Source organism: Lygodium microphyllum, chromosome 2 (assembly GCF_053477565.2).
Source record: "Lygodium microphyllum isolate KBCC chromosome 2, Lygodium_microphyllum_v1.1.10, whole genome shotgun sequence".
NCBI lineage: Eukaryota > Viridiplantae > Streptophyta > Polypodiopsida > Schizaeales > Lygodiaceae > Lygodium > Lygodium microphyllum.
Window position 1 is genome coordinate 19,160,601 of NC_141136.1, and position 72,089 is coordinate 19,232,689.

Below are 72,089 nucleotides of genomic sequence, written 5' to 3' on the forward strand. Positions count from 1 at the left end.
TGGGTATCAAGTTTACTCTAGTGATGGATCATAAAAGTCTCAAGTGGATCTTTACCCAGAATGAGCTCAACATGAGGCAACGTCGGTGGATTAAAGTGTTGGAGGAGTATGATTTTGAAATCAAATACCGACCTGGAAAGGAGAATGTAGTTGCCGATGCACTCAGTCGCAAGGCATTCCTTAATTCTCTAATCTTGCGAAATCCATCAACAGCTAGTTCTCTATCCACAAAGGTATCCATGACAAACAACTCAATACTTGAGCTGGCTAGAGAAGAAGCATGCCATGATCCAGCCTATCAAAAGATGCTAAGGGAGATCCCTATCAAGGATTAGGATCAAAAGCTATAGGCTAAGTACCATGAATTCTCTATCAGTAGTGGACTTGTCTACTATAGGATGAGATTATGCATACCGGCAAGCCAGTCACTTAAGCAGAAGATACTTTGGGAAGCTCATGATTTCCTTCAAACTCACAAATCTACCAATATGCAATTGAGAACGATGATTAGTTTTGTTCATAAATTCAAGCGGGTTTACTGTGTGATGTACGTAATATATAAACTAAAAAATAAGTATAAAGTATACATACCTCACGAGCTCACTTATCTTGTAAATGATTCATACACATCTTTGGAAACACAATGGGATATGCTAGTAGGAAGGATGAACTGTATGTAAATATTCATACATTGTTAATTAGTCTACATAGTTACTCCACTAATTAATATATTTATGGCTATGAAAATCCTTACCTGAATCATTTTGTGCCAATCGTGAGACTTTAAACTGGATAGTTGCTCCACACCTCTTTTCTTTTTCTTTATGAAGGCTCCCTTGAGGCATCTCATATATCCTGTGGGAGTTCGAAAGCTACATATTTGCTGCTTCACCATCTTTTCTTCGGTCTTTGACAACATCCAAGGTGCACGAGGTAACTCGATCTTTCCTCTGGGTCCAATGCGTGGCCAAGCTCGTCTCATACGTCCAATGCTACGTAAATCACAGAATCACGAGCCCTGATTAAGTGATCCCATAATGTAGAGGCAACATTCTTGAATATATGCATGGGGTCCAACAGGTGATTGTGAGTTCATTCCAATATGGGAGACAAAAAAATATAGAGAATCTAAGGCACAAACAATATATTATTTCTTGTTCTCATAATGGAGTGTACTTTAAAGACAAACAAAAGAAGTAAACTAGTTGCTGAGCGGAGGATGATCATTGGCGTGTGTCCAGGTGTCCTTCCAATCTTGAATGGTCAGAGATTGTGGAGTTCTTCCATTAGTGGGGGGGTGCATATTTGGGGTGGTCAATAGGAAGAAAACGATGATGATTGTCATAGATAACCTTCTTCAAGCGTGTTGGTCTAGAAGAAACCAGAGAGGGACCGCAAATTGGACATGCATGATATCCTGATGTAGTTAAACCTGTAAAAACAAGTGGGTTAATGATGACATATATTTGATTAAGGGTAAGAATGAATAAAATAGAGTATGCAACAACCTGAACACTCTCCATAGTCTGGAAAGTCATGCATGGTCCACAACAACATGCCCTTTAAAGTGAAATCTCTAGAGGACAATGATGCACTAACATCTTGCACCTCAATACCTCTCCATAGCATTTCTAGCTCCTCGAGCAAAGGCTCTAAGTAAACGTCCATGTTTTTTACTTTGTGTTTTTCAGGAATCAAAAGGGACAACATTACATGTCCTTTTTTTATTGCCATGGACGGAGGGATATTATAGTTCACCAATACCACTGGCCATACACTAAATGAGGTGCTTTTGATGCCAAATGGATTTATTCCATTAATCCTAGACCAAATCTCAAATTTTTGGACTCTTCTTTGAAAGTAGGCCACAAATTGTCTACGTGTTGCAAGCTGGTGTGTCTGAAGGAATTCTCCACTTTCCATCACTTGAATGGTGACTAGCATGCCATGACATGAGTCTCGCAATAGATTCACACTTAAACATAAGTTGAATACGTGGAATAATAGGAAAATGTAGCAAAACCTTATGAGGGACATCCATTGATTTCATCTCCTGGTTGTATCTTGGTTCACCACAAAAGGACACTATCGTGTAGATGCATGATCCCCACGAAACAAGATGCAATCATTGACATATGCATGGATTTTAACGTAATCGAGACCTCCAAGAGATGTCAAGAAATGCCTTGCTTGCTCCCTTCTAGTTGGTAATTTATTTCCATTTGGAAGCATTTGTTACAATAACCTGCATATATTGTGCAAACAGAGTTAACAAACTGCGAATATTGTCTAGAAGCATTTATGAATTAATATCAAATGATACATACTTCAATAATGCATTCAAGCTAGCATTACTTCATCCATAAATGGTTTGTAAGTTGAGTATCTCGAGAGATGCACGTAGAACAGAGTAGATGCAACCTTCGTACAATGGAGTTTTTGACGCTATGTTAGGGTCATCTGTCTCTCTAGTGGCACCCTCCCCCTGAACCTCATGGAAAAATAAATCGTGCACCATGTTGTCCAAAATCTCTTCCTCCAAAACTTGATGGGGCATTTGAAGAGGGCTGCTATCGTCATCATCAGTCTCGTCTCTACTCTTCTTGTAATATATCAAATACTGAAAATTCATAAACCTCCTATTAAGGTTAATAGGAAATTTTTTTCTTCTTCTCCCGTTAGCGACGATCGTGCTGGAGGGGGAGAGGGATTTAGAAGGGCCAGCAAGCTCCTCGCTGGAGCTTGCTTAGCCTCAATGCCATGCCGCTTGACATGTTAGGAGAAGGAGGATCCCCCTCCCTCCCCTATTTTAATAGACGAGGGCTGTTGTGATGAGGCAGAGGGACGGCTGAACGCTGCATTGACGGACAGAGGGCCAGAGATTTTGGAGAAGAGACGCCGTGCGCCATCATTGCATAGAGGGAGAGAGTGAGCCTCTCCCCTCGACTCATGAGGGTGCGATCTACCTGCTGCCTATCCTCCCAGCGCCGCCGCCTGCAGCCGCAGGCCTCGTCGCCTCACAAACGTGCCGTCAGAACGCCACCTTCGGCGTTGATTTCCCCCTCTTGCCATGTACCAAAAAGAAGCCGCAGAAGCTTCTGAGTGGAAGCTTCTAAGGGAGCTAGATAAGCCCCCTTTCCCCTGGCTTCGAACCCCCCCCGTGTGTAAACCCCTATAAGCCCTTTTCCTTGGGCTTTGTAAGCCTTTCCTTCCCAAAAGAACTAAGACCTTAAAGGTCTTATTACCCCCCCCCTCGTGTTTTTATTTCCTCCTTAGGGCCCTGGTTCATTATAACCTTCGGAACTACCCCCCCCCCCCCCCCTTATATCTTCTCCTAAGGCCTCCTTAGGCCTTTTTAAATAGCCTTTAAGGCTACTTTTTCACTTGGAGATCCTCCCTTAAGATTCTATAGGGACCATTTTCCCCAAGAGAATTTTACCTTAGCCCTTTCCTTGGCCATGCAATAATAACCCCTTAGATCTCTCCCCCACCTTGTTTCTTTTCCACACCTTTCTATTTCCCATTTGTGTGAGTTTACAAAGACCATTAAGCCTTTCCCATGGCTTCAATGGGTCTTAATCGTGAGAAATTTTGAAGCACCCCCTTCCCAAATATCGACTCTAAGGAGGAAGCCTTCTAAAACTATTTTCAATGGACGGTGCAAGTTATTGGGAAAGAGAGCCACGGTGGAATAGCAAAAAGAAGTTGTTAAGCTGCTTCCACGGCGGAAATGCCTCCTAAGAAAGTCCAAGGCGCAACCGCCGGAGGGTCATTTCCGGGCATCCACATGGATATCTCACCCCAAACCCAGGTTTTCCTTCCCAAATTTTTATATTGTTGTAACTCAATCATGCAAGGTTAATTGTTAGAAATAGGATATATTTTCCTCCTAGTTGTTTACGACGAAGGAACTTAGTCATCGATACTTTAAAATGATACATACAAATTAAGAAGGTATAAATGCATTTCTAGCAAATAGCTTATGCATTGAAATGAATTATAAGACTAGATTATTATCCATTAAAATAGTATACTTCTGTTAAGCCTAGAAGTATAAACTACATCTTGCACTATTAACCCATATCGCAATGAATCATCATGGAAAGTGCAAAAGCATGAAATGATTCTTACGATGCATAAACTCTATGAAATTATCGTTGTCAACTGCATAAATTAGCAAGAAAAAGGTTGCTTATTTAGCATGAATTTTGTTCGCAAAGAAAAGGGAAAATTAGTTGAAATTAACCTAACCTATGCCTAACCTCAAACCGATAAGTTAGGGTAAAAATAAATAAAAATCAATTTACGCATAGTCAACGAATCATGTGGAAGTAATCTCGAAATTATCTTCTAGAGTTAACTAAATTGGCATAAAACCTAAAACACCTAAGCCGTGGAATACTCGTTCGGAATAAGTTAAAGTCCAAGAAACGCCTATACCTTAAATACTTGCCCACATTCACTGAATGTAGGGATAGTGAATTGTAATCGTAAAGTGAGCTAGGGTTTGTCCCTAAGAATCTTTCAAGATGAAACTTGGAAACCCTAGGTTTAACGACATCAGCCTAGTAACCTGAAATAGATTGTTTCGTGACTCCATAGACTCATAGTTTGATGCATGACTTGCCAACAAGTACGGAGTCATTTGATCTTGTGATTGGATCACAAGGGGATGGCCAAGTTCTCGCAATGAAGTTGGCATGTCCTTACGCAAGTTATCTTGCAAGAGGATGAATAATCATCCTAATTTAGTGGTTTTTCTTGAGTAAAGAAGATTGATTGGAAACTAAAGACCAGCCCAATAAACTAAAGTGCCCAATGAACTTAAGGTTTGACCAAGTTGGGTTAAGAGGATACGCCCTAACCCAGGATATAGGGGATCTTGCCAAGTTGCAAGTCATCTCGGATTGAGTACTGGTTGCATTCGAAAGGAAGGATTCATTCCTTAGCAGTTTGCTAACAACATTTTTGATCAATGGAAATGTTTGTGCTTGCTACAAATTTAGCACTATTTGGCTTTGTTTGATCAATGAATTAAAAGATAAATAGATATCTATATTTCAGTTTGAAGGCCTGAAGGGAGAGGCAGCTTCAGTTACCCCCGACTGCCTGCCTAACCCTAACCAAGGGGGTTGTTGACCACATCGGGAAAGTGGACCGAACCCATCGCGAGAGGTCTCTCCGTTGAGCGCTACTTGGAGTAGGAGGATACTTGGGTGCCAGGGGGGGCTCTGGCTGTAAATCCCTCGCCTTTTGGTTCCTGCACAAGAGGCTAACGTGACTCGGGATTGGATCTCGAGGCCCGCATACTAGTCTACGAGCGGAAACTTGAAATAGTGATCCTTGTGGATTGCTGGATAGCCTCGGGGCGGATTGTGGATAAGCCTACGGGCTGGACTCTTTGTATTTCAAAGATAAATATGATAACCTGTTAATAAGGAACTTGTTTGATATTGTTTTTCTATGTCAAGTGATAAGATTACATGAAGGAACTAGTGCCTAACTTGTTAATTAAAGAAGCTGGTTGCTACATGTTCAACTAATGTGTTAGGTAATTAAATAACTAAAACAACTCGAGGAAAATGCGGAGGATAGGCCATAGGTCCGTCCTACGGATGGGTGGTCCCGGTTGGTTGAGAACTTTTCTCAAATCGCGATGGACAGCAGGAAGATTGTCAAAGAACACGAACAACAAATGCGTTGACTTAGAGTTATGATTAAACCTGATTTACACTGTTTTAGGGAAATGGAATGGGACTATGCCTTATGGCAGAGAGGTTGAGCTCTGTATCCCTCTCGTTTTCCATTCTCCTTGAACCAAGTGCAGTGTGAATCTGCTTCGGACCTGGCGTTTCTGCATAAAGTAGTTTGCTTGGGTCCGACGCTAGTTGCTGTTAGGAAAGGACTAATCAAGAAAACCCTAATTCAGGTTGATCCTAAGTGGGAACGACCAGAATACTTTCGCTACGTGGCAGATGCGGAAAGCCCTAGATCGCAAACCCCGTAACATTCCATGGGAGTGCCGGGCAGAGCTTTCTAGACATCCTTTCCGATGGATTGCTAAGACGTGTCCTGAAAATACAAGCTGACACGTTACACTTCTTAAGGACTCTGCCTCCTCGTGTCGACACTTCGCAGTCTCTCAATGCCCTGGAGGGACCATTTGAGGATGTGGTACCGCATCCTACTCAATAAAAAAAAGGAGAGTTTGTTTAACGGTGAAGACACAACATAGACCAATAATATTTGTGCAAATAAAGCAATAAAAATTACTGGGCCTTTTTCTTGGTCCCACTTTCCGTACATGCTGAGGTGTGACATTGTGATTCAACGTGCTCGAAAAAAACATCCTCGACAATGATCACACATACATTTGATTTTCCGTCGTAGCCAAGCATCTCGATTGTGAAGACGCAATGTCTCATTCTCACTGGAGGATGTACAGTAGAAGATGACGACATAATTACACCTGAATCATAAGGACATATATGATTTCATTCAGTATATATGTCATATTCCCTAAATGCATTGATACTTACAACATGGAGGCAAACATTTTGATATTGAAATACTAGGAAAGTCATGTTGATCCAAAAAAAACCAAAAGCCACTACAAGGATTTGAGCTAGTAGCGATGTCGACTAGCGACGGCGGGTAGCGGTGTCGCTATTGGCGTCGCTATTTGCAAATAGCGACGCCAATAGTGATGCAAATAGCGAAGCTCCATAGGGAAAAAAAGCGGGCCGAAACCAAGCGCGGTTTCATTTCGCGTTTGCACATTGTGTGTTTTGAGAGCAAGAGCGAGGGAGAGAGCGACCGTCGTGAGAGAAGGAGAGGAAGAAGACTTGCCGCCGCCGCCGCCGCCGCCGTTGTTCGCGAAGGAGAGGAGGAGCCTTCGTTGCAAAGAGGAGCCGCCCCACACTCGCCATATCTCATCGGTGAGTCTCCCTCTCTCTTTCTTTTGCTTGTTTAAGGTTTAAATCACGTTCTCTTTTGCTTGTTTAGGAGAGAAAATGAGAGAGAAAGAGAGGGAGAGGGAGAGAGAGGGAGAGAGAGAGGGAGATGCACTCTCCCTCCCTCTCCCTTTTGCTTGTTTAAGGTTTAAATCACTTTCTTTTTTGCTTGTTTAGAAGAGGAAATGTGAGAGAAAGAGAGAAAGAGAGGGAGAGGAGAAAGAGAGGGAGAGGGAGAGGGAGGGGTAGGAAATGAGAGAGGGAGAGAAAGAGAAAGAGAGGGAGAGGGAGAGGGAGAGGGAGGGAGAGTGCATTCTCTCTCTCCCTCTCCCTTTTGCTTGTTTAATGTTTAAATCACTTTCTTTTTTGCTTGTTTAGGAGAGGAAATGAGAGAGAAAGAGAGAAAGAGAGGGAGAGGGAGAGAAAGAGAGGGAGAGGGAGAGGGAGAGGGAGAGGGAGGGAGAGGAAATGAGAGAGGAAGAGAAAGAGGGAGAGGGAGAGGGAGGGAGAGGGAGAGGGAGGGAGAGTGCATTCTCTCTCTCCCTCTCCCTTTTGCTTATTAAAGGTTTAAATCACTTTCTTTTTTGATTGTTTAGGAGAGGAAATGAGAGAGAAGGAGAGAAAGAGAGAGAGAGGGAGAGGGAGAAAGAGGGAGGGAGAGAGAGGGAGAGAGAGAGAAAGAGAGGGAGAGGGAGAGGGAGAGGGAGAGGGAGGAAATGAGAGAGGAAGAGAAAGAGAAAGAGAGGGAGAGGGAGAGGGAGGGAGAGTGCATTCTCTCTCTCCCTCTCCCTTTTGCTTTTGGAGAGTGTTAAGATATATTGTGAGAGGGAGAGGAAATGTGAGAGAAAGAGAAAGAGAGGGAGGGGGAGGGAGAGAGAGGGAGAGAAAGAGAAAGATAACATATATTGGAATGATAGCATATCCATGATTATGGTAATGGTATTCACTTTGCTTTTTTTATGGGTACCATTACATTGACTCCTTAAGAGGGCTAAAAATTAGTCATACACTTTATAAAGTCTAATTAGGAGATTTAAGATGCACGATAATAGACTTATTGATAATAGTATGCAATGTGCTTTGCCATGGGCCACGTACATTGGTGACTCTTTAAGATGGCTTAAAATTGGTCATGTCCTTCATAATGTCCAAGTAGGGGATCTAATTGTGATATGCATAATTCATTGTTTTTGTATTAACTTTATAGGCATAACAAATTAGAAATCATGCCAATGGGTCAACGGAAGGACTAAAAGAAAATGATACCCTAGCTAATGGTCATTACAGTACTTCATCAAAATGAACCCAAAAGTATTGTTATAGAAGAAGAATCCCTTAAATTGAGCATAGGATATTTTCTCTCAGGTCTTATGACTATGAGTAGAATTGATTGAAACAAATTTTATTACTATAGTTGATAAATTTCATAGATGGCATTAATTTTAATATGCGATCCTAGGACAAAAAAACCACATTTCTAAGATGCTTTTTGTTGAGACTGATTTATTATTAGACTAAGAGATCCTCAATGATGCTCATAAATGGATTACTTATACTCAAAGCCCTCTAGTGCAGTTGTATAAGTAATCCTAGTAGAGCCCCTCTAAGATACTCAAAGTACATAACCTAGAGACCATAGCTAGGTATATAAGGTATAATGGTTGTACAAGAAGACACCTCAATAATTGACTTATCACCATTAAATCCCAAAGAAGAATCGTGTTCCATCCCCTTCAACTCTATATTCACCTCGTGAAGAACTTCATTAATCATAGCATCCTTGTCACCAATCTTTTTGTTGCAATGATGAAGTAACATATTCATCACTTTTCCTTTTAGCATCTAAGTCATTATCCAATCTTTTAGTCAAGTCCAAACATTTAGTCTTCGACTCATGAACCTTATGAACCAATGCTTTTTTTTTTTACAATAACGAATAATTATCTACCGGGACAAACAAATCCTTGAGCATGATATAGGGCCGAGATATAACATCAATAAATCTCTCAACTACTATGTACAATGCAAGAGCTTATGGTCAACTTGCAACTTGACATACATCTCCATAAAGCTATCCATTTGAGCCTCGTTTGTTGTAATGTAGATAAGATGGAAAACGAAGAAGATCTTATTGCTCAAGATTGTGAGGCATATCTTAATCAACGTGTCCCATGTCCTTGCTCTCAATGCAAGTTGGCAATTAGACGAAAACGCCGATTGTCTATAGAACACGTACGACGATTTGGCGAGTTTCAATATGAGATCATTGATCAGGTGATTGCAGATTTTCAGCAAATGGTAATTTGAAGTTAATATTAATCATGCATTGTACTCGCAAGCTAATTGAAAACCATACACAATAAGATTGGGTCTTGTTGGCAAATTTTCTATCCAGGGGGGTGATGTCTCGACCCAAGGGGGAGTGCACCCTTTGCGGCCAATTAGAAGAGTTCGTGGACGTGCGATGGATGGATTGCAGGAGCCAATCCACCACTCACAAGGCCCATCTATACCGTCAATTCCAGAGGAGACAGACAACCTTTCCGACCTACCTACAATCTTGGAGCCTGAGATGGAGGCAATGATCGATGCATTGATTCCCATGGATGTCGAGACATCTGATCCACTTAGAGAGGAAGCATCCATACCATTATATGATGGGTGCCGAGTATCTTGGTTGAAGACATTGCTTGCACTCTTAAGTGTGCAAGCAAAATACGGATGGAGCGATACGAGTGTGACCGAGTTATTCAGGTACCTTGCACATAGGCTTCATTGATTTTTTTTTTTGACACTATTATTACAAAAATTTTTGCTTTTTCAAGGTGTTTTATGATTTTTTTCAAGTTATTGAAATATCATATATTACCACCTGCAAATACCATGCCTGAGTCTCGTGATGATGCACGACATGTTTTACGGAAGCTTGGCATGGACTACAATAACATCCATGCATGTATCAACGACTGCATACTGTTTCGAGATGAATACGAGACTATGGAGACATGTCCAAAGTGTGGTGCTCACAGGTATCGACAGGACTTGCAAGGGTAAACCATCCCTCAAAAAGTTCTCAGACACTTTCCGCTCATCCCTCGCATAAACCACATGTTTCGCACGTCCGGCATGGCAAGCTTGACAACGTGGCATGTGCAGAATAGGTCCACGGATGGAGTTCAACGAATATCAGCGGATTCGCGCGCATGGAGCCACATTGACTCTACCTTCCCAGGCTTTGTGCGAGAGCCAAGGAATCTTCGGCTCGATCTCGCAATGGATGGTGTGAATCCATTTGGTCTGCGCTCAACTTCTTACAGTGTGTGGCCTATAGTGCTTGTCAACTACAACATCCCTCCATGGCTTTCTACGAAGAAAGGATATCTCATCCTTATCTTGCTCGTCCCAGGCCGCTACAAAGTAAAAAATATGGACATGTATCTTCGTCCATTAGTCGATGAGCTTAAGATTTTGTGGGAGGAGGGGGTCACTGTGCAAGATATGAGCAGGCGCGATGGTCGGCGGTCAGCCAACATTCGAGCCATTCTCATGTGGACGATGCATGACTTTCCGGGATTGGGAGAGTGCTCAGGTGAGCGGACCTCCATTCTCCCTGGTAATATCTATATTTTATCTCATTCAATCAAGTATTCACTAGGTCGTGGCTCGCCTTACAGGTCTGGTTACCTTAGGTTATCATGCATATCCATTGTGTGGGCCACAGTTAGACTCCCAAAGGTCACGAACCATGAAGAAGATGGTATATCAAGGACACACCGCTTTCTTGTCGAAGGATCATGAACTTAGGGAAGGTTTCCTTTGTTGAGAATCAGCAATCACACTCACTCAAACAGCCTCTTTGTATGGAGCTTCAAGGTCAAGGATATGCAGGCTAACCTATCCCATATGCACAATGGTGCCTACTGCAGTTTCCTACTTTCCTATAAAGCATTGTACTTGCTTCCTTTTCTTAATGCAATGATAGTACTCTTTTCTTTTCAGTGAAGTGTCAATGTCATTGTCCACATACACAAGACTGTGTTTATGAGTCCAAGTCTCAATCTTGGAACCTAATTCACTTGTGTAACAAATAGTGTCTTTTCCATCATGAGTCCACACTTCTCCTTCCATCCTCCATAGCTTCCGCCTTTGCCATGCTCTAGATCCTACATTTCTCACATCCTTGGACGACCTCCAACACGTATGAACGCTGCAAGCTGGTACGAGCTGAAAATGGTAAACCCAGAATCACATCCAAATGGAATGCGACAGTTCTCAGTTTTCTACGAGTTGCCATATTGGACCCACTTACAGGTCAACCACTTGTTGGATCCCATGCATATTTTCAAGAATGTGGGCAGCTTGCTATGGGACCACATCACAAGAAAGAGAGACACTATAGGGGCACGAATGGATTTGAAGGAGGTAGGTAAGATGGAGGCACTTTGGCTGGAGTCGAGTGCTGATGGTGGAGTGCAGCTTCCTCGCACTCCTTGGGTTTTGTCCACTAAAGAAGAGCGCATTGTGAAGCAAGTAATCAAGTCTATCCGCACTCCGACAGGTATGATGCGTTCTCTCAGGTCCACATTTTCTAAAGATGACCAATTGTCGGGGCTAAAATCCCATGATTGGCATAAGATATGTCAGGTTTGTGAACATAATGGATTGTAATTAGCGTGGGCATTTTGCAATTTGAAAAGTGGCCATTATTCATAATGCTTTCTCATTTGTGGCAGTTTGTCCTACCGATCGCGATCGCAGGATGCCTTACTCCAGAAATTCGCGGGGCCATTTACAAGTTGTCGAATTTGGTGCAATGGATCTCACAAAAAGAGATTAATACATCCTCTATTGAATCCGCGAGGCGGGGAGCAGTGGAGACGGTCTGTCTCTTTGAGAAATACCTGCCCACTAGCATGCTCACAATACAAGTCCACCTTCTTGTGCATCTTGTGGACGAAGTGGAGATTGCTGGACTTGTCCATACGTGATGGATGTTCTTCCTGGAGCGCTTCATGAAAACCCTGAAAGGCTTTGTGCGACAACGAGCTCGGCCAGAAGGTAGCATGGTCGAAGGTTGGTTGGTGTCAGAGGCGTTAATGCATATCTCACAATGGCTACCAACGGTGGAACCAAACAATGAAATGCTATGGACGCTTAAGGACGATGATAGACTGACTGGAGATGTGGTGGTTGGAAATGGGGTAGAAAAAAGAATGAATGCCTCAATGGAAGAGAAGGTGAATCGCTTTTGTATGTTGCACGTGGCTCGCCAAGTACCAGATTGCAAGGCAAGATCGAGAGGAAGCGCGGGCTCAATTCCGACATAGTATGCTTCATCGACTGATTCGATATCCCGAAGGCATGGAGGAGATGCCACGGTTTATGTCAACACGATGGTTGCATGGAGCTTTGACCGCAGCATCCAACGAAGGGACAGACACTACAACAAAAAGGCCTCATACACGCACATTTAGACGCGATTTTTGAATACAGAGAAAAACTTACGGGTGCATCTATCCACCCCTCTATTTGCGCGTCTATCATTCTGCGTCCATAATCGCATGTATCGACGAATTTACATGCACAAATAGATGCCCCAATAGATGCACATATACACGCGCATATAGACACGCTTTTAGACGCGCTTTTACAAGCACTGATAGACGCGAACGGAAAACAAAAAATGTCATTTTTTTAAAAAGATATTTAATTTCCTTTTTTAATTTGAATTATGCAGCGCGTGTATAAGTACCTGTAGTCTGCATTATAGACGCGCGAATAAACACGAATTACCTGCAATTTAGACGCGCTGATAGACACACAAAACAGAACTGGAAAAAAAAAACCAGAGAGGCTCTCTGGTTTTTTCTTTCCCCCTCCCATACATCAGATTGTGTATTTGGAAAAAAGACAATGTATCTTACGGGCACGAGAATTGAAAGTAAAAGTCCATGTATTCATTATATATCAAAGCATTTACAAGGGAAGTTTTGAGTGCTTGCGACCTAAAGCGTGGCCGCAAGCAGTAGACTCAAAGAGATATCATACATATACAAGAAAAGAAGGCCTCATGAGGAGGTATGGTGCTCCTCTATGAATCTGAAGAGGAAACATCCTTGCTAGTACCACCATGGCTACTAGCGTCGCTATCCCCCTCCTCGCTGTGCTCCACATCCGGGTTCGCCTACACACACAAAAGATCAGGGTTGCTTACATAGACAAGGTGGAGAAAAAGTTATAATTAGTTATACTTTTAATAGGAAAGTAAGAATAACATACCTCCTCTGGCTGTCGAATCCTCATGGCCCAGTTGTATTGGTCCTCAGTGATGAGACCCTCCTCATAAAAGTGAAGCCATGTCGCTGCGCGGTTATGGCCTCGATGGTAACCTACCTCTCTAGGGCTAGGTGTCCTACCAATGATGGTAGTCTGCAAAACATTTAGAGATATACAAACAATTAGACGTCACAATATATTAGACTAAAATATATAAAGAATTTAAAGAAATATAAATTTAAAAAAAACTAGAAATCAAAATATACTTACAAACTCTACCTCCCATGACTCTCTGCCGCCCGATCCGTAATGCGACGATCCCATTGTTTCCATTTGGATCCGTCGCGCCTCTGCGTGCTGGCGACTCTTCACTTTCTCGGCTGCTTTCTTCTTGGCTTTCTTCCACTCTACGCGGTGGCACATAGGTGGTTGGCTGTAGGCTCCACGCCCCTTCTCCAGCCTCCGCAAGGAGTCCCTGGCCCGTGTCATGAGGTGGGATCTTTTGTTGTGAAGCATATCCCTCACTCTTGTACATCCCCAATCATCCGAGAATCGCTGACCCTCAGGATTTGGGTTCCTCCTATGGACTGCCCTCAACACCTCCTGCCACAAGCCGCTTTTCTGATTTTTGAAGGCAATGAAACAATCTTTATACATCGCATGCACGATGCTCCTCATGTACACCATTACATCCCTTCCCTCATCATCATTAAAGATGCCACTGGAATTTGTAACTCTATAGTAATGGCGTACAACCTCCTCTACATGATCTAGTGGTGAGGGTGATCGCTCGCCACCTCCTAGGCAACCCCCACACAACCCTCGTCCTCCCCCTCGACTCTCCCTTCTCTCTCTCTGTCGACTGCCCTCTGCCTCGCTGGACGCACGAGCTTCTGCAGATGCACGTGCTTCTACAGATGCTTGTGCTTCAGTCGATGCACGTGGAGCACGTGGAGTACCTGCAAATGGAGTATCTGCATATGGAGTACCTGCATATGGAGTACCTGTATGTGGAGTACCTGCATGTGGAGTCTGGGAAGTAGTGCCAGGCAAAGACACCAGAGGCGTCCTAGACATGACACTGAACACCTCATCCGCTGTGGGAGAGTGGCCAAGGTGTCTGGTCGTCTCTCCCATGAAGTCTTCCCTACTAGGAAAACCTCCAAAAAATGCATTGACCCCCCTGCCAAAAGAGGCCAATGTATCATTCATGCGATCCACATCTGGGTCATTGCTAGATGAACCAGGATTCGACATCTGCAAAAAAAACATAGGAAAAAGACAAATTTATTTGCATACAAAAAATTATATATTATCTACATTTTCAAAGAGCTTTCTTTAGACATTGAGCAGAACACTTAAGTGCTAATGCTTCTCTTAAACAAGAAAACTGATAAACACAAACATGGGATTGGTCACATTCATCATTGCAAAAATATATTGTTTAATATTAGAACTGGGAGATCTGGCGCGTGTATCCCCGCGTCTACATTGCAGGTTAGACGCACTCCAGAGTTCATCTTCTGTCGAGCGCGTCTATTTGCGCATCTAACATGCAGCACAGACGCACTGCCAGAAGCGCATCCCAGGTCAATGCGCGTCTATAATCGCGTGTAGACTGCATGTCAACCTTCTGTGCAACACGTGTATCATCGCGTGTACATTGCAGAGCACACGCGTCAGCACACGCGCTCCAAGACATGCTCTCAGACGCTCTGAGAGGAGACATTTTTGCACATCTATGTCTGCGTCTACACTGAGATGTAGACGCGGTTGGTCGGCCGATTTTAGGCCGACGACAGCCATTGATGATTTACATAATGCAATACATAATGAAATCACAAATCCTAAATACACATACAGAGCTGAGAGAGGAAGAGAAAAACAGAGAGAGAGAGAGAGAGAGAGAGAGAGAGAGAGAGAGAGAGAGAGAGAGAGAGAGAGAGAGAGAGAGAGACTCACCTTGGGTGTTTGGTGTGGCGGGTGGTGGCGCTTCTCCTTCTCCTTCTTCCTCTCCTTGGTAAGTTACCCTCCCTTGATGCTTGTTTTCTTGCTTGATGCTTCTTCTTGTTCTCCTCTTTCTTGTTCTCTCTTTCTTCCTCTCCTTGGCTTTCCTTTTTCCCTTCTTGTGTGTTTGAAATGAAAGAAGAGGTGAGTCATGAGGAGGTGAGGCATGAAGAGACTAGGTGAGGCATGAAGAGACTGCATGTCGGCTAAACTCAAACTTCAGAACCGCAAAAAACGCAGGAAAGAAAAGGCGCAGTTTGAAAAGAAATGATTTAATATGGTTTGAATTTTGACATGTGCGTCTATTTTCGCGTGTATATGTGCGTCTATTGTTCAGATAGACGCGAATATAGACGCGAATATAGACGCGAAAATAGACGCGTAGGTAGACACAGATTTAGATGCGCATTTGGGATTTATCATAATTTTTTGTTTTTAAGATAAGTTTTGATAGTGAATTCTTCTTAAGTTTTGATAAGTTAAGATAAGTTTTAAGATGATGATTTTTGTGTATTTAAAATTAAGATCTTATGTAAACATATGAATGACAAATATTTTGATGTTGTCATGAATTAGGTTTAATCATGTCCACGTCGTCATCACCTAGTGCGGTGAAAGCTGGTGAGTCAATGAGCACATCCTCAAGTGAGGATGAAACACTGTGTCTTCATAATCGAGATGCATGGCTACGACGAAAAATTAAATGCATGTGTGATCGTTGTCGAGGGTGTATTTTTCGAGCACGTCGAATTGCAATGTCACACCTCAGCTTGTATGGAGAATGGGACCAAGAAAAATCACCGGTATTCATTGTTTTTTTAAACCACTAAGATTGCTAGTCTATGTTACAGGAATTATATATCAACGTACATGAAACTCCCTTTTGTGGTTGAGCAGGATGCGGTGCCACATCCTCAGATGCTCCCTCCCGGGCATCGAGAGGTTGCAAAACATCGACGTGAGGAGGCAGAGTCTTCAAGAAGAGTAGAGACTGACGACCATGATAGTAGCCCTCATGAAATGCCCCATCAAGTCGTAGAGGATGAGATTTTGGACAACATGGTACACCATCTATTTTCACAACCGGTTCAGGGAGAAGGTCACTCTACAAAGCCAGATGATCCACTATATGTAGCATCATCTACTCCGTTGTATGAAGGTTATACGTACTCCATTCTTCTTCGTGCATCCCTCGAGATACTTAACTTCCAAACAATTTATGGATGGAGTAATGTCAGTTTGGATGCATTATTGAAGTAGGTATCAATTCAGTTTGGTTTATATATGAATCATAATATTAATTGTTAATTCTATTTTGAAATCAGACAGAAATATATGTTGGTGGTATTTTAACTCACTTTTAAAATATATGTAGGTTATTATCACAAATGCTTCCAAAAGGAAACAAATTGCCAACTAAGAGAGAGCAAGCAAGACATTACTTGACATCTCTGGGAGGCCTCGATTATGTCAAGATCCATGCATGTGTCAATGATTGTGTCTTATTTCGTGGGATTCATGAGTTCGCACGAGAGTGTCCTGTTTGTGGCGAATCAAGATACGAAGTGGAGATGAAGTCAATGTATGTGCCTCATAAGGTTTTGCGACATTTTCCGATTGTTCCACGTATAAAACTTATGTTCAAGTGTAAGTCTATTGGAAAGCTCATGTCATGGCATGCTAGTCATCGTTCAAGTGATGGAAAATGGAGGATCCCTTGCAGACACACCCGCATGGCAACATATAGATAATTTATGGCCCGTTTTCAAAGAAGAGCCAAGAAATTTGAGATTTGGTTTAGGTATGGATGGAATCAATCCATTTGGCATCAAAAGCACATCATACAGTGTATGGCCAGTGGTATTGGTGAACTATAATATTCCTCCATCCATGGCAATTAAAAAGGGACATGTGATGTTGTCCCTTCTGATTCCTGAAAAGCAAAAGGTAAAAAACATGGACATTTACTTAGAGCCTTTGATTGAAGAGTTAGAAATGTTATGGGAAGGTATTGAGGTGCAAGATATAAGTGCATCTGCATCCTCTAGAGATTTCACATTGAAGGCCATGTTGTTGTGGACCATGCACGACTTTCCAGGATATGGAGAGTGTTCAGGTACATGTATATAACTCTATATTTGAAATTCAAGACTTGAATCAATTGCATTTTATTAATTCACTTGTTTTTTCAGGTTTAACCACGTCAGGATATCATGCATGTCCTATTTGCGGTCCCTCTCTAGTTTCCTCTAGGCCGGCACGTTTAAAGAAGGTTATCTACGACAATCATCATTGATTTCTTCCTATTGACCATCCCAAATATGTTCTCCCTATTAATGGAATGACTCCACAATCACTAACCATTCGAGATTGGAAGGAGAGATGGATTAATGCTGACAGGCACCCTCCACATGGCATGAGTCAATAAGAAGTGCATTTCTCTCGATTGACTTTAAAGTATTTAGCATGATGAATTGTTTACATAATATATTGTTTGTTTGTTAGGTTCTCTATATTCTTTCGTCTTCCGTACTGGACTGAACTCAAGATCAATCACCTGTTGGACCCCATGCACATATTCAAAAATGTTGTATCTACATTATGGGATCACTTGATAGGGGCTCGCGATTCAAATAATGTAAGGAAGGCATGAAAAGTGGTGGTTTTGCTGGTCTACTTCAAAGAGGTAAAGAAAGAGATCATTGGCAAGGCAAACCACAATAACTACTTGAAGGAAGAGAGAAGACATTCAGCTTGCAGTCGCAAATGAAGACAACTTGTAACCAAGTTGGGATTTCCAAGTAATTTCTTGCTGAGGGCTGGTCTATTGATTTTTTTTAGTGAGTATGTTTGCTCCAATCATGCATTGAATTGTGTTTGAAAATTTAGAGCATATATTTCCTCTCTCAATACAAGGTGGTAAACTTCATATAGTTCATGAAGTAGTTTGAGAAAACTATTATGTTATGTAGAGTATGGTTTGTTGGCTACATGTTGGTAGGGTCATATATTGTTAAATAGTGTGCTTGTAGTAGTAGAGGGTACTTGTAGTGATGTTGGAACTATGATATACCATCATTTTCACTATTTCAATGGTTGATACCATACGGATATAAAAAGTCGCCCAAGTTAGAGAAAATTAGAATCACATATCAAATTTCCTGTATAGGAAAACTATCATATGTAGGGAATTTTCCCTTTGTAGGGAAACATAGGAAAATTTCCCTATGTAGCGAAATTTCCCCACAGAGGAAAATTTTCATACATAGGAAAGAGAACAAAAACGGAATTCCTTATCAGTTCCCTACATAAAAATACAAATAAGTAGGGAAAGTAAATAATAGGAAAAATGGAACATTTCCTAATTAGAGAAACTAGGAAATCACATAGGGAAATTTTCCTAACTAAGGAATCACATAGGGAAAATTTCTTATAGGAAAATTTCCCTATGTGATTCCCTTGTTTCTCTATCTAGAAAATGTTCCATTTTCCCTATTATTTACTTTTCCTACTTATGTGTATTTTTATCTAGGGAATTGATAGGGAATTCCCTTTTTTTCCTATCTAGGAAATGATTAAAAGTTCCTTGTGATGGCTTTTCTCAATAGCTTGATTCATTTTTGCAATAACTATATGATCTATGTAGCATGATCAAGGGACCATGCTACTTGAGATCCTTTGTAGAAAATATGTGTAATCTTTTGTGAGTGTGCCTCTAATATTGGAATGATATGCAAGAGATAATGGGCTTTGTGTATAGGTCACTCCAATTTTGACATCTAAGTGATATGCATCTAAAGTGTTAGGAGTTCTTGAGGTATAGATAGATGCTTTGTGTACACTTGAGTTTTCACTATTTCTCCTATTTTGGTGGTTGCAAAAAGGTAGACTCAACACTAAACATGGATTCCAAATTGGACTTAAAGACCACTATCTATGTTCAAAGAATGCAGAGTACAACCCAAAGGTACATAAGCATAAAGAATATGGTCCTAAAGTGATAGTTCAAGCCTCCATGCCTAGCATAGCCTGTTGGATGTCATGAATTGAACCCACATATATCGTAATGCAAATGGAAATGCACTCTAACCATTTGAAGGTAATATGCCCGGGGTAGGAACCCATCAAATGCAATGATATCCATAGAATATCATAAAGAATAAAAATATAGAACCATGACTAAAAGAGTAGATAATTACTTGAATGACAAAGAGTAGTTGTATTGATCAATTAATATATCAATGACACTCTAGCATCTCAATCATAGGAAATATATGGCAATGCACTACACAATCTAGATCTTGAATAAGAAATTGCATTGCTAAATAAATATGCAAGATAATCCAAAAAAACCAAAAAAAGAGAATAATATAGAACTACATTTTCATGTGCATCATGGTCTTCGAGAACTTTAGTCCGCATCATATCATCTGCAAAGTCTTTCTCAACATATATCAAAACTAATAAAAATTGTTTCCCTTGCTTTTGAGACAACTACAACACTTTTTGTTGCTACAAGAATTCAACCTGAAAACACTCCTAAATTGCTAAAATGTGTTGCAAACCTAACAATACTAGGAAAGCTTTAAAATAATATTTTGGGTAAAAGATCCATACACTTACCAATAGAGAAAACTATAATGTACTTTAATTACTATCATACAACTTGTCAACAATCACCATAGTTATATTCAACAATTGATGAACATAAATAATATCAACCCTTTGTACTCTAGCATAAAATGTATAGATATGTACTTGAGATAGTTGTATAATTCCAATTTTCTTCCACTTCATTTCCAAATTGGTTAGAGTTCTTAAAAATTTTAGAAATATGAAGCTGAATTGAAACATTAACCACATGATCATTCAATGTATATAGATCCTCAAGAATATAATCTTGACTTGGAATATGAGAGCATGTAATTGAGTAAGCAAATAACCAATTTCATTATCCTTCTACAAAAAAAACTTACTTGAGAACATTAATAATCTCAAAACAATGAGAAACTTGCCAATCCATTAAACTCCAAACATGAGAAACCTCTTGTTGAAGTAGTGATTTCTCTTCTTGAGGCCAATTGATAATAAATAAAACTTCAATTACTACAATTTCTAATGCATTCCTTTGCTTTTCATACTCAAAAGAAAGCCAGTGAATCATCTCGATTGGAGCTTGAATGATGAAACATATCTCATGTAAATCTTTGAGAAAACCACAAGAACTAATTGATTTGTGACAATCCTAACATCCATTCAACTATTGTGTATCTAAATATTGTTGAAAACTGATCATTTTCTATCCTAAAACATGATGTCTTGAAAACTACTTATATGGATAATCAACATGAATATTTATAGTACTAGATACATGCTAAATTTATATAAGCTAAATAGTGCAATGACCTAAAATAGTATTCTCTATGCTAGCTGAAATATCAATATCTTGAATAAAAACATCCAAAAATGGTACATTGTGCACTACATCTAGTGGCATTTCATTGTCTTACCAAGCCTCTTCCTTGAAATCCGACTTACTAGCTATATTACTTCATCAAAAGTAGTAAGACAATCAAGAAAATCATCCAATATAATGATATCTTTATTAAGAACATCGTCATTCTCATGCTTGTCATCCATAATGATATCATCATTTTCGTGAATACATAATTGATCTTTTTGACCATGAAACCAATAGAACTCCTTATGGATAACTTCATAACTTCTTCCTTCTTGAGTAAAGCTAAAGCCAATCCACGATTGATTGTAACAATTCTTCACAGTCCAAAATATGGAAAATACCATCAATTTATTGATGCAAGGTACATGATGCTCCACTCTCCCATTGGTAAGCTCATTTGTTGGGTTTGGAGCACTTGATGATTCTTGGCTTCTTTGGCTCTTATCTTCTCTCACTTCCTCGACCTCAATATTTGAAAAAACTAGATGTAAAAAAGGGCACCAATCATCATTATCATTTGAACTTGAATCTGACATATCCTCATATTTGTCCTTGAGCTTCTCAACTACTCTAAGCAATCTTTGAACATGCTCTAAACATCAACAAGACTAAACTTTTAGGAAATTATGATCATTGTGACATTCATAAGCATCTCAAGTATATTCTCAAAATAACTCATATTTTCCCATGCTCTATCAATTCTTGAAGGTGAACCCTTCTTTACCATTGAAGAAAAACTCTTGGAGATAATATTAAACTATGTACACAAATCAACCATGCAAAAATATTTATAAGACTTTCCTCTTTCATAAGACTCATGAATATATGGATAGAATTTTGAGGTATATCCATGCTCAAAACAAAAATTTTACCTCTTTTTCTTCTACTTAGATTTACCTATGATAAAATATACCTACATATTGAAAATGAATTACTTTACTTTCATCCAACCTCTTAAGTTTTGCAATGATGAGGTAGCAAGTATCACTACAAGATATAGACCTTATACCGACGTTTAAAGCGACAAAAATACAAACAAAAAAATTTGCCCCCGTCATCGCAAAAAGCATCGTTATTAACGATGCCATAGAAACGTCGCTATTGGCATCGCTATTGGCGTTTGCGACGCTAATAGCGACGCCAATAGCAACACAACCAGTAAGTTTGCGACGCGCATAGTGACGGCAATAGCGACGCGAGCAGTAAATTTGCGACGCTAATAGTGACGATAACAGGGATAAAAAAAATTTTGTGGCAGGGCAGGAGTGACTTACAGGGCTGCCGCGTCTATACAATCAGTCGATCAATGCATTGAGATTGTGCCTCTCTGCATATCGAGTCTCAAGGCCTTGCGGATCGCGATTTGTAATGGAGTGCTGCAAAGGAAACAAAATGCTAACTGTTAGAAACATGATTGTCAGTACAAAGAATATTTCAAAAAAATAAACAAGCAAAACAAAAGAAAAACTTACAAAGTCCTCCAAATATGTCCTGTGGCCGCCACTCCCAAGATGATGGACCACTCCGGCCTCGAATCGTGCCCTCGCCGCCTCGCGCTGCTGACTCCAACATCCTGGAGAATCTGTAGCCTCGTCCCTCAGTCGGTGCCAGTCGTCTGCATCTAACCACTCAGGCTTTGCAGCCCTACTCTTGATTGCCTTGCGTGCGTCGGATCGTCTATGTGACATGTATGCACACATGCAATCCATCATCCAACCTGTAGAGAATCTATCTACTACGGCTGGCACCGGAAACTCCTCGTGCAAGGATGCTACTATGTAGTCCTTGCTCCCCTCCGGTATGTTCTTCCAATAATCCAGGACGTTGTGCCGAAAAACTTGTTGGCACAACTCTCTCATGCAAGCCATTACCCTCCTCCCCTCATCATTCATGATGATGGCTCCTGACCTACTATCGACCAGATATCCATAACCCCTAGGAGTCTGCCTAAGATGGGTCCTCTCCCATCTGCGTCCACGCTCCTGGGCATATCCAGGAGACCCCTCTACATCTGGTGTACTGACGGGGGTAACCTCTCTTGGAGTGGCACCCAAAGGGGTGCTGCTGACGACTGCGCAAAAGCCGGAGTAACTGGAATAGACGTCCCCACAGGTGTGACAAATCCTGGAGGTGACACAACTCCAGCTGAACGACGAGACGGAGACACCACATCCATGTCTCCACAGCAGCATTCCCCTGATCCCGATGCACTCCCTCCCTCTGGCCCAAGTCGTGAGCGTCGAGATCATCTGCTCGAAGCCAAAGCATCCGATTGCGCTGAAACAGATCTAGCAGAGCGCCCTGACCACTACAACAAAAAGGCCTCATAGACGCACATTTAGACACGATTTTTGAATACAGAGAAAAACTTACGGGTGTGTCTATCCGCCCGTCTATTTGCGCGTCTATCATTCCGCGTCTATAATCGCATGTATCGACGAATTTACACGCACAAATAGACGCGCAATAGATGCACATATACACGCGCATATAGACATGCAGGTAGACACGCTTTTACAAGCACTGATAGATGCAAACGGAAAACAAAAAATGTCATTTTTAAAAAAAGGTATCTAATTTCCTTTTTTAATTTGAATTATGCAGCGTGTGTATAAGCGTGTGTAGTCTGTATTATAGACGCGCGAATAAACACGAATTACCTGCAATTTAGACGCGCTGATAGAATGTGTATTTGGGAAAAAGACAATGTATCTTACGGAACGAGAATTGAAAGTAAAAGTCCATGTATTCATTATATATCAAAGCATTTACAAGGGAAGTTTTGAGTGCTTGCGACCTAAAGCGTGGCCGCAAGCAGTAGGCTCAAAGAGATATCATACATATACAAGAAAAGAAGGCCTCATGAGGAGGTATGGTGCTCCTCTACGAATCTGAAGAGGAAACATCCTCGCTAGTACCACCATGGCTACTAGCATCGCTATCCCCCTCCTCACTGTGCTCCACATCCGAGTTCGCCTACACACACAAAAGATCAGGGTTGCTTACATAGACAAGGTGGAGAAAAAGTTATAATTAGTTATACTTTTAATAGGAAAGTAAGAATAACATACCTCCTCTGGCTGTCGAATCCTCATGCCCGGTTGTATTGGTCCTCAGTGATGAGACCCTCCTCATAAATGTGAAGCCATGTCACTGCGCAGTTATGGCCTCGATGGTAACCTACCTCTCTAGGGGTAGGTGTTCTACCAACGATGGTAGTCTGCAAAACATTTAGAGATATACAAACAATTAGACGTCACAATATATTAGACTAAAATATATAAAGAATTTAAAGAAATATAAATTTGAAAAAACTAGAAATCAAAATATACTTACAAACTCTGCCTCCCACGACTCTCTGCCGCCCGATCCGTAATGCAACGATCCCATTGTTTCCATTTGGATCCGTCGCGCCTCTGTGTGCTAGCGACTCTTCACTTTCTCAGCTGCTTTCTTCTTGGCTTTCTTTCACTCTACGCGGTAGCACATAGCTGGTTGGCTGTAGACTCCACGCCCCTCCTCCAGCCTCCGCAGTGAGTCCCTGGCCCATGTCATGAGGTGGGATCTTTTGTTGTGAAGCATATCCCTCACTTTTGTACGTCCCCAATCATCTGAGAATTGCTGACCCTCAAGATTTGGGTACCTCCTATGGACTGCCCTCAACACCTCCTGCCACAAGCCGCTTTTCTGATTTTTGAAGGCAATGAAACAATCTTTATACATCGCATGCACGATGCTCCTCATGTACGCCATCACATCCCTTCCCTCATCATCCTGAAAGATGCCACCGGCATCTGTAACTCTATAGTAATGGTGTACAACCTCCTCTACATGATCTACTTGTGAGGGTGATAGCTCACCACCTCCTAGGCAACCCCCACATAACCCTCGTCCTCCCCCTCGACTCTTCCTCCTCCCTCTCTGTCGACTGCCCTCTGCCTCGCTGGACGCACGAGCTTCTACAGATGCACGTGCTTCTACAGATGCTTGTGCTTCAGCCGATGCATGTGGAGCACGTGGAGTACCTGCAAATGGAGTACCTGCATATGGAGTACCTGCATGTGGAGTCTGGGAAGTAGTGCCAGGCAAAGACGCCAGAGGCGTCCCAGACATGACATTGAACACCTCGTCCACTGTGGGAGAGCGGCCAAGGTGTCTGGTCATCTCTCCCATGAAGTATTTCCTACTAGGAAAACCTCCAAAAAATGCATTGACCCCCTGCCAAAGGAGGCCAATGTATCATTCATGCGATCCACATCTGGGTCATTGCTAGATGAACCAGGATACGACATCTGTAAAAAAAACACAGGAAAAAGATAAATTTATTTGCATACAAAAAATCATATATTACCTACATTTTCAAAGAGCTTTCTTTAGACATTGAGCAGAACACTTAAGTGCTAATGCTTCTCTTAAACAAGAAAACTGATAAACACAAACATGGGATTGGTCACATTCATCATTGCAAAAATATATTGTTTAATATTAGAACTGGGAGACCTGGCGCGTGTATCCCCGCGTCTACATTACAGGTTAGACGCGCTCCAGAGTTCATCTTCTGTTCAGCGTGTCTATTTGCGCATCTAACATGCAGCACAGACGCGCTTTCAAACACGCATCCCAGGTCAATGCGCGTCTATAATCGCGTGTAGATTGCAGATCAACCTTCTGTGCAGCGTGTGTATCATCGCGTGTACATTGCAGAGCACACGCGCTCTCAGACGCTCTGAGAGGAAACATTTTTGCGCGTCTATGTCCGTGTCTACACTGAGACATAGACGCACTAGCAAACGCGCTTGGTCGGCCGATTTTAGGCCGACGACAGCCATTGACGATTTACATAATGCAATACATAATGGAATCAAAAATCTTAAATACACAGACAGAGCAGAGAGAGGAAGAGAGAAACAAAGAGAGAGAGAGAGAGAGAGAGAGAGAGACTCACCTTGGGTGTTTGGTGTGGCGGGTGATGGCGCTTCTCCTTCTCCTTCTTCCTCTCCTTGGTAAGTTACCCTCCCTTGATGCTTGTTTGCTTGCTTGCTGCTTCTTCTTGTTCTCCTCTTTCTTGTTCTCTCTTTCTTCCTCTCGTTGGCTTTCCTTTTTCCCTTCTTGTGTGTTTGAAATGAAAGAAGAGGTGAGTCATGAGGAGGTGAGGCATGAAGAGACTGCATGTCGGCTAAACTCAAGCTTCAGAATCGCAAAAAACGTGGGAAAAAAAAGGCACAGTTTGAAAAGAAATGATTTAAGTATGGTTTGAATTTTGACGTGTGCGTCTATTTTCGCGTGTATATGTGCGTCTATTATTCAGATAGACGCGGATGTAGACGCGCATTTGGGATTTATCATAATTTTTTGTTTTTAAGATAAGTTTTGATAGTGAATTCTTGTTAAGTTTTGATAAGTTAAGATAAGTTTTAAGATGATGATTTTTGTGTATTTAAAATTAAGATCTTATGTAAACATATGAATGATAAATATTTTGATGTTGTCATGAATTAGGTTTAATCATGTCGACGTCGTCATCACCTAGTGCGGTGCAAGCTGGTGAGTCAATGAGCACATCCTCAAGTGAGGATGAAACATTGCGTCTTCATAATCGAGATGCATGGCTACAACGAAAAATTAAATGCATGTGTGATCGTTGTCGAGGGTGTATTTTTTGAGCACGTCGAATTGCAATGTCACACCTCAGCTTGTATGGAGAATGGGACCGAGAAAAATCACCGGTATTCATAGTTTTTTTTAACCACTAAGATTGCATGTCTATGTCACGGGAATTATATATCAACGTACATGAAACTCCCTTTTGTGGTTGAGCAGGATGCGGTTCCACATCCTCAGATGCTCCCTCCCGGGCATCGAGAGGCTGCAAAACGTCGACGCGAGGAGGCAGAGTCTTCAAGAAGAGTAGAGACTGATGAACATGATAGTAGCCCTCATGAAATGCCCCATCAAGTTGTAGAGGATGAGATTTTGGACAACATGGTATACCATCTATTTTCGCAACTGGTTCAGGGAGAAGGTCACTCTACGAAGCGAGATGATCCACTATATGTAGCATCATCTACTCCGTTGTATGAAGGTTGTACGTACTCGGTTCTTCGTGCATCCCTCGAGATACTTAACTTGCAAACAATTTATGGATGGAGTAATGTCAGTTTGGATGCGTTATTGAAGTAGGTATCAATTCAGTTTGGCTTATATATGAATCATAATATTAATTGTTAATTCTATTTTGAAATCAGACAGAAATGACCTCTATAGTACCTCAAGGAAAAGGAATGAATAAAGTGCTAACAAAAGAAAAACTTCGTAAGTTAAATAGTTTTTGTGTGCTCAATAGTGATGTTATGAGCAAATGGGTGACACTATATAATGAGGCAAGGGCAAGAAGAAAAAGCGAAAGACAAGAATTTCACACTAGATATGGACGTAATGTCTCATTTCCAGATCATCTAAATGCGCTCCCATGTCATATTGACATAGATTGGTTACATGAGGAAATGGAGAGAATGGAAAAAAATGAGGAAATTAATATATCTCAAGAAGAGTGGGAATACGCACGAGGTTGCTTATCAAAGGTGAGACATACTATCAATTAATTTGTTTCTTTAAGTTTTATTTTATATAAATAATTGACATGTTTGATCTTTTATCTTTTACTACTAGTGCACATTATTCAATGCACTTTGGTATGAGGGTAAACATCTTCGAACTCAACATATAGATGAAAAGAGAAATACCCAAGATTGTGGTGTCCTTGCTCAACCACTAGTCAATTTTAAAGCAAGCATTGAATTTTCCATAATAAAAAAGAAGTATCTTTTATCATCTTCAAGTACATAGAGAAATTATGAGATACATATTGCAATGCTTGCTACTAATTGTAAGGTTTCTGTCGCATTACTTATATCAGGCTTGTCAACTGGAGGAACTGCCATTCATTAGAGAGCAATGAAAAAGTAATTATTAACTCTATTTTTTAAATTCAATGATTCAATGTGTATTCTTAATTCTATGGTTTTTATCATGCGCACATGTGCATGCTCAAGAATCAATTTTAGGTGGTTAAATAATTATTAACTTTGGTTTTTCAATTATGTGAATTGCTAATTTTAGGTGGTTAAATAATTGTACGTCTGCTAGCGCGTCTATATTAGCGTCTATTTGCGCGGATATATAGACACAAAATTCACGTCTATTTACACGCAGGTTTATACGCATTTATAGATGCTCTGATAGATGCCCCCGACTTTGCACATCTAACATGCGCGTCTATGCCTCGTTTCTGTTGTAGTGGACGAAGAACGAGATAGCTCCTGGTCTGCCATCTCTCTGAATCTCGCGAGCTAGTCTAGAGACATGCGTGCAAAGATGTCATGTAACTCATCGCTCATCCCTCGACTCATCCTGAAAATGTCACCTGCACAGATAAAAAATTGTGTTAGAATAATCAATTTAAATTATACAAAGCACAGTAATATAAATCATTTAAAAAAAATCTCTCTTAAAATGTATATCTTATGTACCTTTATAAGAGATTGGTCAACGAATTGAGTAAGTGGATGCTCCAAGTATGAAGTATCCTATGGTCCCATGTTAATCTCCTGATACAACTCCGCATACACTGGCAGGTCGATAGACATGTCACCACAAAAGAATGAGTCCGCCTCATTCTCCAAAAATTCTTGGACTCCTGTATTTCCATCATTGTTAGGCCGATGTTGGCTCCAAGCTTTCGACGGCCTTCACCCCTTGTAATATCGACCCCTCTATTTGCATATTATCTTCATCTATGCTTGGAACATCACTTTGATCATATACTCTTGCACTTCGGGGAGTTGAAGGTATAACATACCACCATCGAGGTTGTCGGGGTTTGGATAGAAGATTACATGTTCACAAACACGTACAAAGCGAGTTTAAACCATTGTGACATAAACCATGTCGTATTACAATTAGCAAGCAAATGACTCCATGCACCTATTCACAATGGACCGGCAACACAAAGGTGTTGCGCAAATCCGTCCATTTTTTTTGGAATCTATTTCGAGAAATCCCGATAGACCTCGTCAAACTGTTGCTCCAGCTCCTCCAAGTACCACTTTGAACCACTGCACATCGAATAGTATCATAGAGAAGCTACGTTAATCCACCATAATAATACTTTGCAAGTTCCCAAAATACTACATCTCATCCACAACCATGTTTGGATCTGTTGCTCGTCATCGGCTCTCTTGCTCGAACCTTGCCATGACACCACAGTCCATTGTGGAGCGCATTTTGTCAATACGCTCCACGTAAAAATGTCGTCCGCGCGACCACGCTGCACTATATATTTTGTACTGTACATTGAAACACTCAAATTAGATGTCGCATATAAAATTTAGATACGACAGATTCTAAACCCCTCATCACCTTTGGACTATATCCCCTCGAGAATTCCCACTCCTCCATTGAGACCTCTGTCCCTTCGCTGGATGCTGCGGTCAAGGCTCCATGCAACCATCACGTTGACATAAACCGCGGCATCTCCTCCATGCCTTCGGGATATCGAATCGGTCGATGACGCATACTACATCGGAATTCGGCTCGCGCTTCCTCTCGATCTTGCCTTGCAATTTGGTACTTGGTGAGCCACGTCTCCATGGAGGCATGGTGCAACATACAAAAGCGATTCACCTTCTCTTCCATTGAGGCATCCATTATTTTTTCTACCCCATTTGCAACCACCACATCTCCAGTCAGTCTATCATCGTCCTTCAGCGTCCATAGCATTTCATTGTCTGTAACACCGTTGGTAGCCATTGTGAAATATGCACTAACGCCTCTGACACCAACCAACCTTCGACCATGCTACCTTCTGGCCGAGCTCGTTATCACACAAAGCCTTTCAGGGTTTTCATGAAGCGCTCCAGGAAGAACATCCATCACGTATAGACAGGTCCAGCAATCTCCACTTCATCCACAAGATGCACAAGAAGGTGGATTTGTATCGTGAGCATGCTAGTGGGCAGGTATTTCTCAAAGAGACAGACCGTCTCCACTGCTCCCTGCCTGGATTCAATAGAGGACGTCTTAATCTCTTTCTGTGAGATCCATTGCACCAAAGTCGATAACTTGTAAATGGCCCCGCGAATTTCTAGAGTAAGGCATCTTGCGATCGCGATCGGTAGGACAAACTGCCACAAATGAGAAAGCATTATGAATAATGGCCACTTTCCAAATTGCAAAATGCCCATGCTAATTACAATCCATTCATAGCACAAACCTGGCATATTTTATGCCAATCATGGGATTTTAGCCCCGACAATTGGTCGTCTTTGGAAAATGCAGACCTGAGATAACACATCATACCCGTTGGAGTGCGGATAGACTTGATTACTTGCTTCACAATGGGCTCTTCTTTAGTGGAAAAAACCCAAGGAGCGCGAGGAAGCTGCACGCGACCATCAGCACTCGACTGCGGCCAAAGCGCCTCCATCTTACCTACCTCCTTCAAATCCATTCGTGCCCCTATAGTGTCTCTCTTTCCTGTGATGTGGTCCCATAGCAAGCTGCCCAGATTCTTGAAAATATGCATGGGATCCAACAAGTGGTTGACCTGTAAGTGGGTCCAATATGGCAACTCGTAGAAAACTGAGAACTGTCGCATTCCATTTGGATGTGATTTCGCGTGGACCATTTTCAGCTCGTACCAGCTTGCGGCGTTCATACATGTTGGAGGTCGTCCAAGGAAACCTTCCCTAAGTTCATGATCCTTCGGCAAGAAAGCGGCGTGTCCTTGATATACCATCTTCTTCATGGTTCGTGACCTTCGGGAGTCTAACTGTGGCCCACACAATGGACATACATGATAACCTGAGGTAACCAGACCTGTTCCGACACCACGACCTAGTGAATACTTGATTGAATGAGATAAAATATAGATATTACTAGCGAGAACAGAGGCCTGCTCACCTGAGCACTCTCCCAATCCCGCAAAGTCATGCATCGTCCACATGACAATGGCTCGAATATTGGCTGATCGCCGAGCATCACGCCTGCTCATATCTTGCACAGTGATCCCCTCCTCCCACAAAATCTTAAGCTCATCGACTAATGGACGAAGATACACGTCCATATTTTTTACTTTGTAGCAGCCTGGGACGAGTAAGCTAAGGATGAGATGTCCTTTCTTCGTAGAAAGCCATGGAGGGATGTTATAGTTGACAAGGACTATATGCCACACACTGTAAGAAGTTGAGCGCAGACCAAATGGGTTCACGCCATCCATTGCGAGACCGAGCCGAAGATTCCTTGGCTCTCGCGCAAAGCTTGGGAAGGTAGAGTCAATATGGCTCTATGCGTGCGAATCCGCTGATATTCGTTGAACTCCATTCGTGGACCTATTCTGCACATGCCACGTTGTCAAGCTCGCCACGTCGGACGTACGAAACATGTGGTTTATGCGGGTGATGAGCGGAAAGTTTCTGAGAACTTTTTGAGGGATGGTTTGCCCTTGCAAGTCCTGTCGATACCTGTGAGCACCACACTTTGGACATGTCTCCATAGTCTTGCACTACAAGGGACTGGGGCAATAGCGACGCCGATTAGCGACGACGTTTATCGGCGTCGCTATTGGCGTTGCTATTGGCGTCGCTATATGCGTCGCATTTGCGACGCAAATAGCGACGCATATAGCGACGCCAATAGCGACGCCGCAGGGAAAAAAAGTGCGGCCGAAACCAGAGCGCCGTTTTCATTTTGTTTTCTTCGCGTTTTGAGAGCGAGAGCGAGGGAGAGAGCGAGGGAGAGAGCCAAGGCTTTGTGAGAGAAGAGGAGGAAGAGACTTGCTGCCGCCGCCGCCGCCGCCGCCACCACCACCGCCACCGTCGTTGTTCGCGAAGGAGAGGAGGAGCCCTCGTTGCAAAGAGAAGCCGCCCACGCTCGCCATATCTCATTGGTGAGTCTCCCTCTCTCTTTCTTTTACTTGTTGAAGGTTTAAATCGTTCTCTTTTGTTTATTTAGGAGAGGAAAAGAAAGAGAAGGAGAGGGAGAGGGAGAGAGAGGGAGAGAAAGAGAGGGAGAGGGAGAGAAAGAGAGTGAGAGTGCATTCTCTCTCTCTCTCTCCCTTTTGCTTGTTTAATGTTTAAATTACTTTCTTCTTTGCTTGTTTAGGAGAGGAAACGAGAGAGTAAGAGAGAAAGAGAGGGAGAGGGAGAGGGAAAGGGAAAGAAAGAGAAAGAAAGAGAAAGAGAAATAGAGGGAGAGGGAGAGGGAGAGGGAGGGGGAGGAAATAGGAGAGGGAGAGAAAGAGAAAGAGAGGGAGAAGGAGGGAGAGTGGATTCTCTCTCTCCCTCCCTCTCCCTTTTGCTTGTTTAATGTTTGAATCACTTTATTTTTTGCTTGTTTAGGAGAGGAAATGAGAGAGAAAGAGAGTGAGAGGGAGAGGAAGGGGAAGGAAATGAGAGAGGGATAGAAAGAGAAAGAGAGGGAGAGTGCATTGTATCTCTCCCTCTCCCTTTTGCTTGGAGGATGTTTAAATCACTTTATTTTTTGCTTGTTTAGGAAATGAGAGAGAAAGAGAGATAGAGAGGGAGAGGGAGAAAAAGAGAAAGAGAGGGAGATGGAGAGGGAGAGGGAGAGGGAGGGGGAGGGGAAGGAAATGAGAGAGGGAGAGAAAGAGGGAGGGGGAGGGAGAGGGAGCGAGGGAGCGAGGGAGAGGGAGAGGGAGAAAGAGGGAGGGAGAGGGAGAGGGAGGAGGAGGGAGGAAATGAGAGAGGGAGAGAAAGAGAACGAGAGGGTGAGGGTGAGGGTGAGAGAAAGAGAGGAAGAGAGGGAGAGGGAGAGGGAAGGGAATGAAATTTAAGATAATATACGTATCGATAATGGTATGCAATGTGCTTTGCATACGGCCACGTACTTCATCAAAATTAACCCAAAATTATTGTTATAGAAGTGGAGATCCCTTAAATTGAGTATAGGATAATTTCTCTCAGGTCTTATGACTATGAGTAGAATTGATTGAAATAAATTTTATTACTATAGTTGTAAAATTTCATAGATGGCGCGCATTAATTTTAAAATGGATTACTTATACTCAAAGCCGAGATATAACAAAAAATTATCTACCGGGACAAACAAATCGTTGATCATGATACAAGGCCGAGATATAACATCGGAAAATCTCTCGACTACTATATACAATGCAAGGTTTATGGTCAACTTGCAAGTTAACGTACATCTCCATAAAGCTATCCATTTAAGCCTCGTTTGCTGTAATGTAGATAAGATGGCAAACGAAGAAGGTCCTATTGTTCAAGATCGCGAGTCGTATCTTAATCAGCGTGTCCCATGTCCTTGCTCTCAATGCAAGTTGGCAATTAGACGAAAACGCCAATTGTCTATAGAACACGTACGACGATTTGGCGAGTTTCAACCTGAGATTATTGATCAGGCGATTGCAAATTTTCAGTAAACGGTATTTTCAAGTTAGCATTTTTCATGCATTGTACTCTCAAGCTAATTGAAAACCATACACAATAAGATTGGGTCTTGTTGGCAAATTTTGTGTCCAGGGGGGTGATGTCTCGACCCAAGGGGGAGTGCACCCTTTGCGGCCAATTAGAAGAGTTCGTGGACGTGCGATGGATGGATGGCAGGAGCCAATAGACCACTCGCAAGGCCCATCTATATCGTCAATGCCAGAGGAGATAGACAACCTTCCCGACTTGCCTACAATCTTGGAGCCTGAGATGGAGGCAATGATCGATGCATTGATTCCCATGGATGTTGAGACATCTGACCCGCTTAGAGAGGAAGCATCCATACCATTATATGATGGGTGCCGAGTATCTCGGTTGAAGACATTGCTTGCACTCTTAAGTGTGCAAGCAAAATACGATTGGAGCGATACGAGTGTGACTGAGTTATTCAGGTACCTTGCACACAGACTTCATTGTTTTTTTTAAAAACAGTATTATTGTAAATATGGATGGATTTTTCAAGGTGTTTTATGATTTTTTCAGGTTATTGAAATATCATATATTGCCACCTGCAAACACCATGCCTGAGTCTCGTGATGATGCACGATATGTTTTACGGAAGCTTGGCATGGACTACAATAACATCCATGCATGTATCAACGACTGCATATTGTTTCGAGATGAATACGAGACTATGGAGACATGTCCAAAGTGTGGTGCTCACAGGTATCGACAGGACTTGCAAGGGCAGACCATCCCTCAAAAAGTCCTCAGACACTTTTCGCTCATCCCCCGCATAAACCACATGTTTCGCACGTCTGCCATGGCAAGCTTGACAACGTGGCATGTGCAGAATAGGTCTACGGATGGAGTGCAACGAATATCAGCAGATTCGCGCGCATGGAGCCACATTGACTCTACCTTCCCAGGCTTTGCGCGAGAGCCAAGGAATCTTCGGCTCGGTCTCGCCATGGATGGTGTGAACCCATTCGGTCTGCACTCGACTTCTTACAGTGTGTGGCCTATAGTGCTTGTCAACTACAACATTCCTCCATGGCTTTCTACGAAGAAAGGACATCTCATCCTTAGCTTGCTCGTCCCGGGCCGCTACAAAGTAAAAAATATGGACGTGTATCTTCGTCCCTTAGTCGATGAGCTTAAGATTTTGTGGGAGGAGGGGGTCACGGTGCAAGATATGAGCAGGCGCGATGGTCGGCGGTCAGCCAACATTCGAGCCATTCTCATGTGGACGATGCATGACTTTCCGGGATTGGGAGAGTGCTCAAGTGAGCAGACCTTTGTTCACGCCGGTAATATCTATATTTTATTTCATTCAATCAAGTATTCACTAGGTCGTGGATCGCCTTGCAGGTCTCGTTACCTCAGGTTATCATGCATGTCCATTGTGTGGGCCAGAGTTAGACTCCCGAAGGTCACGAACCATGAAGAAGATGGTATATCAAGGACACGCCACTTTCTTGCCGGAGGATCATGAACTCAGGGAAGGTTTTCTTGGACGACCTCCAGCACGTATGAACGCTGCAAGCTGGTACGAGCTGAAAATGGTAAACCCGGAATCACATCTAAATGGAATGCGACGGTTCTTAGTTTTCTACGAGTTGCCATATTGGACCCACTTATAGGTCAACCACTTGTTGGATCCCATGCATATTTTAAAAAATGTGGGCAGCTTGCTATGGGACCACATCACAGGAAAGAGAGACACTATAGGGTCACGAATGGATTTAAAGGAGGTAGGTAAGATGGAGGCGCTTTGGCCGCAGTCGAGTGCTGAAGGGGGAGTGCAGCTTCCTCGCGCTCCCTGGGTTTTATCTACCAAAGAAGAGCGCATTGTGAAGCAAGTAATCAAGTCTATCCGCACTCCGACGGGTATGATGCGTTCTCTCAGGTCCGCATTTTCTAAAGATGACCAAATGTCTGGGCTAAAATCCCATGATTGGCATAAGATATGTCAGGTTTGTGAACAGAATGGATTTTAATTAGTGTGGACATTTTGAAATTTGAAAAGTGACCATTATTCTTAATGCTTTCTCATTTGTGGCAATTTGTCCTACCGATCGCGATCGCGGGATGCCTAACTCCAGAAATTCGCGGGGCCATTTACAAGCTGTCGTCTTTGGTGCAATGGATCTCACAGAAAGAGATTAAGACGTCCTCTATTGAATCCGCAAGGCGGGGAGCAGTTGAGACGGTCTGTCTCTTTGAGAAATACCTGCCCACTAGCATGCTCACGATACAAGTTCACCTTCTTGTGCATCTTGTGGACGAAGTGGAGATTGCAGGACCTGTCCATACGCGATGGATGTTCTTCCTGGAGCGCTTCATGAAAACCCTGAAAGGCTTTGTGCGACAACGAGCTCGTCCGGAAGGTAGCATGGCGGAGGGTTGGTTGGTGTCAGAGGCATTAGTGCATATCTCACAATGGCTACCAATGGTGGAACCAGACAATGAAATGCTATGGACGCTCAAGGACGATGACAGGCTGACTGGAGATGTGGTGGTTGGAAATGGGGTAGAAAAAAGAATGGATGCCTCAATGGAAGAGAAGGTGAATCGCTTTTGTATGTTGCACCATGCCTCCATGGAGACGTGGCTCGCCAAGTACCAGATTGCAAGGCAAGATCGAGAGGAAGCGCGAGCTGAATTCCGACGCAATACGCGTCACCGACCGATTCGATATCCCGAAGGCATGGAGGAGATGCCGCGGTTTATGTCAACACGATGGTTGCATGGAGCCTTGATCGCAGCATCCAGCGAAGGGGCAGAGGTCTCAATGGAGGAGTGGGAGTTCTCGAGGGGATGTAGTCCAAAGGTAATGAGGGGTTTAGAATGTGTCATATCTGAATTTGTTTGCTACATCTAATTTGAGTGTTTCAATGTGCAGTACAAAATATATAGTGCAGCGTGGTCGCGCGGACGGCATTTTCGGGTGGAGCGTATTGACAAAATGCGCTCCACAATGGACTGTGGTGTCATGGCAAGGTTTGAGCAAGAGAGCCGGCGACGAGCAACGGATCCGAACACGGTTGTGGATGAGATGGAGTATTTTGGGAATTTGCAAAGTATTATTACGGTGGATTACCGTAGCTTCTCCATGATAATATTCGATGTGCAGTGGTTCAAAGTGGTACTTGGAGGAGCTGGCGCAACGGTTCGACGAGGTCCATCTGGATTTCTCGAAATAGATTCCGAAAAAAAATGGATGGATTTGCGCGACACCTTTGTGTTGCCAGCACATTGTGAACAGGTAATCTTCTAGTCATTTGCTTGCTAATTGTAATACGACATGCTTTATGTCACAATGGTTTGAAGACGGTTTGTAAGTGTTTGTGAACAGGTAATCTTCTATCCAAATCCTCGACAACCTCGATGGTGGTATGTTATACCTTCAACTCCTCGAGGTGCGAGAGTATACGATCAAAGCGATGTTCCAGGCATAGATGAAGAATATATGCAAATAGAGGGATCGAAATTACAAGGGGTGGAGGCCACCGCAAGCTTGGAGCCCGCATCGGCTAACAATGATGGAAATACAGAAGTCGTAGAATTTTTTGAGAACGAGGCAGACTCGTTCTTTTGTGGTGACATGTCTATCGACCTTCCAGTGTATGCAGAGTTATGTCAGGAGATTAACATGGGACCATAGAATACTTCATTCTTGGAGAATTGTATTACTCAATTCGTTGTTTAGATCTTCCATAAAGGTAGATAAGATATGCATTTTAAGATGGATTTTTCAAAAATGATTTATATTAATGCACTTTGTATAGTTTCAATTGATTATTCTAACATTATTTTTTATCTCTGCAGGTATCGATATTTTCAGGATGAGTCGAGGGATGAGCGATGAGGAGTTTCAGGAGATGATGGCACGTATGTCTCCAGATCAGCTCGCGAGATTCAGAGAGATAGCAGATCAGGAGCTGTCTCGTTCTTCGTCAGGGCGCTCTGCTAGATCAGCTTCAGTGCGATCAGATGCTTTAGCTTCGAGCAGACGATCTCGACGCTCGCGACTTGGGCCAGAGGGAGGGACTGCGACTGCAGAAGGATCAGGGGGGTGCTGCTGTGGAGACACGGACGCTGTGTCTCCGTCTCGTCGTTCAGCTGGAGCTCGGTCACCTCCACGATTTGTCACACCTGTGGGGACGTCCACTCCAGTTACTCCGGCTTTTGCGCAGCCGTCGGCAGATGTCACGCCTTTTGGTGGCACTCCTTTTGGTGGCACCCCCTCTGGTGGCACCCCTTTCAGTGGCACTCCGGGAGAGGGTACCCCCGTCGGTACACCGGATGTTCAGGGGTCTCCTGGATATGCCCAGGAGCGTGGACGGAGATGGGAGAGGGCCCATACGAGGCACACTCCTAGGGATTATGGATACCTAGTGGATGGCAGGTCAGGAGCTATCATCATGAATGATGAGGGGAGGAGGGTGATGGCTCGCATGAGGGAGTTGTGCCAACAAGTTTTTCGGCACAACGTCCTGGATCATTGGAGGAACATACCGGAGGGGAGCAAGGAGTACATAGTAGCATCCTTGCACGAGGAGTTCCCGGTGCCAGCCGTAGTGGATAGATTCTCTACGGGCTAGATGATGGATTGCATGCGTGCATACATGTCACATAGACGATCCGACGCACGCAAGGCAATCAAGAGTGGGGCTCCAAAGCCCGAGTGGTTAGATGCAGAGGACTGGCGCCGACTGAGGGAGGAGGCTACAAATTCGCCAGGACGTTGGAGTCAGCAGCGGGAGGCGGCGAGGGCACGAATCAAGGCCGGATCGGTACATCATCTTGGGAGTGGCGGCCACAGGACATATTTGGAGAACTTTGTAAGTTTCTCTTTTGTTTTGCTTATTTGTTTTTTTGAGATATTATTTGTACTGACAATCATGTTTCTAACAGTTAGCATTTTATTTTCTTTGCAGCACTCCATTACAAATCGTGATCCGCAAGGCCTTGAGACTCAATATGCAGAGAGGCATGGTCTCAGATCATTGATCGACCGATTGTACAGACGCGGCGGCCCAACAAGTCTCTCATCTTTCATGTCCGTAGTTACCATGAGATATTTGAATGCATTATTGTATGGTGGATTGATATGTTGTTTCTTTTTCTGCAGAATCCGTTTGATGCTCCTTTACAGCGGGAAGAGCTTTCGGGGGACGACGATTTGTAGCTCGCCCTCGGATCCTTAGCGCTCACATACCTTTAGTTTTTAGTCGCCCGATCTATGTAGACATTTTCTATGTATTAGTGATATTGTTTTATGATTGTACCAATCGCATTTTATGCGATATCATGTATTTATTTCATCTATCAGTTTTATGATTTCAGTATAGATTCTTTTTGTTTGCAAACGCTTTGTATGCAGCAGTGCAGAAACTATTTTGTATGGCTCTCATACAGCACACAGTGCTATATGTGGCAGGGCAGCTTGCTGCCCTGCCACAAAATTTTTTTTTTCTCTGTTACCATCGCTATTTGCGTCGCAAATTTACTACAGGCGTCGCTATTGTCGTCGCTATCAGCGTCGCAAACTCTCTGTAACCGTTGCTATATACGTCGCTATTTGCGTCGCTATATGTGTCGCATTTGCGACGTATATAGTGACGCAAATAGCGACACAAATAGCGACGTATATAGCGACGATTCCATGGCGTCGTCAATAACGACGCTTTTTGCGATGACAGGGGCAAATTTTGTTGTTTGTATTTTCGTCGCTTTAAACGTCGCTATAAGGTCTATATCTTATAGTGTTGTATTCTTCTCGAAATAGTATGCAATCGTTGATACATGCATGGATGTTATTGTAGTCCATGCCAAGCTTCCGTAAAACATGTCGTGCATCATTACGAGACTCAGGTATGGTATTTGCAGGTGGTAATATATGATATTTCAATAACCTGAAAAAAATCATAAAACACCTTGAAAAAGCACAAATGTTTGTAATAATAGTGTCAAAAAAAAAATCAATGAAGCCTATGTGCAAGGTACCTGAATAACTCGGTCACACTCGTATCGCTCCACCCGTATTTTGCTTGCATACTTAAGAGTGCAAGCAATGTCTTCAACCGAGATACTCGGCACCCATCATATAATGGTATGGATGCTTCCTCTCTAAGCGGATCAGATGTCTCGACATCCATGGGAATCAATGCATCGATCATTGCCTCCATCTCAGGCTCCAAGATTGTAGGTAGGTCTGGAAGGTTGTCCGTCTCCTCTGGCATTGACGGTATAGATTGGCCTTGCAAGTGGTGGATTGGCTCCTGCACTCCATCCATCGCACGCCCATGAACTCTTCTAATTGGCCGCAAAGGATGCACTCCCCCTTGGGACGAGACATCACCTCCCTGGATAGAAAATTTACCAACAAGACCCAATCTTATTGTGTATGGTTTTCAATTAGCTTGCGAGTACAATGCATGATTAATATTAACTTCAAATTACCGTTTTCTGAAAATCTGCAATCGCCTGATCAATGATCTCAGATTGAAACTCGCCAAATCGTCATACGTGTTCTATAGACAATCAACGTTTTCATCTAATTGCCAACTTGTATTGAGAGCAAGGACATGGGACACGCTGATTAAGATACGCCTCGTGATCTTGAACAATAAGACCTTCTTCGTTTTCAATCTTATCTACATTACAACAAACGAGGCTCAAATGGATAGCTTTATGGAGATGTATGTCAAGTTGCAAGTTGACCATAAGCTCTTGCATTGTACATAGTAGTTGAGAGATTTATTGATGTTATATCTCGGCCCTATATCATGCTCAAGGATTTGTTTGTCCCGGTAGATAAAAGTAATGCCATCTATGAAATTTATCAACTATAGTAAATTTGTTTCAATCAATTCTACTCATAGTCATAACATTTGAAGAAAATATCCTATGCTCAATTTAAGGGGTTCTTCTTCTATAGCAATACTTTTGGGTTCATTTTGATGAAGTACCATAATGACCATTAGCTACGGTATCATTTTCTTTTAGTCCTTCCGTTGACTAGTTGGCATGATTACTAATTTGTTATGCCTATAAAGTTAATACAAAAACAATGAATTATGCATATCACAATTAGATCCCCTACTTGGACATTATGAAGGATATGACCAATGTTAAGCCATCTTAAAGAGTCACCAATGTACGTAACCTAGTAGAGCCCCTCTAAGATACTCAAAGTACATAACCTAGAGACCGTAGCTAGGTATATAAGGTATAATGGTGCATCGATAAGTCTATTATCGTGCATCTTAAATCTCCTAATTAGACTTTATAAAGTGTATGACTAATTTTTAGCCCTCTTAAGGAGTCGATGTAATGTTACCCATAAAAAAAGCAAAGTGCATACCATTACCATAATCATGGATATGTTATCATTCCAATATATACACATACAAGTGGACTACATCTTGAGTAGACAAAAGCTATCCATTTGAGTAGACATACATCTCCATAAAGCTATCCATTTGAGTATACATCTCTTTCTCTTTCTCTCCCTCTCTCTCCCTCTCCCTCTCTTTCTCTCGCATTTCCTCTCCCTCTCACAATATATCCTAACACTCTCCAAAAGCAAAAGGGAGAGGGGGAGAGAGAATGCACTCTCCCTCTCCCTCTCTTTCTCTTTCTCTCCCTCTCTCATTTCCTCCCCCTCCCTCTTCCTCTCCCTCTCTTTCTCTTTCTCTCCCTCTCGCTCTCCCTCTCCCTCTCCCTCTCTTTCTCTCTCATTTCCTCTCCTAAACAAGAAAAAAAGAAAGTGATTTAAACCTTAAACAAGCAAAAGGGAGAGGGAGAGAGAGAATGCACTCTCCCTCCCTCTCCCTCTCTCCCACTCCCTCTCTCTCTCTCTTATTTCCTCTCCTAAACAAGCAAAAGAGAAAGTGATTTAAACCTTAAACAAGCAAAAGAGAGAGGGAGAGAGAGAATGCACTCTCCCTCCCTCTCCCTCTCCCTCTCCCTCTCTTTCTCTTTCTCTCCCTCTCTCATTTCCTCCCCCTTCCTCTCCCTCTCCCTCTCTTTCTCTTTCTCTTCCTCTCCCTCTCTTTCTCTCTCATTTCCTCTCCTAAACAAGCAAAAGAGAAAGTAATTTAAACCTTAAACAAGTAAAAGAAGGAGAGAGGGAGACTCACCGATGAGATATGTGTTGAGATATCGAGCTCCACTCGTGATACGCCAGGGTGACTGTTGTGTATTTATATCACCGCCTTGTCAGTTGCAGATGCGGTTGGTACACCGCCCATGAATAATAGCTAGATGACAGCTATCCTTATCTACTCTAGTTCGTGGCTCAGTTAGTATGCCACCTTAGTTAGTTGAGTTTGGTTTGAGAATCATATATAGGGTTCTTCTATTTCTATGTATGTGACTTCTTTTGGCTTACACAACTAAGAAGAGGAAAAATGTTTTCAGCCTCCATCTCTGTGTGTATTCCCCCATTGTGCAAGCAAGAAAGTTTCAAGTGAGACTCCTTCCTTCTCTCCCACAATCTTGACATGGTATCAGAGCCTTGTTCGTGGTAAGGAGCTCAAGAAAGCAAGCCAAGCTTGCGGTGTTCTAGTAAGAGGAGCAGTGTTGCTTTCATTTTCTGTTTTGGGAGTAGATCTCTGCAGGTAGCACATCCGAAAATTGCAAGAGTGCATTGTCTCAGGTTGAGACGCCGTTCGCGGTGAACTAAGAGGGCAGTATATGCTGCGGGCGAGGGCTTTAGCCCTCGGCGACCCTGTTTTTTTTTATTTGAGGCCATTTCGGGGCCTGTTTTGGAGGCGGAAGTTTTCTGCACGTACTCAAGAAAAAGCCCTGTTTTATGCTGTGCGACCACTGTTCTGCAAGTCGGTGAAAAGTTACCACAGATATTGCATCGTATGCTCGTGTGCAGAGACATTAGGAGTTACAGAATCATCCTTGGCTCCTATATATGCAAAATCGTCACTAGGAAGTGACTGTGTGGTCAAATACCACTTTCGCCAGTTTTGCAAATTTGCCCTTGTGAGGCTGAAGCTGTGTTCTTTGCAGTGACAGAATTTTTTGCAGTGTTCTGTAATGGCATCTGATTCTCTTTCACAGATTATCACTGAAAAGCTTGACAAGAACAACTTCCAAGCATGGAAGTTTAGAATGACGAATTTCCTTATGGGAAAAGGATATTGGGAATTTGTTGCAGGAAATGATGAAGAACTAGTTCTTCCTGATGTTCCCAATCAACAGCAAATGCAGGCATTTAAAGCATGGCATGAGAGAGCCAGGAAAGTTATGTACTGGCTGTCTATCAGCATTTCAGACTCTATGATTGTGCATATTCAAGATGCAAGTACACCAAAGGAGGCATGGGATAGTTTGTCAAAAATGTATAGCACAAATACGCAAGCCAGAAAAATGCAGCTCAAGCAAGAGTTGCACAATGTGCAAAGAGAAAATATAAGCATCAACGACTACCACATGAAGGTGAAGAAGATTGCACATGCACTTGCTTCCATTGGGTCGCCAGTGGAAGATGATGATTTAGTTTCTGTGACCTTGAATGGTCTAGGAAAGGATTATGCACAGTTCCGAACATCCATTTCCGTCCGTGAAAGATTTCTTGATTTTGAGGAGTTGATTGCTCTTCTAATTTCTGAGGAGTAGAGAAATGGTGGTGCATCTTCTTCAGGAGGAACTTCAAAAGAAGCTGTCTTCTACTCAAATGCTGGAAGAGGTAGAGGCAGAGGTAGAGGAGGCCGTGGTAGAAATCAGAATATGCAGCAAACTCAAGAAAACCAGTCCTATGGAGGAGGACGTGGTAACTCTAGAGGCAAGGGGAGCCAAAGAGGTCGTGGTGGATGGCAAAGAGGCCAAAATGCAAACAGCAATGTTGAATGCTACTACTATGGTAAAATGGATCATATGGCTAAAGACTGCTATAAAAAGCAGAATGACATCATGAATGGGAAATTGCAACAAGGGAATTATGCATCTTCTAGTAGACAGGGTGATGACAAAAATGAGCATTTGTTTATGGTGCAGCACATGAATAATTCTGTGACAAGCGCAGAAGAAAGCAACGATGTATGGTATGTTGACTCAGGTGCATCAAACCACATGACAGGTCATGCAGAATGGATGGAGGATGCAAGGAAAATAGAAAAACCAGGATTTGTGGAGATTGGTGATGATACTGCACATCCTATTGTACAGATTGGAAAAATTCCTTTGTCTATGAAGGATGGGAAAAAGAAATACCTGTCCGATGTATTTCATGTCCCGAATATCACCAAGAATTTGGTTTCTATTAGTCAAATGGTTGAGCAGGGCTTGTAGGTCAGATTTAATCCTCATGGATGCTTTCTTGAGGATATGAAAAATAAAGGTCACTTGATAGCAAAAGGAAAGAAGAAAGGCAGAATGTTTACGTTGGATGCAGACATGCCTGAATTGAGTGCAGCAATGTTTGCACATGGGACCGGTGTAGTTGCAGATATTGATATCTCGCATAAACGCATTGGTCATGTTAATGTACAGCGACTTAAATCAATGCAGGCCCAAAATATTGTTGCAGGATTGCCTAAATTCAAGGTTGCAGAAATGCATAAGGTATGTGAAGCCTGTCAATTTGGAAAACAGGCAAGGAAACCATTTCCTAGACATGTTCAAGAGAGTAAGAAGCCATTGGAATTAATCCACTCTGATATGTGGACTACTAAAGCTGCATCTCTTGAAGGCTGTCATTATTTTGTCACTTTTATTGATGACTATAGCAGAAAAGTTTGGGTGTATTTTATGAAAAAGAAAAGTGAAGTTTTTGGGCATTTCAAAACTCTTAAAGCTATGGCTGAAAAAGAAACAGGTCTGCAAATAAAATGCCTAAGGTCAGATGGAGGGGGAGAGTACCTCTCAAATGAGTTTGCAAGGTTCCTGCAGGAGCATGGCATAAAGTAGCAATATCCATGCAGTCATACCCCACAACAAAATGGAATTGCAGAAAGGAAAAACAAGCATATTGGAGAGGTATCTCGTGCCATGCTCAATGAAAAAGACCTGCCAGATTTTTATTGGACTAAAGCAGTTGCTACAGCAGTCTACATAATGAACAGGACTCCCACTGCAGCAATACATGGGATGACTCTAGAGGAGAGGTATACTGGTAGGAAACCAGATATTTCTCATTTGAAAATTTTTGGTTGCATTGCCTATGTACATGTGCCAAATGAGTTGAGATCCAAGTTGGATCCAAAAGCTGAGAAGTGCATCTTTATTGGTTACTCTCTGCAGCAAAAAGAGTATAGATGCTATAACCCTTCTACTCATAAGTTTACAGTGAGCAGAGATGTTGTTTTTGATGAGATGAGTAGCTGGTATAAACCAGTAAATGTGATTGATGATGTAGATGCACAAAATGGTAATGCTGCACAGAATTCACAGCAGCAGCCACAAAATATTAGTGGACCTGGAGCGTCCTCTAGCAGTGGTTCACATTCTTCGCCATGGACAGGCAGATTGAGATCAGGAGAATCTTCTCAAAGCAATGCAGATAGTGGTATGCAGGTATCACGAAAAGGAAAAGAGAAGATTGATCAGCCCATGTTTGATATGAATGCAGGTCACTCTTATGTGGATGGTGAATCCAGTGGCTCAGAACAGAGCATTGATGATGAGTTGGGTATTCTTTCTATTGTTACACCTGGAGTAAGGAAGACCAGGGATGTTTTGAGAGCACCTCGGAGTGAACCTATTTTGCGCAGGTCTACGAGAGCTAGGTATCCTGTGGATAGGCTGAAATATGATGGATTTACAGCCATTCACTATGCATATATGGTCAAAGTGATACAGGAACCTGAACCCACTTCTTTTGAGCAAGCCATGGGAAAAAAAAAATGGGAGAAAGCCATGGATGAAGAAATGGATGCCTTGGAAGCAAATGCTACATGGGAATTGGTACCTTTGCCTAAAGGTAAGAATGCAATTGGCTGTAAGTGGGTTTATAAGGTGAAGCACAATGCAGATAGTTCTGTGAACAGATACAAGGCAAGATTAGTAGTCAAGGGGTATGCACAAACATATGGCATTGACTATGAAGAAACATTCAGTCCGGTTGCAAGGATGGCAACCGTAAGAGCAGTCATTGCTATGGCTGCATCAAAGGGATGGTCTTTACATCAGATGGATGTAAAGAATGCCTTCTTGCATGGTGATTTGCAAGAAGAGGTCTATATGGAGCAGCCACCAGGTTATCTGCATGCTGTTCATCCTGAGTTTGTTTGCAGGTTGAAGAAAGCATTGTATGGCTTGAAGCAAGCACCTAGAGCATGGTCTGACAAGATAGGACAGTATCTTGTCACTATTGGCTTTCAGATTTCCAAGGCAGATTTCTCACTTTATGTGAGAAAAACAGAGAAAGGTATTATGCTACTTGTCATTTATGTTGATGATTTGATTATGACAGGTGACAGTGATGATGAAGATATCCTTCATGTGAAAATGCTATTGAAGCAAAAGTTTGAGATGAAGGATTTGGGAGAGCTGCATTATTTATTGGGCATTGAGGTGATTAGATCACCAAGTGGGATACAGCTCTTGCAGAGGTAGTATGGATTGGACATGCTATCCAAATATGGGATGACAGGCTGTAAGCCTATTTCAGTTCCTTTGGAGCAGAATGTGAAGCTGAGTGCAGATGCAGGTGAGCTTCTGGAAGACCCTACTATGTACAGACGCATAGTAGGAAGCTTGATTTATATGACTATTACCACGCCAGATTTGAGCTATGATGTTGGACTGGTAAGTCAGTTTATGCAGGCTCCAAGGAAACCGCATTTGGATGCGGCTAGACGCATACTTAGGTATGTGAAGTCCACATTGCAGTATGGACTGTTTTATGAGACTGGGGTTCAGATACAGTTGCATGGATACACTGATGCTGATTGGGCTGGTAGTATTTCTGATAGACGATCTACCAGTGGATATGTGTTCTCTTTTGGGAGTGCTGCAGTCACTTGGAGCAGCAAGAAACAGCCTACAGTTGCCTTCTCGAGCACAGAGGCCGAGTACAGGGGCGCAGCAATGGCTGCATGTGAGGTAGCTTGGTTGCATAAGCTACTTTATGATATGCATCAGCCTACAGATGGGCCAATTGTCATTTATTGTGACAACATGAGTAGTATACACTTGGCAAATAACCCAGTCTATCATGCTAGAACAAAGCACATTGAGGTGCATTATCACTATGTGCGGGAGAGGGTTTTACTAGGTCTTATTGATCTAGTTTATGTCAGCACAGAGGATCAGGTAGCTGACATATTCACGAAGGCATTGGGCGCAGAGAAGCTGCGCAAGTTCAGAGACCTGTTTGGTGTGCAGGAATTGGGATTGAGCTCGAGGGGAAGTGTTGAGATATCGAGCTTCACTAGTGATACGCCAGGGTGACCGTTGTGTATTTATGTCATCGACTTGTCAGTTGCAGATGCGGTTGGTACACCGCCCATGAATAGTAGCTAGATGACAGCTATCCTTATCTACTCTAGTTCGTGGCTCAGCTAGTATGCCACCTTAGTTAGTTGAGTTTGGTTTGAGAACCATATATAGGGTTCTTCTATTTCTATGTATGTGACTTCTTTTTGGCTTACACAACTAAGAAGAGGAAAACTGTTTTCAGCCTCTATCTCTGTGTGTATTCCCCCATTGTGCAAGCAAGAAAGTTTCAAGTGAGACTCCTTCCTTCTCTCCCACAATCTTGACAATATGGCGAGTGTGGGGTGGCTCCTCTTTGCGATGAAGGCTCCTCCTCTCCTTCGTGAACAACGGCGGTGGCGGCAAGTCTTCTTCCTCTCCTTCTCTCACGACGGTTGCTCTCTCCCTCGCTCTCGCTCTCAAAACACAAAATGCAAAAATGCAAAATAAAGCCGCGCTCAGGTTTGGCCCGCTTTTTCCCCTGTGGACCGTCACTATTTGCGTCGCTATTAGCGATGCCGATACCCGCCGTCGCTAATCGCTGTCGCTACCAGCTCGAATCCTTGTAGTGTATTCAACCCATGTTATTCAAGTTATTGTTGCAATTTTAGCGGTTAAGGTTGCTTGAATTACTATTTTGTAATAATTGCTTGAAAACTTCTCCATTATTTAGATTTCTAAACTTCTTGTCTCTAGTAATTTTCTACAATCTAGGTTACTCTTGTTATTTTTCCAAATCCTTGATACTTTTACACTTTAGGTTATTCCCTTAGGGTTGATTTTGATAAAACAAAATCATTTCCTCTCCTTGTTCTTTAAGTTATCCTCTTCTACATTCTCCTATTCATCATCTTGACATAACGAGTGTTTCATGCCAATCCACTCTTCATTATTGCATTCTATTGAAGCTGATGGTGATCTCTTTTGTTGTCAATAGCACAGCTTTTTCTAATTTTCTTTTTATTATTTTTCACTATCTCATGAACATCTATTATGTAGGCAATCACTTGAACTAAACTATAGGAAATTGTTTGACTTACAAGAAAGTGTTTGAATTTGCCTAAATGCCCACCTACCCTAAAACTGCATGAATCTCTAGTGTTATGAAATAGCATGAATGCAATTTTAATGAAGCGATAACATTATGCCCTCCATTCTACCACAACACAAATAATAATAATAACTAATACTAAATTTTGCATGAGTATAGAAAGATACACACTTCAATATATAAAAATTTAATGAATATATATATGTGTATATATATATATATATAAGATGATGATGGATTCTGTGTGTGTGTGTGTGTGTGTGTATTTTTTTTAAAAAGATTGCAAGCTATCGTATATATCTATCTCTTTTCACTAGTAATGGTAGTAGGCAGTGGGATGATGGCTTAATTAGCACGATCATGGAAACAATAGCTGCATAGGTGGATGGGCAAGTATATGTGATATGTGTGTGTGTGTGTGTACATGCATACATGTATATATTAGAGAAGTCCATAATAGGATCTCTCTCTCTCCCTCTCTGCTTTTTTATTATAGAATATTGCAAGCTATCATCCCCCCTCTCTCTCTTTGCCGATAGTGGTAGTGTGGATTCATATGACTCTTGCATGAGCCGTAGATAGGGGGTTTTCCAAGATTCTTCACTCACAGGTAATGTGTTTCCTTTACAAAGAGTGAACTTTGTAGGTTGAGGACATAACCTTGAGGAGTCATGTAACATGAGTCATTGATGTAAAATTTTCATTACCGTATCCCATATGATTTGAGAGTTAATGAAGAAATCTTTTGACAAACCAACATAGTGCAAAAATAATAGTTCTTAATGTAATGCAATTTAATCTCATGGTCCAAAATTTAGGGTTTGTAAACAATAGGTGTCTTGTTATCTTGAATCCTTGTTGTTTAATTTTGTGAAAAAAACCAAATTTCTAATCAAAATCTTAGCATAGATCTCAGCATTTTAATAACTAATAGAAAATAACCCGCAACAAAGATAATGAAGTTCAAGGATTCAAGGTTTTCTCTTATTTTTGGGAAGATATTAGTATGATGTTGGTCCTATGATATGCAATTTATGAGCTTTCATACCATACACATCAAGGAATAAGATGACAGTCAACTTGGATAATACTTATGACATAAATATGGATCTTATCTCTCTAAATGTGGTTTTATCCCTTATTGAAGTTACAATAATTAGTCAAGTATTAGTTTCCTATATGTAGCTTTGCATCAATGCCTCACACTAGTTGAAACCAATCAATGCGTATCAATAGCAAAGTATATCTCATTTAAATGGGTAAAGCAACATACTTTACAAACTTTTGTATGTAATTAAAAATCATACTAAAGACAACGACTATTCAAAGGCTCTAGACGTTTTGATAAAGGATTTTTCAAGGACATGTTAAGTACATGTAGCTTTTTTTCAATCTTCTTCAGATTTATGAAAACCAATTAAGCATGTTTATATCAATGGCAAGGTACATCAATGCATTTAGATTGGGTGAAAGGATATAGTTTACAAACTTTTTTATGTATTAAAATCCATACATAAGGCATCAAAAGCTCTAGCTTTTGGAAACACTGAAAAAATTTTAAGGGATGCATTTTTTATATTTACATAGAAGGAGAAGATAAGAGTGAGTCAAGTGATAGCCTTGGTTTAGCAATTGCTACTAATGGCTTGGCCATCTTAACAACCATACCAAATTTCTCAGACATCTCTATGACATTCCTCTCTATACATCCACCTTCCTCATCAACTTGGTTGCAAGCTGGTTGCAATGTCCATTTGAATACATGAATAAGATTTGCAAGCATTAGATAGGTGTTTATTTTTCCCAAAGACCAACCTGGACATCCTCGCCTACCAGCTCCAAAGGGAAGAAGATGATAATGTTTAACAAGGACACCTAGATCATCCACATTATCATTGTTCAAAAACCTTGTAGGATCAAACTTGAGGGGGTTGATCCATGCAGATGGATCTCTTCCAATTGCCCAAACATTTACATAAATCCTTGATTTTTTGGGGATATCATACCCATTAATTTGGCAAGGTTTTGTCGACTCATGTGGTACAAGGAGAGGTCCTACTGGGTGGAGTCGCATGGTTTCTTTCACAATAGCTCTTAAGAACGGCAAGGATTCAAAATCGGACTCTTGTACTAAGCGAGTCTTGGGAACTACATGTGTTAATTCCTCTTGTAGTAACTCCAAGTGGGAAGGGTTTGTGAGGAGCTCTGCTAGTGCCCATTCAACTGTGGTTGAGGCTGAATCAATCCCACCAAGGAGCATGTCCTGCATAACACATTTCGAGAAAGGTAGAAAGCATGGGTGTCATTAACTTATGTGGATATTATCAAAATGCATATAGTCTAGAAGAGTACAAGCATTTCAGGTCCATTGTTTTGGTTAGTGATCGATACTTTGGTGCTTTAATTTTTGAACACCTGTCAAAAAGCCTAGATGATATCATTAGCTCAAATCCAATAAAATGTATAAGAGTAGTGGCTATTTTTCTCATAAGCAAGAATACCAATCATGCTTGGAGAACTTGTTATTGCCATCCCCATTGGTGCCAAAAAGAGGTACCATGAATGCTTTGGGGGGTGTAACCTTAAGAGATCATCCATACCAGTTATCAATTAAAGAGTTCTTTGTTTTGCTTTATTATTCAAGGCTTTCCTTTGAAAGCTAGGCTTTAAGAACGTTAGCCTTTCTATAGTCTATGTATCTCATACTAGGTAGAGAGGAGATGCATGTATATGTGAGAATACATGAAAGTTGTTTGAATTTCTTCACTAGCAGGACCAAAGCATTTGTTAATCAAAACTTTGAAGGGGGGCGGGGAGGGAACGATATCCTTACCAAGATGATGCCCTTAATGTTGTGATCGGAGATCTGATCTTCGCCGACAATGGACAAGAGCACATCTAGCAGGTCAGCAGGGGGCCGGGGGCCGCCAGGCGTACAAGATAGGGTTCGACGACGATCGATCATGTCTTGGAAGACGGTGCTGAGCTGGGCGCCGATAGCCCGCATGCGCTTGGTAAGGCCTTGGAGGTCGAGGCGGTCCAGCCAGGGGATGAAGTCGCCCAGGTTGAATTCGCCCAGGAGCTGCGAGGTCTCGGTGATCATGTTCACGATGTTAGTGTCGCGGTCCACGGCCACCAGCTGCGAGAGGGTAGAGCCGAAGGCCATGCGGCTGATAATTTTGGAGGCCGCCGTCAGGAGGGGACCCCGCACGCACACGACCCCGCAGCCCGCATCAGCCTCGCCCGCCAGCACCCCCAGCAGGGCCCGCACCTCCTGCTCTCGGACGGGCCGGAAGTCCGCCAGCCTGCGGTTGCTGAAGAGATCCGTCACGCACAGCTGCCGCATGCGCCTCCAGTAGGGCCCCGCCGGGCAGAAGGCCAGGTCGGACGCGTCGAACATGAGATGCTTGCCGCCTGCCGTGGCCGGCCGGGAGGCCATGTGGTTGTCGTGCGTCTGCAGCACATGGCGGGCCATCTCCGGTGACGATGCCACAATCGTGGGCACGGCGCCCAGCTTCAGGTACATGAGCGGCCCGTACTTCTTGGCCAGCTTGTACAGGGACTGATGTGGCAGCCGCCCCAGCAAGTGGAGATGGCCTATTATGGGAAGGGAGGGAGGTCCCGGAGGTAGCCGAACACCTTCTAACAACCCGTCTCTTCCTCCTCCAGCTCCTCTCGCTGTGGCCTCCTTCTGCTTCTTTCTATGCATCAGCATCTTCCAACTCATCGTGATCGTCAGCCACCCAACCACCACTACCATTAGTGCTGAACGCCAGGTTGCAAAAGCATGGTCATCGCCCCTCTCGTCCAGAGTTGCCATCCTCGCAATTCCAAATACAGCACCCTACAACTTAAACTTGGAGATTTACACCCCCGACTCTCTTGAATGTTCTTTATATGACTGTTTTTGCATCCGTCTGTCTACACACCCTTCCAAGGCTTGCCTTCTTTGCTCCCCCCGTACTCTCTCCACACACCCGCCCTTTTTCTAGTTTACAACAGTTGAAGCTATTGTGTGCCCAACAAGTCTAGGAAGCTCTCTCTACATCCACTCTTTGAAGAACTCCAGTACGCCCATTACTTCCACAAGAAAGACTCCCTCGTACGTTGAGGTTGGCCCCTAAGGAACCCACACGTTCATTGAACTAGCTAGCAAGGGCCATTCGTTAAGATTAAATTTTAGGTGTCGAGGTTAAACAAATCATCCGCGTGGGGATCTCCATTTCAGCAGCAAACGCCCCATCAAGTCTTTTGGGGCCCACTTTCCATGCACGTGCCATTTCTTTATCGTATAACAAGTAGAGGGCACCCATCCATAGTTATTTATAACATATTCATTAAATTTCTCTAGTCTAATAGATTCCTCCCCTAAACTCATGCATGGAATAATAGGCCCAAGGCCTAAATGTGATGTGTCTCTTGAATCATTTTGTGACAAGCACTATTTGAAAATGCTTTTTAAATGATAGATGATAGATAATCCATGCTAGTCAAAGGACAAGAAAAATGTCTAAATGAAAAGTACCATAAAAAAGTCTCAATTAAGATCAATAAAGCATGTTTGTTCAATCATTCTAGTGCCATTGTGTTCCTATTCTTTGCTCCCATCCAAATATCCCAAACACCATTCCAATCAATTTGAGAGCTCTCATAGGCATCAATGAAACATTGTGGCATCCAATGTGTTGAGGCATAATCTATACCTTGAGTTACTTTTTATCAAAAATTTCCTTGAAAATCCATTCTCTCAAGATGATGTGCTTACTAGGATGACCATGCAAGTCTGTCATAGATGCATTATACCTAGATATAAATCCCACCATGTCTTTGTATTGTTGCTAGCTTCCCAAGCATCATGCATACCTCTATTTCGAGCAACTCAATACAACATCCTAACAAAAGCCTCCTATTCATTCATACAACTTTTAATGTCATTTGTCTGACTATCAACATTGACTTTGTTGATTAGTCTTTCTAACTATTGTTGAGTCATTTTATCCCTATGAATGGGATCCATAGGATATGAAGAAGCATTGAATACTAATAAATCCTCAAACCTACTAATCAAAGCATCTAGAATGTTTTGCACATATGCTAATACAATAGAGATACATTCAACCAGAGAACCTGTTTTATTTCCATCACCTTCAAGTGATATATTCAAGTTCAATCCCTCGTGTTCGCTTTCTCAATCAGTTGCACCCTTAGATTTTCCCTTCTTTTTTTACATGTTGGGAGTTGGATGTACTTCAATACATGAACATCTATGACACCATTAGCATCCATATACTCAAACCTTCCATTGATTGTCATTTTTGGAAATTTAATAAGATATTTTGACCCGACACCAAACTTATCATCATCACATATAAGGTACATTTTCTTAAAGTTTTTCATAGTCAAGTTAGTAAGTGCACCAATCATAGTGACATCCATCTCTTGTCTTTGAAATTCTGAATTTAATTTATTTCACTCCGCAAGCACACTAAAAGATGTATGATAAATTGCACCAAAAAAGTTATAGCATATCCATACCACTTTTTATTATGTCTTTCCATTGCTCAAGAACAACAGGCATGATTTTCACAAACCTTTCCATGACTTGATCTCTAGAAGGCCATCGAAATGCATGAATTTGCAACATCTTTGCATCCATAATATCATACTCATACATAATCTTCCATAGCTCCAAGTAGCCATATGTTGATCTATCTAACCATCCGTACACTTTGTTTGCAACTTTATCAACAAAAGAAAATACATGAGGATGTGCAATAAAACCCCTTATTGCCAATGCTTGTTGGTGTGCAATACAATGTATGCCCATAATACGTGGATTTAGGGCTAGAAAGCATGCCACAACTCCAATCTGACACATTATCATAGATAAAGTACCATCTATTGCTATTGCAATAAGTTTAGACATATCCAAGCCGCTTTCTAGAAAGAATGCATTGATAACATCATAGATGCCTCTATTGTTCCATTATCTACTAGCAATATTTGCATAGATTTGCAAATTGCATATCCTTTATCTCCATCACTAATATACAAAATATAAATAATCAAATTTTTCTGAAAGGTGTGGTCAATGCTCTGATCAATGAGCATTGAAGAAAATGGACTTTTACATACTTCTACATTAGTCGATGAGCTTAAGATTCTGTGGGAGGAGGGGGTTGCCATGGAAGATATGAGCAAGCGTGATGGTCCATGGTATGCCAATATAGGAGCCATTCTCATGTGGACCATGCATGACTTTTCGGGATTTGGGGAGTGCTTAGGTAAGTAGGCTTCTATTCTCATTGGTTATATCTATCATAGCTTGTTCAAGTTTATGTTTACTAAATAGGGGTGTTGGGACAAGTCTGGTTATCTCAGGTTATTATGCATGTCCTTTGTGTGGGCCACAGTTAGGACTCCCGAAGGTCATGAACCATAAAAAAGATGGTATATCAAGGATGTGCCTCATTCTTGCCATAGGGTCATGAAGTGAGGGAATGTTTTCTTGGACGACCTCTAACACAAATAAATGCTCAAAGCTTGTATGAGTTGAAAATGGTCCATACTGAGTCATATCCAAATGGAATGTGACGGTTCTCAATTTTCTACGAGTTGCAATATTGGACCCACTTACAGATCAACCACTTGTTGGATCCCATGCATATTTTCAAGAATGTGGGTGTTGGGAGTAAAAGTGCCTCCGCTTAGCTGCCTGTGTATTACTACACTGACAGTACCCGTCACTGCACATTGCAGATGGCGACGCCCCTCATAGTCACTTATTCTTTATTCTTTTAGTGATAGTTTGAATAAAGGAAGGCCCGACCACACATTGTGGTTGTTGGAGCTCCCACTTTTGAGTCTCTCTCTCTCTCTTGGCTCTTGCTCTCCATCCGCCGCCATAGCTCTCACCGCCAAGCTTCTTCCTCCTGGGTTCCACTTCCCTTTCAACTGGTTTCAGAGAAAAGGCATTGGAGCTTGCCCGGCATTCTCTTCAGCCCGGATTTGAAGAGCTTCAACCCGAGCTTCAATGGAAGCCATGGCACCTTCATTTGCAGGCATGTTTTGATCTCCCGTCTCCTCCCCGAGCTTCCGAACCTTCATCAGCTTCTTCCTGGGCTGCATTGGAGCCCCCTCGACATTGCCAAGTGCCCCGAGGGCTGTTGAAGACCCCCCCAGCCCTCAGGAATAGCTAGCATAATTTCAGTGCATTTTTAGGGGGCTAGGCTGATCTGCTCCCCGGCATTTCCCTGCTCCTCCTCTGCTTCTCGGCACTCTTGGCAACCTTTCGAGACTCCTGACATTAGTGCTTGACTCTCGCTGATCGATTGAGTGTTTCCCCCTTCAGCCCTCTGCTGTATACATAGTCCCAGGACTGTCAAAATAGGGCAGCACTTGACATTTACTATTTAATGCTTCTTGGCATTGCCCGTTTGATGTCTATTGATGCCCGTATGTTATGGGATGCTATATCTATGCTTTGGGACTGATTTGGAGGAGATTTGAGCAGCGTTTAAGCTTCATTTAACAATAAATTTCTTGATGTAATACAGTGGGCTAAAGCTCTATTACTTGGTGTATGCATTGGTTCATGGATACGAGGTGCTTACTGGAGGTTTGAATGATCATACCGATGTATTTGGAGATTGTCAAATGCTTCTTCTTGATTCTGAAATGCTTTTGAGCTTGGATTAGCCTCTGACTTAGTCTTCATGATTGGCATTTGACTTCATTTGGCATGCTTTAGACCGGTTTATGCCTATTGTCACTGCTTGACATTTAGGCCTCTTGCATTTATGCTTTGGTCAGATATGGATGCCACTTGGTTTGCCCATGCTTGACAGTTACTTGTTGTGCTTTACAGGTCTGAGATAGCTTGGGATTTATGCTCCAAATGTACCCTATTGGGATTTGGCATATCTGATGCTATGTATTTAATGTATTAGAGCATTGCTTGCTCTCTTTGCATCTGACTTCACTTCCAGTGGGAGCCTCTTGGTATATTCGGATGTACACAAAGTCTTATTTATAGATGAGCATGAGCTTGTGAGAGAGTTACATGCATTTGCTCTCTTGAGAGCTTTATGTCTGCAGTTTGTCTATAGTGGGCTGATTTGATATGCCTATTGGGGCAGGCACCTATCTCTGTCACAGGTTTGTCAGTTTTATATGCATCTTGGATGGTTATGTATTGAGCTTCTTACTCTATTAGTTGTGCTTGTGCTTGGTCTCTTCTCTTACCTCGAGACCCATTACATGCATAACTTCTAAACCTGCGAGATGTCTCTTGCCTTACAGGTGATTGGTTTGATAGTTCTTGGTACCTTCTTGCCCCTGGAAACTCACTGTTGGATGTATCTTACTACCTGGCAGTTCCAGTGACATATGTATTAGTGATTGCTTCACTTTGAGATGGTTTTACATATGTATTAGTGATTGCTTCACTTTGAGACAGTTTTACATACTGCTGTCATTTATTACAACAAGTTGAAATATGCAGATTTTGAGCACTTCTATGAGGGTAATGCTTACTATTTGATGTTATCTTGGTCATATTTGGTGGACATGTGCTTCTCTTGGTGAAATCCACTCTTTCAGCCGATTTTAGCAGTGGTATTAGTGCATTTTTTGCTAATTACAGCAACATGTAATTTTACATTTTTGCATTAATTTGGAAAAGTATGGCTGGTCATCTGAAAGACACAACTCTCTTTAACATTGCCAAGTTGGATGGTACCAACTATGGGTATTGGAAGTCCCAAATATGGAAAGTTTTGGTGCAAAAGTCAAATTAAACCCTTGCGTTTTAAGGGTGTTAAACCTGAAGATATGGATGATGATGTTTAGATCGAAGTTGATGAGCTATGCAAGTCTACCATTATTTTGTCACTCTTAGAAGAGGTCCATCATAGTATTGTTGAAGATGAGAATCAAAGTGCATGGGATTTATAGGAGAATATTCAGGAGCTTTATGCGCACCAGAGTCCTATGTCACAAATGTATTGGCTGAAGCAGTTAATGGATCTTCGCATGAAGGAGGGGACCTCCCTTTCATCTCATTTCAGTTAGTTTCATGCTATCATGAAGAGTCTGTTGTCACAGGGTATTGAGTTCAAAGACAACTTGCACCCATTGTTTCTTCTTGGCACCTTGCCTGAATCATGGGATGTCTTCCGTACTGCCATATGCACAAACAAGCTTGATGGGCTGAAAATCAAAGATGTTGAGAGTGCTTTATTGACTAAAGAAATCAACAAGAGAAAGAATAATGCTTCCCACTCTTCACATGTATTGACCGTTAGAGGTGGCAGACATGGTAGGCATGATAATGATCATAACGGCAGGGACTCTCAGAAGTCCAGGTCCAAGTCATGTGATCGCAGTAAGTCCCGTGGATGAAATTCTGATCTTACCTATCATTATTGTAGGAAAGCAAGACATATTATGCTGTAGTGCCATAAAATGCGCGATGATAAGCGCAAGGAAAAGGGAAAAGAAAAAGTAGAAGAAAAGTCTTCTGAGTGTAGTATTGTACCTGCAAAGTCCAGTATGAAGATAAAAGAGGTTAATGTCATGCACGCCACTGATTCAGATGATGATTACATACTTGCAACTTCTTCATGGGATGCCTTATAGGCTTCTGAGATACATTCTATGTATGCACAGTGCTCGATCTTGGATTCGGGTGCGCCATTTAATGGGCGTGAGTATGTATCACGTGCTTTTGAGTAGTTTTGTGATGAGCAGGGTATTAAGCATCAGTTGACTGCCCCTTACACCCCACCCCAGAATGGTATGGCTAAAAACATGAATAGGACTATTCAGGAAAGGATCCGTAAGATGCTTAGCCAAGCTGGCTTACCACAGCACTTTTGGGCTAAGGCAGTTACTACTGCAGTGCATCTCGCTCCACGGCCAACTAGACAGCGTGTAGCATCACCTAATGCTCATGGCTCAAATGCTAGACATGTTGATGTTAGATAGAATGTCGATCAGGCAGCAGAGCCTGGGTTAAGGCATTCTACTAGAGATAAATGACCTCATGACCGTTTTGCACCCTCTATGGATTATGTACTAGTTACAGATGCAAGAGAGCCTCTCACTTATGATAAGGCTATATACATGGGTGATTGTCACTCTTAGAAGAGGGCTATGCAATCTTAGCTTGATTCATAGCGTAAGAATTAGACTTGGAATTTGGTTTCCTTGCCTCAAGGTAAGAAGGCTTTCCCATGCAAGTGGGTGTACAAGCTAAAAAGTACCCCTCGACACCCCAAGCCGACATACAAGGCTCGATTGGTTGCTAAGGGTTTTAAGCAGGAGCATTGTATTGACTTTGATGAAGTCTTTTCTTCTATGGTCAATATTACCACCCTACACTTAGACTTGGCCTTGGTTGCATAGCTTGACCTGGATTTGTACCAGATGGATGTCAAGACGGCTTTTCTACATGGGGACTTGCATGATGAGATTTACATGGAGCAGCCTAAGGGCTTTGCAGACCCTTGCAGGGAACACCTAGTATGCAAGCTAAAGAAGAGTCTATATGGCTTGAAGTAGGCACCTATGGAATGTTACCATAAGTTTGATGCATTCATGCAGTCACATGGCTACAACCGTAGTGCTATGAACACAATATTGGTGAGTTTGGGAATCTCCCAATTCCCATTATTTGAATACTAAAAAGGTAGCTCCCAGATAACATGTCCATAAGTTTCTCAAAACCATATGATGTGACCTATCATTGGAAAGCGCTTGAAAAATGGAATCTATTGAGCTATAGAGCACTCGATTTGGAGTTATAGTGTTCAAGTTATGATAAATCCAAAGATTTGACCACGTGTCCCAAACTTATAGGAAATTCCCATATTTCCCAATATGGTATTTATGGATTCCTGGTTGTACACGAAGAAAGCCTGTGACAGTTCTTTACTGATTTTGGTACTCTATGTGGATGACATGCTTTTAGCAGGGACAGCTCATGAGGAGCTAGATGCTCTTAAGGCATAGAGACTCAAGAAGAGCTTTGAGATGAAAGATCTGGGACAGGTCTCTCATATACTTGATATGTGCATTACGTGCGATTGATCTCAGGGACTACTCTATCTAACACAGAGGGAGTACATCCATAAAGTCCTTGAGCACTTCCACATGTAGGATGTTAAGCCTATTGGCTATTCATTACCTTCTCATGTGAATATTTTCCAGGCCGATTGTCTGCAGTTTGTAGACAGATGAGCAAAGAGTCGAGATGGCCAAGATTCCCTATGCATCAGCCATGGGCAGTCTTATGTATGCCATGATAGCCACGCGTCTAGATATTGCTTTTGCAATTGGGGTTGTGACACGTTATATGGCTACACCTAGCAAGAAAGATTGGGATCTCGTGAAGGATATCATGAGGTACCTGAAGGGCATAGCAGATATGTGTCTTTGTTATGGCAACCAGGATAGAGGAGTTGTGGGGTACACTGACTCTGATTATGCAGGACATGCAAATAGTTGGAAGTCCATTTTTGGCTATGTATTCACTTATGCTGGAGGGGCTATCTCTTGGATGTACATGGTGTAGAACTGTACGACCCTTTCTACTATAGAGGCCGAGTATATTGCAACCACAGAGGCTTGCAAGGAGGCTATCTGGTTAGGCCGTTTGATTGCAGACCTTGGTATGATAGATGTTATACCTACACTGCATTTGGATTCTATGAGTGCCATTCAATTGGCCAAGAATCCGGTCTTCCATGAGAAGACGAAACATATTGAGGTGAGGTATCACTTCATTCGCAAGGTCATTGAGGACATGTCTGTTGACCTTGTCAAGATTCCGACTGTGCAGAATTCTGTAGACTTTCTCACGAAGAGCCTCACTACTGAGTGCTTTGCCTTTCTGAGGAGATTAATGGGCATTGGATGAGATGATGTCTTTTTCCTCATCCTGTTGTACATGTGTACATGTTATACTCTCTTTTCTTTTTCTCTCTCTCACTGGGGCAAATTCGCCTTTAAGTGGGAGGTTGTTGGGGATAAAGGGGCCTCCATCTAGCTGCCCGTGTATTACTACATTGATAGTACCCGCCAATACACATTGCGGGTGGCAGGCGCCCGTCACAGTCACTTATTATTTATGCTTTTAGAGACAGTTTGAATAAAGGAAGGCCCAGCCACACATTGTGGTTGTTGGAGTTCCCAGTTTTGAGTCTCTCTCTCTCTTGGCTCTTGCTCTCCATCCGCCATAGCTCTCACTGCCAATCTTCTTCCTCCTAGGTTCCACTTCCCTTTCAGTGGGTAGCTTACTATGGGACCACATCACAAGAAGGAGAGACACCGCAGGGGCATGAATGGATTTGAAGGAGGTAGGCAAGATGGAGGCACTTTGGCCACAGTGGAGTGCTGATGGTCACTTGCAACTACCTCGTGCTCCTTGGGTTTTGTCCACTAAACAAGAGCGCATTGTGAAGAAAATTATTATATATATCTTCACTTCGATGGGTATGATGCGTTCTCTCAGATCCCCTTTTTCTAAAGATGATCAACTATATCAGGGCTAAAATCCTATTATTGGCATAAGATATGTCAAGTTTGTACTACGAACGGATTGTAAGTGGCCTGCGTATTTTGTTGTTTAGAGTCTTATTAATGTTCATAATGCTTCTTCATTTGTAGCAGCTTGTACTACCAATTGCAATTGCAAGATGTCTTACTCTAGAAATACACAGGGCGATTTATAGGTTATCAAATTTAGTGTGATGGATCTCATAGAAGAGATCAAGACATCCTCTATTGAATCCGCAAGGTGGGGAGCAATGGTGACAATGTTATGCCATTATGTGGACACGGTGTGAAAAACTCTGGAGTGCATCATCATTCGATTTTCTTATTAATGTAGAGAGTCATTGTGATCTGAGTCATTAGTGCTAGTGTCTTGTCTCTGGCATGGATTATCCAAAACTACTAGATTTTTGGATAATTTTAGCATGTTTTTGATATTATTTGTTGTAAAATTTTTAAAAAGCCAGGAAAAGCTTCTAGATTAGGATGGCATGCAAAAAGAAAGTTTCTTTTTTAGCCAGTTATGAGATTTTTCATAAAAAAGAAAGATTGACAAAATCACGCATGTCACAATCACTGTTGAAAAGCTGAAAACTATACTTCGAAATGGAAGAAGAACAAGAAGTGATCTAGGAGATCCCTGATCAGGTGTCCTAAGGTTTTACCCGCCTTTTGAAGCCAAGAGAGCCATCAGATTTGGGTTCCGAGCAGCAGAGAAGGAGTTGTTATTTCACTCCACGTTTTTTATCTATGAGGGAGCTTTAGGAGATCTAATGCTTGGAGAGTGCTTCTAAGTAGTGCCAGAAAAAGGATTTTAGGTTTTGTCAATACATATTGATTCAATTCATTGTGCATTTTCTTTGTCGTGTTTACCTCTTGTCTATCCTTTTTCTTCTATTGCATCTCCTATCTCTACTTTCTTCTATCTTTGATCCCCAATGGATATGACCTTTCGACAAAAACCCCTCCGGCATTGCTGAACCCGACGTGAGAGGTCGTCAGAAGAAGGAAAGACAAGATGGGAGAACCTTCGAACACAATCTCGAGTGATGTTTTGCAACAGTTGGTGCAAAATATGAATATGCTTATGCAAGTATAACAATAAGAACAGGTGATGCAGGCTTCTACTAAAAAAGAAAGTGTTGTGATGAACGCTCTGCAACAAGCAATTGAGCGTGAGATGAAGTTATTATACATGAACTGAAAGCGCAGATTACTGAATTATACATGCAGGATATTGACTGGGTAGCTTTCAAGAAGATACTCAGGGAATAATTTTACATTGAAGATACTAGTTTGATTACACATAAGACTTTTCAGGAATGGGTTATACAACCCAATAAGGGTCTTGTGGCTACATAATTGTTAAGAGAATTTGAAAGCCGATTTGAGCAGTTGGATCTTGCAAAACATCAAGCTCTTGTAAGTCAGAATATTGAATTGTTTCTACAGGAAGCGGATCCTGAGCTTCAAGAGAAGCTTGATGATTTTCTAGAAGATCACACTACAGAGACAAGTCTGAAAACAGAGTGGAGACATGTCAAGGAAGCTGTTAGTGTACTTGTGAAAAAGCATAGAAGAAGATACAGATTGCATGTCTCTAGCCTGCCCATTGTTATGGGCAAGACAATTGATGTATCGAGTAAGCTACCCACTTCTATGGCTAACCCTATAGTTGTACTTCCTATTGTTCCCTCTATTAGGGAAGATATCTTGGATGAATTGGTCAAAGGCATGCGGGATCTTCAATTGAAGGTTGCAAAATTGGATGAAAAAGGACAAGAGGATAAGGAACGGGCAGCAACCCCTAATCTAAGAAAAAGATGTATATGGTGTGATAGTTTGTAGCATGAGAGAAAGGATCGTGCTGCTTATCAAGAAGCTTTGGCATGACAGCTCATTTTTTGAAAGATGGCACGATCCATGCACAAGAAACGGAATTTCCTCTTGCTTTGAATTTTGGAAAGGGAGGTATGCAGAAGTTGTTGGAAGACTTGGCTATCTAAAATGCTTATGCAGTGCTACATGCTTTTACGTTTGGTCTACAGTTGGATAGAATGCATGGCCAAGTGATGGTTGGTCCAAAGGCTAAAATATGGATGCATGCTTTATATGCAGCTGAAAGAGAAAGGTTACTAATAGTGAAATGTCTCATGCAGGGTAAGACATTCGTGACATAACTTGTTGGGAATCAGTCATAGATGCATATTCAGTGTATGCATATTTTGCAAAGGTACAAAACATGGATGCAGTTGTGAAGAAAAACGAAAGAGAGATGAAGATAATGCAGGGATATATAAAAGAATGACAAGAAGAAGTTTGGATCAGCCAAAGCTACAAATCAACCACCTCCAGAGGCTTGTTATGGAAGAGGACAATCAAGAGCAAAAACAGGATAGCAAACAAGAGGGCAAAAAGAAGGAAAAGCAGTCAGGATATAAGTTGCAATCTGACATTGAGACAGCCACAGATCTTAAGAAGGTTCTTGAATAACACATCTTAAACAGTTAGGTGGAATTCACCTTGGGAGAGGTGCTTGGCATTGCCAAGCGAGAATTTCATGATGATATCGTTGACATAATTAAGATAAAGCATCAATTTCTTGGTGATACCACTAGAGCATTGCTGCAATTTGAAGAGAAAACTGGTTTTTTTTTGTATTCGTGTTGAATATGAGTATGAAGTAAACAGGATGCTACTAATCAATGGAAAGCATGTGGAAAAGAGAAGAAAGTTGATGAAAATGCATTGTCTTGTAGCAATATGCATGGTGGAATAAGGCAAATGCAACAATATGGGGAAGAGACTCTAGGATTTATTCCTCAAAGTCATTATACAAGAAATCATAGGGCTAGAGCTACCACTGAAACAATAGTGAAAATAGGAGAACGTGAAACTCCTTGTTTTGCTTTACTTGACCATGGATTTGAGATAAATGTCATTGAGCGTGGATTGTATGAAAATGGTACATGGCCTATCGACACTAATCATGGTTGGCGTATGAGGGCTGCAAATAATTCTTCAGGAGAGCTTTGTGATGCATGTCCTAATGTGAAAGTGACGATTGGTGATGTACAAGAAGAGTAACATTTCTTTGTGCAGGATAATTCCTCATCTGTAGTGATTTTGGGACAACCCTATATTACAAGAGTGCGTATGGAAACAAAGGTGCTTGACGATGGTTATGCTTATGCAAGAGTCTAAAGCAAGGATGGGAGGAAAGCAGTTCAATTTCTTATTGTTTCTATTAATCATTCTAGAAATCGTGATACAATTCAAGAGTCTCCTTTGGCATTAAATGCAAGGGAGTAACCCAATGGCAGACATGGTATCTTGAGCACACTATGAGAACGAAGAAGGGATGATGGATGAGGGGGAAGAAGATGACTTTCTTACGGTTGAAAATGATGTTGTAAGAGTGAATTTAGCAATGCAAGGTGTTGCTACAACATTAACAAAAGCTTGGACAACAAAGAGAAGACACTTTAGATGTTTTGTATCTTGTGTAGAAGTGTTTTTGGAAGACAAATATGCAGGAGAGTGGTTGAGAATTGGTCAATGTCTCAGAACATTAACAAAGAGAGATGAAAGTGGAAAGGCTATTTGTTTTTCTTAAAAGATGGATACTTATGAAAACATGCTAAAAAGAAGTAAGGTATACCATTGCGAGTTTTGGGTGACAAAGCTTCACAAGTAAACGCTATGCAAGAATTTCATGAAAGCTTGTGGGCTGGCCATAGAGGTGTTTGGGGTACTTTTGCAAAGATAAAATAAAGATATTGGTGGCAGGGTATGTATAAGGATGTTGCTCACTTTGTGGAAACATGTACAATATGTCAAAAGTATTCATCTATGAGACATCGGGATGAATTGCAACCGACATATCCATTGTCTCTTCATTTTAAGTGGGTGGTAGATTTAGTCACGATGACTATAGGTCTTTGGCAAATGAGATATCTTGTGCTTGCCCATGAAGACTTGACTAATCAAGTGGGTAAGGGAGAGCTCTACGTATTAAGACAACAAATGCAGTGTGTACTTTTCTTTTAAAATAGATCTTTTGTCGATACGGCTGTGTGGGAAAAATTGCAGTAGATAGGGGTGAGCTAGATGCAGATGAAGCTCATGATTTCTTTACACGGTCGAGGATAAAGTTTGCTTTAACTTCAGCCTATAACCCTGAAGGAAATGGAAAAAGTGAAAGAGGTCATCCACCTATTGTGAAGGCATTGGCAAAAGCATGTGGAGAGAAGGTAAAAGAGTGGCCAAGATTGCTCCCTTATGCCATGTGGACTGACAGAATGACTCATACTCCTACCTCCAGAATTTATGTATGGTAAAAAACCTATCATGCTGATAGAAGAGATGACAACCACATGGAGTGTGCTACCTTGGGAAGAGGAGTTGAATCGAGAGGAGTTATTGGCCTTGCGCATTAGATAGTTGGAAAGAAAGTCAAAAGACATAGAGGCAACAATTGCAAAATTAAGGGCAACAAGGATACAAAAAAAGAAACGGTTTGACAGAAGACATAGACTGAGACCAAGAACCATACAAGATGGAGATTGGGTATGGGTTTCTGATAGCAGTTTAGACAACCAGCATAGTGCCATGCGTAAAGTTTCCAAAAGATGGTTTGGACCCTATGTGGTAAGACAAGTGTTTGATAATGCTACTTATGCATTAAATGAGCTAGATGGGACAGCCATAAACCTTCCGGTAGTAGGGAAAAGAATCAAATTATTAAAGAGGTGGGAATCTAATGCCTATGAGTTACCAAAATTGGAAGAAAATAGTGGCCATGATATAGAGGCTAGCCAAGAAGATATGAAAGATGAAGAAGCGAAGGATATGGTTACAGAGGATGAGGAGGACTCAAAATTTGTAACAAGTAGGATTTTGGCATATATTGGAGGATGTGCAGATTCAAAGGGGGTGGATGTCGTGCCACTACATGGACACGGTGTGAAAAACTCTGGAGTGCATCACCATCCGACTTTCTTATTAATGTAGAGAGAGTCAATGTGATATGAGTCATTAGTGCTAGTGTCCATGGCATGGATTATCCAAAAATGCTAGATTTTTGGATAATTTTAGCCTTTTTTATATTATTTATTGTAAAAAACCCAAAAAAGCTATGAAAAGCTTCTAGATTAGGTTGGAATGCAAAAAGCAAGTTGCTTTTTCAGCCAGTTATGAGATTTTTCATTAAAAATATAGATTGGCAAACACATTGTGATCGCTATTGATAGGCTGAAAACTGCACTTTGAACTGGAAGGAGAAGAAGAAGTGATCAAGGAGATCTGTGAGCAGGTGTACTAGGGTTTTACCCCCTTTCAAAGCCAAGGGAGCCATAAAATTTGGGTTTCGAGCAACAGAGAAGGAGCTGCTATTTTGATTCACATTTTTTATCTACAAGGAAGCTTTAGGAGATCTAATGCCTAGAGAGTACTTCTGAGTAGTGTCTGACAAAGGATTTCAGGTTCTGTCAATACATATTGATTCAATTCATTGTGCTTGTCTTTGTGATGTTTACCTATTGGCTATCTTTTTTCTTCTCTTCCATCTCCTATCTCTACTTCCTTCTATCTCTGATCCCTGATGGATACAACCTTTCGACAAAAACCCCTCCGACAATGGTCTATCTCTTTGAGAAGTATCTACCCAATAGCATGCTCATGATACAAATCCACCTCCTAGTGCATCTTGTAGATGAAGTGGAGATTGTGAGACCTATCCATACATGATGAATGTTCTTCTTAGAGCCCTTCATGAAAACCCTTAAAGGCTTTGTGCAACAATGAGCTCGGTCAAAAGGTAGCATGATTGAAGGTTGGTTGGTGTGAAACTAGAGATGTGGTGGTTGGAAATGGGGTAGATAAAAGGATGTGGTCATTTTTGTATGTTACACCATGCATCTATGGAGACGTGGCTCGCTAGGTACAAGCAAGGCAGAAAGAATCCAGAAGAAGTGCAATAGGAATTTTGATGCATAGCCGCCATCGAGCGATCTCATATCCCGAGGCCATGGAGGAGATGCAATGGTTTATGTTTGTGCGATGGTTACATGGCACTTTGATTGCAGCCTCTCGCGAAGGGGTGGATGTCTCTACAGAGGAGTTGAAATTCTCGAGGGGACCACATGTTTTTTTTTCTTCCAAATGTGACCACATGTTTTATAAGCTGTCGTATCTAGATTTTATATGTGACAATTAATCTAACTGTTTCAATGTATAGTACAAAATATATAGTGTGGCCTGGTCACGCAGGCGACATTTTCTCGATGAGTGCATCAACAAAATGTGTTCCACAATGGATTGTGGTATCATGGCAAAGTTCAAGCAAGAGAGTCGGCGACGAGCGCAGCAGATCCAAACACCATTATAGATGACATGGAGTATTTTGGGAACTTGAAAAGTGTTATCTCAGTGGATTACCATAGCTTCTCCATGATTATATTCGATGTGCAATGGCTCAAAGTGGTACTCGAAGGAGTCGGGGCAACCGTTTGACGAGGTCCATCTGGATTTCTCGAAATAGATTCTGAAAAAAGATGAATGGATCTCCTGACACGTTTGTCTTGCCGGGCCATCGTGAAGATGTGCATGAACTATTTTTTTAAAATTTTATTAGAGCACAAAGCCCATCGTGAAGATGTGACACGTTTTTTAAATTTTTAAATTTTTTGAATCTCTCTTGTATGTAATTTTGAACATGTACTTTTCTATCCAAACCCCCGACAACCTCGATGGTGGTATGTTGTGCCTTCAGCTCTCCAAAGTGCAAGTATATGATAAAAGCAATGTCCCCAATGTAGACAAGGACAGTATACAGATGGAGGGGTCGATATTGCAAGGGATGGAGGTCGAAGATGACCTGGAGCCTGTTGAGGAGGTACAATCTAGTAACGATGATAGAAAGATAGGAGGTCAAGAATTCTTTGAGAATGGGGTGGGCTCATCCTTTTGTCGTGACGTATCTATAAATCTTCCAGTGTATGTGGAGTTGTGCCAAGAAATTGACATGGGACCGTGCTTTGCTTGAATCTTTATATTGATTATGCTAACATCACTTTCTTTCTGTGCAGGTGACCTTTGACAGTATGAGTTGAGGGATGAGTGACAAGGAATTGTAGGAGATATTCACACGTATGTCTCTAGATCAGATGGCTCGATTAAGAGATATGGTAGACAAAGAGCTATCTCAGACACCATTAGGCCGTTCGGTTAGATCTACTTCAATACGCTCTGATGCTTCAGTTTTCAAAGATGAGGTCAATGCTCCAGACTTGCACCTGATAGAGGGAGTGGTTCTAGGGGATGCTGCAAAGGTGTGGATGCGGTGAGCCCATAGTCGGCTTGAGATACACGTGCTACTCCTCGCTCTTGTGCAGGTTTGAGAGAGGGTGGCTTAGGTGGTTGTTGTGGAGGCACCGATTCACTATCTCCGTCTCATCGTTCTGGTGAAGTTGCGTTACCTATAGGATTTGTCACACCTTTCGGAATGTCTACTCTAATGACTCTAGGTTTTGTTGAGTCGTTCGCAGGTGGCACTCCTATGGGTGCTACTCCGAGAGATACCATCCCCATGGTACACTAGATATGCATGCGTCCCTCCTGGTTATGCTGAGGAGTGTTGTTGTAGGTGGGAGAGAACACATCTTAGACATACCCTAGAGGGGGATGGATACCTTGTAGATGATAGGACATGAGCCATGATCATGAATGATGAGGGGAGGAGAGTGATGGCTCGTATGAGAGAGTTGTACCAACAAGTGTTTCGAAACAACATCTTGGACCATTGGAAGAACATACCCAAGGGGAGTAAGGACTACATAGTAGCATCCTTGCATGAGGAGTTTTTGGAACCCACCACGATAGAGAGGTTTTCCATAGGTTGAAGGATGTAGTGCATGCATGCATACATATCACACAAACGATTGAATGCACACAAGGCACTTAAGAGTGGCGCCTCAAAGCCAAAGTGGCAGGATGCAAATGACTGGTGGAGACTTAAGGAATAGGCTATAAATTTTTCAGGAGGTTGGAGACAGCAGCACGAGGCACTGAGGGCATGACTGGAGACAGGATTAGTCCATTATCTTGGGAGTAACGGCCACATGACTTATTTGGAGAACTTTGTAAGTTTTTCTTTTGTTCTTCTCACTTTCTTTTTTTCAATATTGCTTGTACTGACAATTGTGTTTTGTTTTCTTTGCAATACTCCATTACAAACTGTGATCCCACGGGCCTAGAGACTTGATATGTAGAGAGACAGGTCTCACTACATTGATCGATAGACTATATGCGCACGTTAGCCCAATAAGTCACTTATCTCTCTTTTCAATGGTTACTATTTTTATTAAAATGCATTATGTATGGTGGACTAATGTGTAGTTTTTTTTTTTTTATAGACTCCATTCGATGCTCCTTTGCGTCGAGACAAGATTTTAGATGGCGAGGATCTATAGTTCACACTTAGATTCATAGAGCACACATCCTCTTCCTTTTTGGTCCTGCGATTTATACATGTATCTTCTATGTGCTATGTTATTATCATCCTTTGTATATTGCCATGATTTCATGAGTTTTCATCAGCGATCTTGTATTTATTCTATGTATCAGTCTTGTGGGTTGTTCAAATACATTTTGTGCCCATTTTGACGATCATTGCACACTTAACATGTAATGTTGCCCTACCACAAAATTTTTTTCAGTAACCGTCACTACTAGCATCGCAAATTTACTAAATATATCGCTATTGGCATCGCAAACCGTTGGTATTGGCATCGGTATTTGCGTCACGATGCCAATAGTGAGGGTTCCATGAAGTCCCTAAAATACAATACTGCATAAAAGGATGTGACACCAATATTGACATAGCTCCAATCCCGATGTTCACAATGGTACCGTGCTTGTGATTGAGCATGCCTAGAAGCACAATCAACATCATCTTCACAATTGCTTCCACATTCACACATATGAGGCCAACAGACAACTTTGCATTGACCTCATGGAAGAAGTGTGCATATGGATAACATTGCCCTGTGTTATTGATCAAGATCCCCACATCAAGACCGACGATGGTGTCCTTCACCTTGGAGAGCCCTACATCGAGGCCATGATCTATAAAATCCAACGCCACAATTGCAAGCGCTGCAAGCACAATTAGCATCATCTTCACAACTGTTTCCACATTCACACGTATGAGGTCCATAGTCAACTTTGCATCGACCTCATGGAAGAAGCGTGCATAATCTAGCACCACAGACTGCACCTGCACGGATCTATAATTCGTCTTCAAGTGAGACACGAGGGTTTTAAGATTCTTATGTGAGTGACTGATGACGACAAGGTTAGGTGGCAGCAATGTTGCATAGAATTTGCACAGGGGTTTGTGTAAGTCACTCACCACATGGACCCTTTGCGATGGGAGAACTCAACATAAAAAAATTATCCAAAAGAGCTTTAGATTCAAGACGAATGAGAAAAAAAATTCTTTGATGAAAGATATAGGAAAGATAGAGGTTCAAAAGACTTTTCGATTTGATCAAAATATTCTTTTGGGAAAGACAAGGTTGAATTCTCAAACTCAGAGAGAAGAGAAGAAGGTGCGATGCCAAAATTTATGGGAAGAATTTCAAGGAAGGCGAGGAGCATCAAGCTCCAACTCAAGCCACTCTCGTAGAATTGATGATGAGAATTTCAAAGAGGGCAAGGAGCTCATAACTCAACTCAAAGGCCACTCCATGGATCTTGAAGATGAGCGTCAAAGTAGGCGAGAAGCTTGAAGCTCAACTCAAGGGGCAACAAAGAAAGAGAGTGAGAGAAAGAAAGATAGAAAATGAGAGAGAGAGAAGAAGAAAGGAAAATAAAGAGAGAACAAGAGAGAGAATAAATATAGAAGACAACAAAGAAATGGGAAAAGAGAGAGAGAGAGAGGGAGAGAGGAGAATGAGTGAGAAAACATAAGGGGGTGGAGAGAAACAAAGAGAGGGGAAACAAAGAAAGAGAGAGAAAGAAAGAAAGAGAAAGGGGAGAGAACATAAAACAAAGAGCGCAAAGAAAGGGGGAGAAACATCGAAAGGGGGAGAAAACCAAGACTTTAGTTGATGTTAATTTTGATGAGTTACAAGAGAAGAAATCCCTTCTCAAAAAATTAAGAATGAAAAAAAAAACAAATTGTTTGTTGTAACATAGACAAAATGGAAAACGATGAAGGTCGTGATGTTCAAGATCATGAGGCGTATCTTAATCAGCATATCCCTTATCCTTGCTCTCAATGCAAGTTGGTAATCAAACGAAAGTGTCACTTGTCTATAGAACACATACGATGCTTCAACAAGTTTCAATCGGAGATCATTGATCAGGAAATCTCAGACTTTGGTAAATGGTAAGAAAAGTGTATATCAATCATGCATTATATTCACAAACTAATTGAATATCATATATAAAAACATTAGATGTGGCCGTAAAATTTATACAAGGAGATGACATCTCATCCCAAGGAGGAGTGCACCTATTGCGGCCAGTTAGAAGAGTTTGTGGGCGTGCAATGGATGGAGTGCCTAAGCCAATCCACCACTTGGAAGGCACTACCAAGTCTATACCGTCAATACCAAAGGAGACAAGCAGTCTTTCAGACTTTCCTACAATTTTGGAGCGTAAGATGGAGGCAATGATCGATGCATTGATGCCCATGGATGCCGAGACATCTAATCTACTTAGAGAGGAAGTATCATACCATTATATGATGGGTGTTGAGTATCTTGCCTAAAGACACTACTTGTACTCCTAAGTTTGCAATCAAAATATGGGTGGAGAAATGCAAGCGTAATCAAGTTGTTTAAGTACCTTCTATGTACGCTTCATTGATTTCTTTTCGGTACCATTATAAAAAACAATTGTGATTTTTCAAGGTCTTTATGATTTTTTTTAAGATTACTATGCCTGAGTCATGTGATGATGCACAACATGTTTTACAAAAGCTTGGCATGGACTATAACAACATCCATGCATGTATAAACTATTGTGTGCTGTTTTGCGGAGAGTACAAGACTATGGAGACATGTCCAAAGTGTGGTGCTCACAGGTATGAAAAGGACTTGCAAGGGAAAACCATCCCTCAAAAAGTTCTTAGACGCTTTCCACTTATCCCCCGTATACGTCACATGTTTCATATGTTGGACATGGCCAGGTTGACAATGTGGCATGCACAGAATAGATCCACAGATGGAGTCCAAAGAATATCAGTGGATTTATGCACATGGAGCCACATTAACCTGTCCATACACGTTGGATGTTCTTCTTGGAGTGCTTCATGAAAATCGTGAAAGGCTTTGTGTGACAATGAGCTTTGGCTAGAAGGTAGCATGGCTAAAGGCATTAGTGCATAATTCATAGTGTCTACCAATAGTGGATTCAGACAAGGCTACCAATAGTAGATTTAAACAACAGTATGCTATGGTCTGTGAAGGACAATGATAGACTGACCGGAGATGTGGTGGTTGAAAATAGAGTAGAAAAAAGAATGGATGCTGCAATGGATGACAAAGTGAATTGTTTTTGTATATTGCACCATGCCTCCATGGAGATGTGGCTCACTAGGTACGAGCAAGACAAGAAAGATTGAGAAGAAGTGCAATTCAAATTTCCATGTAGTATGCACCATCCAATTTGATATCACGAAGGCATGGAGGAGATGCTGCAGTTTATATCTATGCGATGGTTCTATAGATCTTTGATCGCAGCCTCTCGTAAAGAGGTGGAGGGGTCTAAGGAGTGGGAATTCTTGAGGAGATATAGTCCAAAGGTTACCATATGTTTTATAAGCTATCGTATCTAGATTTTATATGTGACAACTAATTAACCCTTTCAAT

At 41.9% G+C, this 72,089-nt stretch overlaps 2 protein-coding genes across 3 annotated transcripts; both read right to left on the reverse strand.

Annotated features, from left to right (window-relative positions):
- Positions 1-20,762: 20,762 nt before the first annotated feature.
- LOC148039530 (cytochrome P450 71AU50-like) lies at positions 20,763-51,799 on the reverse strand. Of its 2 annotated transcripts, none has more exons than XM_087691683.1 (2): positions 50,489-51,799; positions 20,763-21,161 (listed from the first exon to the last, which is right to left on the reverse strand). In XM_087691683.1, the coding sequence occupies exons 1-2, from the start codon at positions 51,473-51,475 to the stop codon at positions 20,778-20,780; spliced, it is 1,371 nt and encodes a 456-aa protein (XP_087547809.1). In that variant the 5' UTR covers positions 51,476-51,799; the 3' UTR covers positions 20,763-20,777. The 2 variants fall into 2 exon arrangements, with proteins under 2 accessions (XP_087547809.1, XP_087547802.1); XM_087691676.1 differs by lacking the exon at positions 20,763-21,161 and adding an exon at positions 49,211-49,918 and having other exon boundaries at positions 50,489-51,787.
- Positions 51,800-68,968: 17,169 nt separating this feature from the next.
- Positions 68,969-69,427, reverse strand: LOC148039531 (very-long-chain 3-oxoacyl-CoA reductase 1-like). The gene has a single exon (XM_087661550.1). The coding sequence runs from the start codon at positions 69,425-69,427 to the stop codon at positions 68,969-68,971; it is 459 nt and encodes a 152-aa protein (XP_087517676.1).
- Positions 69,428-72,089: the final 2,662 nt, after the last annotated feature.

Excerpts from the sequence above, each read along its gene's own strand:
- LOC148039530 (XM_087691676.1), bottom strand. The coding sequence starts at position 51,475 with ATGGCAACTCTGGACGAGAGGGGCGATGACCATGCTTTTGCAACCTGG. Across the intron at positions 49,919-50,488 it reads ACATTAAGGGCATCATCTTG|GACATGCTCCTTGGTGGGAT; the intron begins GTAAGGATATCG and ends TGTGTTATGCAG.
- LOC148039531 (XM_087661550.1), bottom strand. The coding sequence starts at position 69,427 with ATGGACCTCATACGTGTGAATGTGGAAACAGTTGTGAAGATGATGCTA.